The sequence below is a fragment of the Lygodium microphyllum genome, chromosome 29 (genome assembly GCF_053477565.2).
Source record: "Lygodium microphyllum isolate KBCC chromosome 29, Lygodium_microphyllum_v1.1.10, whole genome shotgun sequence".
Taxonomy (NCBI): domain Eukaryota; kingdom Viridiplantae; phylum Streptophyta; class Polypodiopsida; order Schizaeales; family Lygodiaceae; genus Lygodium; species Lygodium microphyllum.
In genome coordinates, this window is record NC_141163.1 from 114413612 (window position 1) to 114485700 (window position 72089).

The 72089-nt window shown below is 41.8% G+C and overlaps 1 protein-coding gene across 2 annotated transcripts; it reads left to right on the forward strand.

The window, feature by feature from the left end:
• Nucleotides 1-30241: 30241 nt before the first annotated feature.
• Nucleotides 30242-58655, forward strand: LOC148011056 (putative oxidoreductase At1g06690, chloroplastic). Of its 2 annotated transcripts, none has more exons than XM_087672012.1 (9): nucleotides 30242-30648; nucleotides 30788-30909; nucleotides 57178-57359; nucleotides 57427-57514; nucleotides 57596-57681; nucleotides 57771-57885; nucleotides 57979-58126; nucleotides 58218-58263; nucleotides 58353-58655. In XM_087672012.1, exons 2-9 carry the CDS (start codon nucleotides 30792-30794, stop codon nucleotides 58461-58463), a joined length of 894 nt encoding a protein of 297 aa, XP_087528138.1. In that variant the 5' UTR covers nucleotides 30242-30648; nucleotides 30788-30791; the 3' UTR covers nucleotides 58464-58655. The 2 variants fall into 2 exon arrangements, with proteins under 2 accessions (XP_087528138.1, XP_087528137.1); XM_087672011.1 differs by having other exon boundaries at nucleotides 30242-30538.
• The last annotated feature ends 13434 nt before the right edge of the window (nucleotides 58656-72089 follow it).

Here is a 72089-nt window from a genome sequence, read left to right on the forward strand (position 1 = left end):
GGCTAACCTATGGAACAGAAGAAATCCTACCCTTAGAATTCTTTGTGCCTAGCCTGAGAATAGCCCTTCAACAACGATGGGAAGGGAAGGAGGCATGGACGCAATGCCTGGTCGAGCTTGAACACCTATCAGAAACTTGTCTTCTAGCCACTCACACGCTTATTTGTGAGAAAGCCCGACGCAAGAGTTGGTTTGACAAGCATGTCAAGGAGTGTGAGTTCGAACAGGGTGACTTAGTGCTCCTTTACTCAGTTAAGGGGCATAAGCAAAAAATGAAATTCAGATGTCTCGGACCCTTCAAGGTTCGTGTGATTAGCGGCATAGGCAATGTCGAACTCAAAACCTTAGATGGGGAGGGAATAGGCTTTTTCAATGGCAGTCGTGTCAAGAAGTACTACCCTCCCACCCATCCTTTGCATGAGCCCCCGATGTTGGAACTGCCTGTCAAAGTACGAGTGGCCACACTCATGGAAATTGATGATGAGGATGAGGAAGCCGTAGAGCCCGCATACCTCCACATAGCGGTCACTACAAAACAAACCTGCACTTTCAACGCTCTGATCGATGAGGGAGCAGACTGCAATGTCCTAACTCATGATCATTGGACCAAACTTGGCAGCCCACCACTTCACCCCACAAATGCCAAATTGAGCCCATATGGGGCCCATTCCTATGCACTCCTCGGCAAGTGCAAAGTAGCCATTTCTATCGAGTCTGAGACTATTGCAATGGTTTTTTTACGTATTGCCAAATGTTAAAGACGCAGGCATGGAGTCACTGCTAGGGCGAACTTTCAAAAAGTAGACTCACTGCAATGTTGTTATAAGTCGCAACGCATCCACCTGGCAATAGGCAACGTGCGCATTGTCACAGCTTTTAGCAAGGGCTGTGCAACACCATCACCGTCCGCAAAGCCACCGGTAGAAACATCTGTAGGCAAGACTAAGGAGGGGGGTAGTGCGCAGCTGCCACTCCCTGACTTCCATAAACCGCAACCCACAACAACCAAAGCTAAGGCCCAACAGCCTCACCTTCAATGTGTGCCTAAACAGCCGCAACCGCTGCCTAGAAGTCGACACAACAGCCTCACCTTCAATGGGTGCCTAAACAGCCGCAACCGCCGCCTAGAAGTCGACACTCCTATCCTCATAGGACTAAAAACTCTAGCCCTCGGAAGCCAAGATGCAGTAACAGAAAGCGCTGCATGATCAAGCAAAGGTGGGTCCCTAAAGCCCTCTTATGTGCGCAAGGCTATTACGAGAAAAATACCTGGCTGTGGATCCCTAAGGCCCACATGCCCAAAGGCACCACACATACGCTGCCCTCAAGCTTGCTCAAACCACGTTCCATCAATCCTCAAAACCACAAACTGTAGTACTCTCCTAAACCACGACCATCCGCTCCATCCACACCTAGACCCAAGGGAGTCCCACAAGTCTACAAGCCCAAACCGTAGGCTCCGTCACAAGAGTCATCACCCGCTGAAGTCAATCTGCCTCCCCAACTCTAACCTGAATGCAGTAGCTCGTCCGTCATGGCTGCCCCCAATCCACTCAATATCCAAACAGTCCAATCACAAACTCATGAACCCTCCCAACCGCCCATCTTCGTTGTCAAAAGTACTTGCTCTGTCAAACCTCAACCACGTGTTAGCCTTACGACCTCCTACGAACGAAAATCCTTCCTAGCGCTAGCCGCTGACCTTGCGGAGGACACCGGGGATGACGTGGTGGAATGCATTAAACGACTCGATGCCACCTTCGAGTCGCTAGCCCTTAGCTATGACCGCTTGGACTTAGGTCTATTGGAAGAACCCTTTGCAACGAAAGTGCGCAATATGCCTTGCTCTTAGGAGACCTTTGAATTCGCATTTGCACAAGCTTCTCGCTCTGATGCTGAGTTGCTCAACAGCAAGATCTCCAAAGAGCAAGCCATTAAACAATGTCTCATTACATCCTACATCAGCAAACCACTTCTGCTATCACTCATCAGGAAACACCAAGTTATCCAAGCTTGCTGATACTGACTCCACGTTTTTGAAGCATTGATTCACTCTTAGGCTGTAATGGGAAGTTGAGGGGTGCCGCATAATGACCAACGCTGAGCAGCGTCATGCAATCAAAACAACAGAGTACGACCCCACCTACGTCGCACCAACCTCGTATCGAGTATTAACCACTCTTCCTGGCCGACCCATGGAAGAGCACATCAAGGAGCATCCCTACCTTGACCGCCTCTTAACAGAGGAAGAGCTCCACATTCCAAGTCGGGTCGATTTTAGCGATCTCCTAACTGATGTTCTGATATACATCACGCATGTGGGTATCCGTCCATTTGAATTAGATCATGAAGCTCAGTTAGAGTACAACCCCAACTTCTATGCTTGGCTCCTGCGCAAATAGACCGATGCTCTTTATGCTGAACGCTCGTGTCCTCTCAACCTCCAATCCTGGGGCGAATTCTTCTCGTTCCAAAGGGGGAGGGGGTAAGGTGGAATTTAAAAAGTAAACCAAGTATGAAATGTCAATAAAATTTGAAATGCAAGGGTAAAATGTAATGGTAAAAGTTTGAAAAGAAAAGTTAAGGCTATACTCAAAATATTTCAGATCAATAAAATCCGCTACGCTTTTCTTCTTTCAGCAAGTTATTTGTCAAAAAGCACTAATAGTGGAAATGGATGAACTTGCAAGCATCGATCATGGCAAGCCAGGACAAGGCTGGCAAGCTCCCCTTCTCGGAGGAGGAGCAAGCGAAGTACGACCTCACAGTGGAGACTAGAGCCTTCAACCAGTTGAAGTTCCGTCACATCTTCAACATTGAAGACATGGCCATCGAAGAGCCAGTAGTGTGCCAGATTATAGATCAGTGCCATCTGCAAAAATACCTAGGCGCAGTGGGCCAGAGGGTGGACTACACCCAGCGCGCCGACTTTTTGCGCACCTTTAACAGAAACAGAGGCACCATCACGGTGCACGAGAATGAAGTCACCCGGCAGGTACAGATTGAGCTGACCCTGGAATTGGTGGAAAGGGCACTAGGGCTGCCAAATAAAGTGGAAAGAAAGCGAAGAGGGACGTCTACGCCATGTTGGAAATGGACAAGGTGAAGGTCCATACCAACGATGGGATTAGCCTGGCAGACATCCCAAACCCAGACATCTAGCTGCAAGCAAAAATGGTGCACACTTTGTTCTTGAGCCAGAGGTACAACAACATAATGAGCCGGATCAATGTGCCTCTACTCGACAGCATTGCGGCACAATCACTAGATGAGGTAAACCTGAATGGGTTTGTGAGGAGAACCATAGAGGCTTCGGCTAAGGCTCTAGCAACGAGAGGAAGAGCCGTTGGAGGAGAATCCCCATCGTCTCGATCAACACGCAATGCATCGTCCTCCAAAGCCTCAACCATAGGGTTTGGAGGTGTCCTTACTGCCATAATCCAAGAAGCACTAGGGCAAGGACGGGAAGAAGAAGATAATAAGGGAGGAGAAGAAGGAAGTGACGAGTCACAGTCACAATCCCCACCTCACACAGAAGAACAGCATAGGTCTTCAAATGAAACGGAGACTGACGAAGACGAAGAGGTAGAGTCCCAAGGCAGCCCACAGAGGCACACAGAACAAAGAACGAAAGCCTTGCATGGAAAGAGGGAAGAGGAGTGTAAGAAAAAAGAAAAGGAAGATCTAGAGAGGGCTCAGAGGGAGTCGCTTAGGGATGAGGAGGAGAGAAAAAAAAAGACTGAAGAGGAGTTGAGAAGAAAGGAAGAGGAAGAAATAGCGCTCGCCACCTGTCGCTCCATTGAGGAGCAACACAAAAGAGATGAGGAGGGCGCAAAGAGCCCACACAAAATAGAAGCACCTGGTTCCAGTACCAGTGTGCCAAAAATCGCACCCCTGTCCCCAGCAGAAGGAAAAGGCAAAGAACCAATGACGCCAACTCCCCCTCTCTTCATACCTTCCACGCCAGCCACTCTCATCATGACAACGCCCACTGCCACCGCCACCCAAGGCTCCACTCCAAAAGTCGATGAGAGCAATATGGTCACTTGGCTACAATTCCTGGTGGAAAGGAAGTAGGCAAGAGAAGTAGGCATGGCCACCCCAGCGTCAGGAGTGAAGAGGGCAGCCACGGCTGATATGGAGCCAAGGCCAGAGCTTAAAAGATAGAAAATGGAAGCCGTTGTCACCATCGCCACCATGTCCCATCCCCCGCCTCCAACATGCCAATATGATGAATATGTTAAGGAGCTGCTCTCGCAGCTAGAAAAGGCCAAGAAAGAAAAGAGAACTGCCATGGAAGAGCTGGCAACAGAGCGAGAATCACAAGCCGCTCTCCAGGTGGAGAAAACAAAGCAGATTGCAGAATACCAAAGGGAGATTGATGTGCTAAAGGAAGAAGCCAGCAATAAAGATGCAGAAGAATCAGAAGCCCTGAAGGAACGTGATGCAGCTTGGGAGGGAAGAAGAAAAATCTTAATGGATCGCCTCAACGGAGAGAGTGAGACCAATGCTCACATGTGGTGCAAGAACGATCAGCTCACTGCAGTCAACCTGGAGGCACAAAACTAGCTTGAAAAGATCAGACATGAGACTGCAGAGCTGGACCAGCTAAGAGGAGAGTAGGTGCAAAGGATGCAGGTGAAGCTGGACCAGCTCAATGCACAGATCGCCAATGAACACCAAGAGCAGTCCCGCCTACACCGCAAGCTCGAGGACCAACAGCAACGACTCATGGCTATGACCCTCCATCAGGGGGAGAACCTGGAAGATATGGAAAAGAGAGCAAAAGAATGGGCTGACCACAATGAAAAGAGAGTACGAGACCTGGCACGCTGATTGGCCAAAGCAGAAGGAGATAGAGTGTTGGCTGAGAATCAGGCAAAGGCCGCCCAGCTCTCTGTGATAGCCCAGCAGCACACCTTCCTCAATACGCTGCTCCACTCCACCAAAATGGAGGAAAACAAGGCCAATGATCAACTGCAGAAGAAGCTAGCCATTGCACACAGAGCCCTAACAGCAGGCCTACACGTACCATTGCAGCTAGGAGGCCGCCGCAGAGCCTAGAGGAGCAAAGAAGATATCTTACACAGGTAGGCCTAACGGTGCAGGAAATCGACGAACTCGGCTTCACAGAAGAGAAGGCGCAAGAAGATGTGCAAGCAGAAGGGGGTGAATCAGAGTTTGATCTGGGACCTCAGGAGGAGGACTACGTCCCACCACCCCCTCCTCCACGACAAGATGAAGTACAACCCATTGACACATCCACTGAGAGGAAAGCAACCCTGGCTAAGCGCAGGAGAGAAATGGTAGAGAAGGCAAGGAAGAAGCTGAACGTTAGACCTGTTCCAAGACAACCTGCCCCTCTCCCAATGCACCCTAAGGATCTCCCCGCTGAATTCCATGCAGAGTTGATTATCTGGGAATAGCAGGAATGTGCCTGCGACCCCTTCGACTTGAGCTTTGAGCTTCCCACTATACTAAACAGAGTAATGCCCATTGAACTTGTAAACGATGTAATAGCTATGGGTGCAAGGCTCAAGGACAAGTGGCTGGCGGAGAGAGAGGCCAACCCAACTGCTTGGGTAGCCGAGGACTGTGAATTTTGGTAGGATAAAGTCCTCCAGGTGCCTAGATCGATGGAGGGCTATAATTGCCAACCCACCTAGAGAAGACACATTTTTGACGTCACCCTTGACGCTTGGATGGCGTTTTGTAACACTCTCCCTTTTGAGAGAAACGACCCCACTTTCATGCTGTATCCTCGAAGGATAGGCGCGGACTTTAATCCGTCCATCCATGGCAGGTTCGACTTTCCCATTTTCTATAATGCCAATAGCACCTCCCATAAGGATGCCCTTTTATTTACCCTCCCTGATTTGTACAGTTCTATAGATAGATTTCTTAGTGAGTTCACCTCCTGTCCTGACCTCGCCTTCATAACAACTTGTAATTATCTTAGACTAATTAGGGTCCTAGTCCACCAAGAGCCTGCCCCTCAAGAACGCCACCTCCCACCCCTTTTCTTCGACCCCAACGCCATAGACAACAGCACCATGACTCACCTCATGATGCGTGCTGCTCTTTTGCCATCCTTCTGTGTTGCACTGCTTGAGGATATGAGCGATAGCAAATTCACACAGTGCAACCACCCTTTCCATTCCATCACCACTCTCAAAACCCGCCTCAATCTCAAGGGCTACTTGCTGAGTAGCAGATTCCTTAACAAGGCCCCCAGCCCTCCACAATCCCATACCCGCCATTCAGATGACGAGTATTAAACTCCTGTCATGCCCTTATATCACATGCATCTATGTATAAGCCTCTGTATATTATTATTTTTTTAAAGCCACAAGGCAACCCAAGAAAAGGGTGAACTGGAAAGAAGAGACAGCAGCAAAGAATAGCAAAGCCAAGGGGTGAATCTACTATTAAGCAAAGATAAGAGAGAGAGAGAACTTTGCAAGATGCACTTGCAACTCCCCTTTGCCTTGTCGTGCACCACAGTCACTGCACATAGGGTTCTCCTTAGCCCCTTCCCCACTTCATGCTTAGGGCACATCAAGGGCAGGACTTTTAGACCTGTCACCCTAAGACTTGCACCGCACCTCCAACGAGACACAAACTGGGTCCTCAAGTGTGGGACATTACCAAGGGTTTGCCCAAGGTTAGTGCCCAAGGTTAGACCCATCTCCCAGTTCCAATGCCACGGGCACCACGCACTACACGGAGAGGCAGACACACCCCTTAGGGAGTGCACAACTTTTCTTGTAGGTTTTGTTCGAGTTTCAAGAACGGGATGCTTAGCTGAAAAAGATCACCCCCGACATTCTTTAATGACCAAAACTTTTTTCAGGTGCTGGACATAACACCATTGCCGCTGTTTCAGGAGCTTTTCTACATTGGGGTGGAAGGACCAACATGCTTCATGTTGCCAACCATCTGCCTGCTGATGGCTACCATGATTGAACCAAATCAAGCAAAATGAGTACTCCGTAATAGATCTGCCATTGGCATAGATCTTGGAACCTCATCTTCCAAAGATGCATGCCTAACACCTCAAGATCTACGAATCGCTTATTGATTCCACAAGCCTGAAGACTTTCAATGCAAAGCGGAAGATCTTCAACACAGCACTGAAGACCTTCAACTCAAAGACAAATATCTTCAAATCAAAGACACTGATTTTCAAGGCGAAGACAAAGCATATCTTTGTCAAGGCAGAGTTCGAGGGGGGGGGGCTTCTCCAGGCTAAATCCCTCCAATACCATCCTCCTACGGGATTGCTTATTGATCAAGTGTTTCTAATGCTCAAAGGACGACCGGCTACACATTTTCCACCAGCCCACTAAAACCCCAACCAGCCTCGCAGAATGGAAGCCACAATTGTGTGAGAAATGCCAAGCATCTTCATGAAGCTTAAAGCACGCTGGAATCTCTCCTAGTCATCGTCATTAAACTCAATCACCTCTCATTCACACAATCACCTTTGAATCAGTGTCATCTACCTACCAGTTCCGCTTGGCAGCAGACCCAATTAGCCACTACTTCCCGCCGCAGTGCCATGGGACTGGCACTTGACTAGGAGGGGGTAATGTTTACCATATTTACCGCAGCACAGAGGAGCGAGAAATTGGAAAAAAGTAAAAAAGGGAAGTAGCAAAAAGGCGCAGGATAAAAGAAGGAGAAGGCGCCCTAGAAATTGAAATGCTCAGCATGACCCCCGAAAAGCCTCAGTGTCGCCCCAAGATAGCAAAAGAGTAAAATGCGCACTATTAAATGTGGAAGCGCCCCCGAATCCTTGTAAAAGAGCGCCAGGCTCACTCCTGTGCAAAGTGTATGCATTAGTTGGGAATAGGATAAATTAGAATAGTGGGAAATGGGAAAAAGGGCCTAGGCTATGGCCGGCCATGTAAAAAAGGAAAAAGGGGATGACCGCCCAAAAAGGATTTAGGGCTTTGTATATAAAGTAGAAAAGTGAATGAGAAGCTCATTCTTTTGGTGTGTGGCAAAAGGATTCTTCTTCTTCCTCTCTTCTTCTCTCTTGCTTGTGTGTGCTCTTGAGAGAGGGAGTGTGAGAGTGTGAGGGAGTGAGTGTGTGGGAGTGAGGGATCAAGTGGGTGAAGCTCTTCACCATCTCCTTTTCTCTTCTTCTCTTCTTTTCTCTTCTCTTCCTTTGCGCGCACGGCTATGGAGGATGGAGCTTGGAGATGGAGGAGGCTTGAGGATGCTTGAGCTAGCATCAAGAATCGTGGAGCTACCGGAGTACAAGAGAGAGCAGGGAACTCGATCAAGCATCAAGGTAAGCTCACTACAATTGTAGGATCGACGGCGCATCGGCTAGGTGAGAGATAGCCATTAGAGCTCGCTTGGAACGCTTGAAGCAATAAGCGGTCCGTGGGTCTTGGCGGTTGAGCGAAAGCTCCCATAGTGGACAAAGCCATCTTTGTATCAGTTCATTTGAAATTACAGTAGTCTCAATTCTTCTCATATTTGATGTGTGTTCTCTACTCCTTGCTCAGATTTTGTCCCCACTGTGCCATGTAATTTCTATAGGGACCTCTCTTCTAGCTTACTAGTATAGGTGATGTAGGACATCCCTCACAACTCTCCAATGCTAGAGAGGGAGTGTGAGAGGGTGGTGAGGTGGGGCAATTGTGCCTCATCTATATAGGTACACAAGTGCATAGGATCCAAAGTGGGTTTCCTTGATGCATCAACCAAAGTCTAGTAGGTTTTGAAATCCTGGAGTTGGGATTAGCATCCAAGTTCATGATGAGCTATTTTGATAGAGAGTGGCCTTGGTTCCTAGTCCAAGTTTACGTGAGCGGACACTTTGGTGGTCTAGCCAAAGTATAGAATCCATGGTCATTTATGTCTTTTGGCATTGGTGATAGGATGGATACATGTGCTATTTCAAAGGCATTGTTGACAAACATATAGAGCTTATATGATTCTTAAATATTTTCAAGAATTGGTATAATTGACATTGACATCAGGTTCTCTTTGAGGCACCTTGGTAGTGGCTTGCGCACCCATTGCTTGGGTATCCCTGGTTCTATTTGATGGACATTGTTGGATATACTATGATGGCTTATTATTGTTTTATATTTGTTAATTTAGGCATGCTATATTTGTCATTTTCATTGTGATTGAGGCATTTATTGCTAACTAACTAGCATATAATGCTAGTTTACTTGATCATATTGATGGCATATTTTTGGCCTATTTATTCAAGTGATCCCTTCTTCTATATCATTCACTTATATTACTTTGCATGCTTCCATAGTAGGGATTGGTGGAGAGAGGGAGCATGTGCCAATACCCATATAGCCAGTGACTCATATTGTTTCTGTATGGTCTCGTGCCAAGCATCTTAGAAAATTTGAGTTCTTGTGCATCGTTCTTGTGCATCGTTCTTATTTCCTTCGTAGTGTTCCTTTTCTCTTCACTCTTGTATTACGTAGTCTATTTCAACAGTTTTTCATGCTTCCATTGCTACATCCACTTCTGCCATGGTCAAGGGTGGACCATAGGAAGCCAACCACATTTACAAGTGTTCATATTGTGCAATTCGTAAGCCTCAAGTTTTCCCTCAAATTTTCCAATTTAAAGCTTAGACATCATGGTACACTTGGTGTTTTTAAGATATTTAAGCATCGCAATCACACACAACCAAAATCATCTAACCCATACTAATAATTTGAGTTTGTATAAATGCTTGCAAATTTTATGAAATGTGCAGCCCACAAAAAACACAAATAATATGACATGCATAATACATTATGTGGATTTATATGTGTTTTACAAGCGTGCAATTCATTGATGCTTTTTTTATGTTCAGCTTCATTTACATTTTAAATCAATACATAAGTAATCTTCATAATGCATAACTTCCACAACATCCTAAATTTGCACATTGCATTCTTATCCTATTTTAGCTATTTGTAGCCTACAAGAATGGGAAAGGTGGATGCTAGAGATGTGGCAAGGTGGGTCATGGGTGGGGGTTTTACAATGACAAGAGACTATTTGAACAAGAGGAGGGAAAGTAGAGGGAGGAATCCTTACCTGCTGAGCCTCTGGTTGAAAATGAGTTTGATGATTTGGAGCACGTAAACTAGATCATGTTGATAATCCCAATTAGGTTGAGATTTTACACAAATCTAGGAATAATAAGAATGCCACTAATTATGTGGTTAATGCTCTCATGTTGGTTTCAGATGATGTGGATGACAACTAGGATGAATTGGGATGATTCAATCGATTGTTTAGTGAGAACTACCTCTACTTTTGTGAGATACACATAGAGATATATTAACATCCTTATATATACGTGCACGAATAGTGCAATAATGCATGGGGAGAGAGAGAGAGAGAGAGAGAGAGAGAGAGAGAGAGAGAGAGAGAGAGAGAGAGAGAGAGAGAGAGAGAGAGAGAGAGAGAGAGAGAGAGAGAGAGAGAGAGAGAGAGAGAGAGAGATTCTTCACACATTCAACATCTCACAAGTGAATGGATTTTTTGCAATTAGACAAGCATGTTGTCTATTACAGTGTATAAGTGTATGTATCTAATTACATGCTTCTATGAATAATCCCAACATGCAACCTATTCATGTTATGTGGGATCTTATATTTTATGCACAAACTGCCTTCTTCATTGCACACAAAGCATGCTATCTTTTGTGAGCACATGACCTCTTTCCTTTACTCATAGAAGCACAAAGCGAATGAGGTGAAGCCTCAAGAGCTTGCCAAGTCTACCAAATGCACAATGTGCAGTTAGCAAGTTTGGTTGGCAATGACTGACTAGTAAGATAGTAAGATAAGATAAGATAAGATAAAAGATAAAAGATGGTTTAGCTATAGACTAGTGCTCTTGCTAGGATTGATGCAAGTGCATGCTATTAAGGTGCTTGTAAAGTGATGGTGTTTACTCCTTCCCCCTCCCCTTTGTCCCCTCCCCTCTGTGTGTGTGTGTGTGCACACGCGTGCGCGTGTGCCCATGTGCGTGCGTGCATGCACGCGCACGTCTATCCCTTGTTAACGATACCCTAAACATTTAACTTCTTGTTGTATATAAGTAAGACACCACCCTCATAATGCATGTTCACTAAAAAATAGGCAATACATTAAAATTTCATTTAAGATTTGTTTGAATGATGATATGTACCCATATGAACATGTACTTAGAGAATATCTAGGAAGATAGTGTTTAGATATTTAGGAGAACTAGATAAGATAGATCTAGAACATGTGGAGGATACTTCACTAAGAAAACCTACCATATTCACACCTTTATGTGTGTGTGTGTGCGTGTGCGTGTGCGTGTGCGTGTGCGTGCGTGCACGTGCGTGCACGTGCGTGTGCGTGTGCGTGTGCGTGTGCGTGTGCGTGTGCGTGTGTGTGTGTGTGTGTGTGTGTGTGTGCGTGCGCTCTCAGCTATTGCAATGCAAGTGTGCATTATAAGTGTGTGGTTGATTCTCCATCTCATTGTCTCATTGCTTCTCTCTCTTTCTCTCACCAGCACTTTCACTACATGGTATCACAGCACACCAAGCTCCTGATGAGGGCCTAGGTTATTAGCTTTCAACTTTGTCTGCTCAATTAATCCTTAGATTTATTTCATGCATGCAATCAAAATCAATTGCTTTGTATGTAGATTAGTAGGCTTTGAATCCATGTCAAGGTAAACTAACCTTATTCACATGCACCTTATCTTCATCTCATTTTATCTTGTCCACCTACTTCTTGTCTATTCTTATCATCTTCATCTACTCTTATTTTCTTCATTATTACCTCTCCGAGAGAGAGAGAGAGAGAGAGAGAGAGAGAGAGAGAGAGAGAGAGAGAGAGAGAATATAATTTAAAGCCATCCACCACCTATCTTCTTTACAACCCTTATCCTCTCTATCTACACACTCACTCTCTCCTCTTTTGTTCTCACTGATCCTACCCCTTTGATCCTTTGCAATATTAAGGTCTAAACCCTTTCTCTCTCACTCTCATTTGTCCCCCTAATCCATTACCCATTAAAGTGATCTCCCACACACAATCCATTTAATTCTCACCCAATCTTATCCTCAAAGGATTTTTTTCCTAGCCACACATATTTTCTATCCTTTATCAAACCAAGCTCACCCTTTTCACCTTGAGACATTGAGCCATCCAAGCCACATATACTTCACTCATTTCTAATCTAGCTCAAGCCTTGACTTTACCTCCCATTTTCCTCCACTTTTATTGATCCTTATCCACAAACCTTATCTCTAATCTTATCCTCACTTATATAGACTACCTTATTACTTTGTGCCAATACACATATGCTTCACATCCCTTGCCACATGTTTACTCTCACCTCTTTTGTTAAGCTTTGAATGTTTTCCCTTATCTAAAGTCTTTGTCACATGATATTTTTATCATATCATGCAAGACATATGTTCCATCCTTCTATCCTCATTAAGTCCATTGCTCACTCTCTCTTGTCAACTAGTGGAATACATAGAAAATTCTTTGATGGAAAATCCCAATTCTCTATCCCATGAAAGCCCCTCACATCCATCTCTTTGTCATGAATCATCCATTTTGTGCTCTTTTGCTATCAACTCATCTATCCCAACATGTTCTAGCTCTCTTGGTCACTCTCAATACTACAATGTTTATCACCCTTTTTTATCTCTGCTCTTACATCCTGAAATAGAGGACTATATCTCAATTTTTGGAACAACAATTGAAGAAGGGGACGCCCTTCATACTCTACATCTCGAGGCCCAAGAAGGAATTGCTTATGGTCTCTCTATTGAATTGTGTTCTTCAAGACCTTTGGATGGTACTTTAGTGGCAAGAAGATGGCAAAATCTCTCACTCTCGTAGCTTACAACATGGATACTCCTATCATTCCTTATCAACTCTTATTGACATTTCTATCGACCTTCAAGGTCACTCCCTCATTAGGTACATCGCTTTTGCTTATCTTACATCTTTGAGTTCTATCCTATTTCCTTACATTTGTTACTCCACGTCTACTCATTATCTAAATTCTACTTAAATCTCAAGATTATATCTTGGTCATTATCTTCCACTCTCTCTATGTACTCAATATCATTATCATGTTATAGTCACACACACACACACTCCATTTCAACTATGTGCCACAATCTCTTGACCAAATGGACTTAGATATAGCTTCCTCCTGTACATTTGGGATTCTTGTGATGTTTGTAAGTTTAGATCAAAATTCTATCTCCTTGAATTTCTCATTATCACATCACTACTTCTTGATGTGAAATCCTAAATCCCTACACATAATGTTATCCTACCATGACATTCCATCCACACTATGCTTATTTATCTCCCAATCCATCAAATCATCAATTCTATCTATCCTATTCTATCCAAACATCCACATAGTTGCCTTCCTCCTACAATCATATTTCTTTAATTGTATACTCAAATCTCAATTATCAATTTACCTTACATGGCAACAATCTCATCAACAATCACAAGTACTTTCTTTTCCAATTTTCTCTCAATATCATCATGAAATGGTCTTACCCAAATCATCATCTACAAGTTGTATCTTTCTCAAGTCGGCCAACTATCTTGGCCTTTCAAAGGAGGGGAAAGCAATGGATAAAGTACAATGAAATGCATGAATACATTGGTACAACTACTTTCTATGGATAAAGGAGCACATTGACACTTAGTAGGCTATCACTAAAGATGATATGCCTAACTCTTGGAGTCCTCTCAAAGATAACATGCGTGAAATTCCTCTTCAATCACTAGCTATTCACTAGCAACCTTTCCAAAGATCATGTCACAGGCATCTTATCAAGCTCTATCTTACTATTGCATCTAATGACATTGGGATCGTATTTTCATCTACAAACATGCTCTCAATGTTATTTCACTCCACAACTATCAAAATCCAATTGAAATACATCATCTATCTATAGGATAAGCCCAACTCTTATCAAGTCTACTATGGCGATCATCTCTTCATCAAGGTACCCACCAATCAAAGCCTAAATATCTTCATCATCAACTTACATCCCTTAAATCATTGCAAGAAAAGATTGATGTATATATTCTGTAACAATAAGGACAAGGTCTCATGCTATAGTCATGATTGCAATCTTACTTCTCTTGTAGCCAAGACGATTGGTAGAAAGTCTTTGTACTGCAAAAGAAAATCCTATTTCCTTTTGAGAAGGGAGGAAGAATGTTAGAATATATTGTTAACATTTTCTAGAGAGGGGGAATGTTAGAATGATGATATGTCCTCATATGAATATGTACTTAGAGAATATTTAAGAAGTCAATATCTAGATATTTAGGAGAACTAGATAAGATAGATCCAAAACATGTGGAGGATACTTCACTAAGAAGACCTACCATATCCACACCTTTATTGTATATATATGTGTACTCTTAGCTATTGCAATGCATGTCTAAGCAAGTGTGCATTACGAATGTGTGGTTCATTCTCCATTTCATTGTCTCATTATCTCACCATCACTTTCACTACAAGATTCTCTCTCTCTCTCTCTCTCTCTCTCTCTCTCTCTCTCTCTCTCTCTCTTTTTGTTGTTGTTATAGAAACTAAGGATACTTAAATTTATTTATTTATTTTACTTTTATGTAATCAAACGTGAAGGGATATCCTAAATTGGATAGGTTACAAAGAGTTCCCTCTCCTCAGACCTTGTAGATGTGTGATGTAGGTTTGGTATTGATGCCAGGAGGGATATTTCACGGTGGATTCCATGAGGTTTTTATTCCATGGTGGATTTCGTAAAACTATATTTATTTTTTGAGACTCATGCACAAGGTGGATTCCTTGTGCAAGAAGTTGACGAGGACGCCTGTCTTTTTTGGGCATTAGAATAATTTAATGTGTATTTTGCATATTCCACGATGGATTTCGTGAGGTTTTTATTCCACGGTAAATTCTGTGAGGTTTTTCTGTGAATCCTGTAAAACTATATTTATTTACTGGGGCTTGTACACAAGGTGGATTCCTTGTGCGAGAAGTTGACAGGGACGCCTGTCCTTTTCGGTTGTCATATTAATTTAATGTGCACGTGGGTGATTCCACAGCAGGTGATTTTGCAAAGTACATATTAAATTAATGGACGCTTATGAGTATAGAGTGCACTCGAATTAAATTAAGGTTAGGACAAAGTTCCAACCTATTTTATTATTTTGTAGCTGAAGACTGCTAAGTATACACTTTTGTGAGTTTTATTTTATTATTTTCTAACAATTGTGAATGCTTCAGTTGATTTGTAGAGCAGGCAGCAGTGGAATTGGGAAGCACCAGGCGATGGCGTGTATTCAGATTACCTAGAAGAATTATTATTTTTGATGGATGCGCGTCTTATCACTAAAGGCATGGCATCAATATTTATTTAGGTGCTCTTATTTATTAAAGCAACATTTATTATTTTGTATGCGCATAGGCACTCGGTTTAATATTTCATTATTGGACATTGTATTTGGGCATAGCCTGAATTTTCGGATGCCCAAATGCTTTACTATTTATTTGGGCAAAAGCAAGCACAAAAGCCAAAAGCATGCTAATTGTAAAGTGGGCTATTTTTTAGCTTTGAGATTAATAAATTTATAAATACATGCCTTGTGAAGCGCTCACACAAGGCATGGGGGGAGATTGCATCCAATTGGTCTTTTTGTCTCATGTTATGCAAACTCTCTTCTTACTTTTATGAAGCTTTTGTAGGGTTCTTTGTTGTTGGGGACCTTCCAGCATTCACTACATACACATACATCGTCCGATTTGAGCACCGGGTATGTATAGGTATACCCATGTGTGTGTGTGTGTGTCTCTCTCTCTCTCTCTCTCTCTCTCTCTCTCTCTCTCTCTCTCTCTCTCTCTCTCTCTCTCTCTCTCTCTCTCTCTCTCTCTCTCTCTCTCTCTCTCTCTCTCTCTACCTTTGAGGCCTCTTATTAGAGGCTTCAAAGATATAAGTGCAAGGTATGGGTGCATCTATCTATGGCTCTCTCCCTCTCTCTCTCTCCACCTTTGAGGCCATTCAGAGGCTTCAACAGAACTTTGTTTTCTCTTATGAAATGGTGAGGTGGAGGAGCTTGCATATGAGCTGCACAATATGAACACTTGTAAATGTGGCTTCCTACAAGGCCCAATTGGGTGAAACTATACACATTTGGCTCGCCTCACTCATGGGCCTTCACATTTTCTCACCACTTCTTAAAAATCTTGGGAATTTGAGGGAGAGACCCTATTGGGCATGCTATTTAGGTGGTACAATCAAGATTTTATTCCTTCACTTTTCTCCACATCTTGCCCTTTCTTCTAAGTCAACCAACAAGTAGGGCAAGGTCCATATTGGTTCCTTTTAGATTAGTATTCATAGGGATACCCTCCTCTACAATATTAGCTATAGTGTTTTCTCTTGAGGTGGCACCTCCTTGCTTTCAATAAAAGGGGGGGGGGAGGGGGAGGGGGGGCTTTGCAGCACATTTAGGGGAGAGTCAAATTAATGTACAACATTTCACTGGAGGCTCTCTTTCCTTTAGCATCAGGCCATTCAACTAGTTGCATATTAGTCACAAATAAGTTGAAAGCTTGGAATTGCACTGGTGGCATACCTACAACCTTGCAATCCTCGAGATACTCTAAGTAAGAATATTTTAGGGGAATCTAGTTGCTTGTAACTCTATAAGATTAACTTGAAACCATTTTCCATAAAGTTGTGCGTAAAAGACCCTTTTTTCTCCATCTTCTACTAGTGAGCAAAAATCTATTGATGAAGGATCGAGTTAGTTCCCATTCAACTTGTTGCTCATGTGGTGACCTCCTTAATCTAGTAGATTTTTTTAAATGGGAAATTTCCCACCTTGGAAATGCACATTCTTTCCCTCCTAGGTTGACTTTAAGGGAGACCAGTCCCACCCCAACATACATGGAATGTTTTGCTCATAATTATAGTGCTAGAAAAAGGATTGTCCTTGCTAGATGTAAAAGATATAGCATCATACCCCCTAGGGGTCATTTTAGGCACACAAGGTGGACTACCCCCCATGTTTCCCATTATACAACAGGGAGACCTTTTAGTCAAGTAGTATGGGGGCTTGAAAGACCTTTACAAGCATAGTAGAAGGACATAACTAAGGAGTGGGATTCTTTTGATAGTTAGGAAAGAGTAAAAGGAAGCTGATTGTGTGATACACAAAAAAACCCATAAGAACATGGAAAGTAACTTGTAGAATCTTATGGTAAAGGATGACTAATGAAAAGGAATTGGGACGTATTAGGAGCATTTTGACAATGTGATGATGTATTTTGTCCTTGTTAGGCCCCAACCCATTTATAGTACACACGTATTTTGTCTCATATACGATTAAGAAAGTAGTGGAATACACAATAACGAAAGGCACTATTAAGCTAAACATCCCTTTGATAGCTAGGTCATGGATCTACTGCCTAATGACATCTAGTCTTCGCTTATCCACAAAATACCATATAGGAAAGGTTAGTATGCAAAGGGAGGAAAAGCAAGGAATGGATGATTGGGAGACGAAGTAAAGGTAAATGGATTGGATGTAGTGGCCCGGTTGTGTTGTGAAATTGATAGGCTAATCTTGTATTAGGTCCATGCAAGCCCACAATTTAGTAACTAAGTTGACAAGCAAGTAATGATGGCCTTGTTGTCATAGACCCTTGTAGTTAGAGATGGCCTTCTCAAGGGTTTGTGAAAGGAGGCAAAGGGAGACTAAAGCGGACTGATCTAGAAATTACTTAAATATATTAAAACTACCTATTAGAGTATCAAAGATTCCCATATGTCCTCCTAATATGAAAAGGGTGAGAAAATAAAAAAAGGTGAGAAAAAAAGAAAAATGTGAGAAAAAAGCCTCCTCAATGGATGTATGAGATGCAAGGAGGGAGGGAACAAATAGTCAAAAAGAGAGAGAAACCAACGGATCATGGCACTCTTGCTAGCCATGTTGATTATGCTAAATTTTTCCTTTTTTTTTTGTTTTTTGATTAGAGAGAGATACTGAGGGGAGGGATCATGACACTGTAGCACACCATATTGATCATGTTGATGCTTTACTCGGATCTCACTTTTTGTGTTTTTTATTAGATGTGTTTTGTTTTTTAAAATGGATGCTAAAAGAACATGTGAGGGACTATTTCTTCCTCTCCAATAAGATAGGAAATCCCAAGAAGGGTTTAGGTTGTTGAGCATGTCCTCTCTTGTCTCTTCTCATGTAACAAAGAGCAAACCATCATTTTCTAGAATATTAGGTATCCTAGACTGATCATTGAGTAGCTTTTTTGCTATAGCCATGAGAAGGACAAGCTTGAGAAGCTAATGCTTAAGAGGTTATTAGACCTTTGTGATAACTACTCCTTTTCCTACCCAAGATTGAGGCTTCCTTCCCCTCCTTCCCATAATAGGGGAGCCCTCAGGTAGGCCAATAAGTCTTCTCTCTCTACCCTATTGATGTTTGAAAAAGGTATAGCTCTTACTATAGAAGGGGGTGACACAATACACTACACATGTATATTTCAAATTCCACCCACACAAATGCCCAGATTCTTCCTTGACTTTAGCTTGTAGGGTTCCCTCCCCTGTTAGGCTAGCTCTCTTTAAACCCAAATAAAGATACATCTTTAGTAAAGGCTTAGGAATATCCTCTCCCCACTAGGAAAATACATACTTTTAGAATGAAGGAGAGTGGTAAGCCTCCCACATATTAGGTGCCCATGCCTTGCCCATAAGTCTAGCATAGATACCTATGTGGCATACAACCATATCTAATTCCTTGAGAACTAGCTCTAGAGGCAAGGTAATCCTCCCTAAGACCTCTTTAATGGTCCCCTTGAAGTCCCTCCTAAGATGTGCTATGGTTGTCGATTCCCCTTTAAAACTAGCTCTAGAGGCAAGGAAGTCCTTCCTACAGTTGTTGATTCCTCGAGAACTAGTTCTAGAGGCAAGGAAGTCCTCCCTAAAACTTCTTTAATGGTCCCCTTGAAGTCCCTCCTAGGATTTGCTACAGTTGTTGATCCCCCCTTAGTTTGGGGGATCAACCTAGGATAACCATTCAAATCCTTATAAGAAGTTGCAAACAACTATTGTACAAGTCACCCTTCATGGAAGTATCGAATAGTTCCTTCCCGAAAATAGGAAAATTAGCACATATTAAGCTTTTGCTATGCTACAAAAGACATGGTTAAGGTGGTTTACTAGCTCTTGAAATTGATGAGGGAGGCATCTTAGCTATTCCACACATCTTGATAGATCATCTAGCGAGGGATACAACCATCCTTCCATAGTTGTACATGAAACTAAGCTTTCGGGCAAGCCTAATGGGGTTTCCAAAATCCTCATACAAGGTTAGTGTTTCCATTTAGGTAGGTGCTCTAATGGGAACTAACCATATAACCTAGCAGTGATTTCTTCCTTTGTCCACTCTATTAGGTCCAAATTGTGCAACTCAAGGTTTTTTACAAAGAACTCCCTAGTAGTGTGGTCTTCTTCTTTGGTCATCCCAAAAATCTATCCATCTTCTAGTGAGGGGAAAGAGATAGAGAGAGTTGGGAGAGAGAAAAAAGAGAATGGAGAATCATAAGAACCAAATACAAGGCATAGGGTAGAAAGAAGAAAGGAAAGCAAAGATGCCATGCATCAGTGGTGATGTTGCTTTGCATGAAGTGGCTAGCATTCCTTGCACATGAAGCATGCAAAAAATGCTAGTATACTTTAAAAGAAAAGAACCAAATGCAGGTACCAAAGTACCAAAAAAGAGGCAAGCTGACATGGCAAACCCACAAAATTCAAAGAGAAAATGAGACCACAATTTATGTATTTATCAAACATCTCCACAAGCTAATTTCAAAGAGAAAATGAGACTAAATTTTATGTATTAATCTAACATCTCCACATACATGTTCATTAATCACCTCTCTCTCTCTCTATGCATGCACATGTTGCACATTGATTAACCATGTCCATTGCGAAGTGAAATTCAATATCCCTCCCTCGACACCTCACAGCATCATCATCATCATCATCATCATCATCTCTCTCTCTCTCTCTCTCTCTCTCTCTCTCTCTCTCTCTCTCTCTCTCTCTCTCTCTCTCTCTCTCTCTCTCTCTCTCTCTCTCTCTCTCTCTCTCTCTCTCTCTCTCTCATTACATCGCTTGGCTCTCTTTCTTGGCAGCTCTCATGAGTTCATGGCCATAGTTGCACCAGCTCCTCCTCTTGTCTTCCTCAACCCTTCTTACAACAGCCCTTGAGATTACATATTCCATGCTACAATGGTATCAATGCCAATGCTTTTACAAACCCACAACATTTCCCTTTTCCACCACCGTCATAGTAGGGCTATTATTGCTAATTATAGTAGCAAAGAGAAGTCACTTTGGTGCAAGTTCATATAGGTGGAATTGTACCGTCAGTTGTTTAGGTCAATGACATTGTTGATCTTCATGCCAACTCCTAGGCTGCACACTTGGACCCATCATGAGAGGAGGCAAACATGGGATGAGGCACTCTACACACAAGAACATGTAGTGGGATGATGAGAGAGGAGGGAAACTTAGAGGTATCCTCATTCCCCACCAATAGGGGTACTTACATCTAGCAATACATCTAGCTCACTTAAAGGTATCATCATTACCCAACAAGGGGCGTACATCCAACAAAATGGTTTGAGTACATAGCATAGCCACCAAAGGCTTCTCCTTTTTCTTTTACATTTCTTCTTCATTTAACTACTGATGTTCAAGATGCAAAACTTTTACCTACCACCACCTAGACATGTAATGAATAATGTCCTCTACTAATCTAGATATGGTGTTGTAGGCCTTAGAGGAGGCTTGATGTGGTGGGCTACATACTCTACAGGAGGTAAGCCAACTTCTTTCTCCTTGGTCATTGTGCCTCTTAGACCTTACTGCATGTTAATGAGTAGAGAGGTGGAGAGATTTCTCACATGCTACCATGGGACAAGGGCACATTTTTTATCTATACTTACTAAGATGGAGTTGGATGTTCTCCACAAGCAGCAATGGCCATGACTTGAGGGAGATTACAATGTTATCTACCATCTCATTCACACATGATAACAATCTACTAGATGTTGCTTGGCCAATGATCATTTTTTTACTATTTCCATTCTTGTGAGATCATCCTAACCATTATAAAAAAAATTCTCCATTGCAGCAGTTTTGGGTTGTGAGGCTAGCCAAGCATTGAAGGGGGTAACTATAATTGCCACCCAATTGCTAAATGGATGAGCACATAGAAGTATGCCATGAATGATTGGACTAGGAAGAAGAATTTGTGGATGGCCATGTATAGCACAAGAGACATTGAATGTCACCATGAGACAAGCCTAGAAACATGAGTCAACTATACATAATATAGTCAACATGTTAGTACCCGGTGAGTATATAATGAGGAATATGAAAACACTTGCATGCCACCACAAGAGCTTTTCTCAACAACACTTTACAATATGTCTAACATGTTCTTCTACATCATTGTCAAATCATGCTATCTATTTTAGCATTTTGATATTAAGGAAGGTCAAATTCAATGAGATTAGCAAAGTTCAAAGATTAGAATAAATGGTGTGTGATTAGGGTATCTAGTGGGATTTTGAGATAGAGAGAGTACCACATAGTAGAGTATGTGGTTGGACTTTAAGAGAGTGAGAGTGTATGTGTGTGGTAGAAAGAGGAAAGGGATAGTGCCACTAGCATAAAAGATGACTGCCCCTTCTCCACATCCAACAGTAACATCATCGTCATGAGGTAACATATTTGCATTTCCTTAGGACAAATTATAGGGCATCATGTTACCAATGTCATTATAACTTCGACAGTTTGCACTTCAAACAAGAAGTCAAGTCTTTTTGGATCATCTTTTTCTCTTTGAAATGAAACAAAGGTACAAATTTCCTTTGTGATGGCATGCTCATGTAAGTCAAAGAAATGCTTTAGATCTATGTTTCATGTTAAAATATTTGGTATGAATCTTATTACATTCAACCCCTCTCCTCATATACACAAATGCTAACTCTTTGAAAAATGAAATAACTAGGAATGGGTGAGAAAATAGTGCTTGAGAGTCACACAATTTATTTTGAGAGACTAAAAGAGAGGCTTAAGAAAAACATGTACACATATATGCCCCCATGGCATAAAGTGTGTTGAAAAAATCACACAATCATACGTGCACCTAGATCTAGACATGTGCAAACACACATATCCACATTCAACATCCCCCACATGCATACATGTACTCTCACACATGCACGTGCAAATGTATCAGGATCATGTACCTCTACCTTAGTTTCATAAATATTTCTATCACCTCAAAAATTTAAAGTGGAAGAAAGAGAACCAAACAAATGAGGGTATCAAAGCAAGAAGAAGAAATATGAGGAGCAAAGGTTTTGTCAATTAGACTTATGAGTATTTTAGACTCAGTAGTGTGGATCCTAGGACATTATATATTATAACTACAATAATTATAGTTGTTTTTGCTTTCTAAATTTGTGTGTGTGTGTGTGTGTGTGTGTGTGTGTGTGTGTGTGTGTGTGTGTGTGTGTGTGTGTGTGTGTGTGTGTGTGTGTGTGTGTGTGTGTGTGTGTGTGTGTGTGTGTGTGTGTGTGTGTGTGTGTGTGTGTGTGTGTGTGTGTGTGTGTGTGTGTGTGTGTGTGTGTGTGTGTGTGTGTGTGTGTGTGTGTGTGTGTGTGTGTGTGTGTGTGTGTGTGTGTGTGTGTGTGTGTGTGTGTGTGTGTGTGTGTGTGTGTGTGTGTGTGTGTGTGTGTGTGCACGCATGCACGCACGCGTGCGTGCATGTGCGCGCACGTGCAAATCCCAAAACTTCTCTCCCTCCCCCCTACACACAAAAAAAAATCCTATATGAAAAAGTAACAAAAAGTCGGCTAGGGATGGAAATGAAGACAATGATGATGACTTCTTATGTGAATGGAACCCTCAATGGTGCATCTATCCCTTGCATCCCAATTGAGCTTCATGTTTCCAAGCATATTTGATCTCTTTGATAATTACTATAATGATATTATAATGGCAATAATGTTGTGTTCTTAAAATATTGTGAAATTACCAAGAAAGGGGAGAGAGAATGGACTCAAACGCAACTTGCCATTTCTTTTGTGAACACTTGTTTAAATAGTACATATGACCCATTAGATACTACTTGTGCATGCTTTAGCAATACAATATGAGTGGTTACACGCAAGTCCCTCTTCCTCTTGGGTGGCCCTAAAAGTAGATGTCTAGGTTGGAGGCACATGGGCAACCCTTTCATGTGGGTGGCCCATTCACTCTTGCCCCCCTCTCTTCGCCCTCCAGCCCATGTAATCTAATGTTTGTCTTTGTAATGTTGGCTTGCTACTTTACACCCTGCTTTTTCCCTTTGCATCTCTATATCTTCTAGTATGTCAACATTTAGCATCAAAAAATAAATCATCGATCCTTGCTTTATGTGTTGAGTTGGTTTTGTAATTATAAATTGATGAACCTCTATTGAGAAGGATACTTGACATCGATAAGGTTGAATTCATTGAATTTGATCGTTTTTAAAAAATTCATTACTATTGCTATCATATTTCATTTTGAAATATACATAGCTCCCTTTTGGAAATACAAAACATAGAACTTCCTTAGACCATAAAAGCAAGATCAGTAGACCGAAGAGCTTAGGAATCACCTTGAATGAGTGGATTCCTTTAAGGTTCTCCATCAAAACACTTACCTCCCTAACATGAGCATCAAATCATTTGCCTAGTAGACTATAGGATAGATGAACCCTTCTGAAGAGAACATCATTCCTTGCCTTCCATATAGCCCTGAGAATCAAGCCTTGAGTACATTCCAAATTCTAAGCTTTTCATCATTAAATCTACACTTACCTCCAAACAATACATTTTAAACACCAAATACGTAAACGGTATTTGAGGTTTGGAATATAGACGTTTCACCCCCTGGCACTCCTAGAACAGAGGTAAGGTTGTATCCCCGCACTTACAAAATAAACACATGGGAGAAAAGTGCTCGAACTTCACAAAGAGCTAGTAAACATATGGCAAGGATGTTTTTAAGAAGAGGATTAGTAGCAAAGGCAAATAATAGTGGGGCAATAGGGCACTCTTTTTGGATAGAATGCTTTAATACAAAATGTTCAAATAAAATGCCACTCACTCCAACACAAGTTGAAGAATTAGTGAATAAGGCCTTGATGAGATTGTTGAAACCTTTTCTAAAACCAACCTTGATCAACACTTTTAGAATGAAGTCCTACTTGACTAGTCACAAACCTTGTCAAGGCCCATATTTACAAGGATATCCTCCTAGCTAGAGTCCATTACAAGATCTATGATCAATCTAAAATTCAAAATTGCAGCTTGAATTTTAGTCCATTACAAAAGCTATGATCAATCTAAAATTCAAAATTGCAACTTGATTTTTTAGTCCTTGAGCTTCCCAAAGAGAATTCTACACAATAGTAAATTTGGTCTGAGACTAAGGGTTGTTGTCCATGCCTTAGTTTCTCTTTTCTACCAAGCTTCTAGATATTCATTTGGAAAGGAGGTGCTCCAAGTTGTTGTCAATTTCTCATTGATTTTTTGGTTTGAAAATCCTCTCTCTTCTTAAGCTTGTTGACTAGGGTCTTCCCTTTCTTTCACTCCCAGTGGCTAAGGAGGTCTTCAATGTTCATGACAAATGAAATCACCCAATTTTCATCAATAAAATCCATGGTTTCTTATTTCGCTGACTTAAAATTGAGCACCCCTTCATTCCATAAATCAGTTGATCTGCAAATGCCTTTCTTCCAACATGCTCAAGATGTATCTAGATTAGCCTCCATAGGATCCAAGCCTTCTTTGAAAGGAAAGGAAGAGTTATAGATTACCAAGGACACTGATAGGTCCCCTTTGGTACCCCCCGTCCTTTCTAGTCTACTCCCAACATAATGGATTTCCAATTGTTAGCCAAGGCCTTAATCATTGAGGAGTCTAATATCCTAATCATCCCTTCAATGAGAAGTAACTTTTCCCATCAATCAAGGTGGCCCAAGTGAGCAGATTCCACCAGAGCAATCTTTAACTTTCAAGATTTGTGTCTTTCTATGGTCATTCGAAGGCCAAAAATAGTGACACCCTATCTTTGATCACAAATTAATGCACCCCGAGAGGAAAGAGGTCTTAGTTTGAAGCCTTTGTTTCAAAAAGTGATTCGGATATTAGACTCCACTAGAAAAGCATGATAAAATGCCATTAATTGCAACACAAGCAAAAGCATTAGTGAATAAGGCCTTGATGAGATTCTTGAAGTCTTTTCTAAAATCAGCCCTAATCATCAACACTTTCAAGATGGAGTCCCATCCTGACTTGTCATTAACCTTATCAAGGCCCATATTTACAAGGATAGCTTCCTGGCTAGAGTTCATTACAAAATCCATGATCGATCTAAAATTTAAAACTGTAACTTTTTTTATTATGAATAAAACCATATTGGTGAAGGTGGCTTACATAAGATAGGAGGAATTTGATGCATAGGGCTCAAGCTTTAGCCAAAACCTTATAAGAGGGGTTCAACGTGGTGATTGGGCACCAATCTCTTGGTGGTAACCTTACACGAGTCTTGGGAATCAATTTAATCAATCCCTCATTGATTTTAGGGTCAGTGGTACCACACTTTCTAATATGCTTCAACAAGTCACATAGATCCTGCAAACACTCCTCTTGAATTGTGGAAGAGCTCAAGCAATAGACCACTAGGTCTTGATGATTTTCTTTTTTATAGATTTGAGGACAAAGGCAATCTCATCATGGGAGAAAAGTTGCCCTAGGGAGGATGCCACCTTTGCAACAACATGATCAAACTCAATCTACAAGAAATCATTTACATTCTTTCTCCATCTTGTGTTAGCATGAGGGAGGCTTTGAGGCCATGAGGGAGGAAAGATGCTACCGAAATATTTGTGCTATATGCCAATAGCCTAGTACTTTACCCGATCTTGGTCATGAATAGCATTGTGGATTCCATTTGCTACTTAGTTTTCTGCATTGAAGAAAAATTAGCTAGGTGCATCAAAAAAAAAAAATCAAATTGCACCCTTCGTTGGATTTTTACACACTCAACTCTATTCTGTGCTTCCCCTTTAAACAAATTCTCCATCGTTTCTAGGGGACAAGCATAATCACATCAAAATTATCCAAAGGAAGAGTGTGTAGAAGGCATAGGAATTGAATAGGAATTCTCCCATTGGTATTTGTTTGTGGTTTGTTTATATTTTCCTTGATTCCCATTTTTTGAACCATCCATTGTTTATTGCCTGTTTTTTTTGAGTCCCCATTATAATTAACTAATCCATCTTGTTAACTAGATCATTATGTCTAGAAACATGCCTTATTTCATGATCACATTGTGTTACATTGAGTGCATTAATTTCCTCTTGAATATGAATACATTCTTTGTTGGGGGTAAAGGCACCTCCGCCTAGCCGCCCATGTATTACTACACTGATAGTACCCGCCACTGTATACTACATGTGATGGGCGCCCGTCACAGTCACTTATTCTTTATTCTTTTAATGATAGTTTGAATAAAGAAAGGCCTGGCCACACACTGTGGTTGTTGGAGTTCCCACTTTGAGTCTCTCTCTCTCTCTCTCTCTCTCTCTCTCTCTCTCTCGCTCTTACTCTTCATCTGCCATAGCTCTCACCGCCAAGCTTCTTCCTCCTGGGTTCTACTTCCCTTTCAATTGGTATTAAAGCAAAGGCATTGGAGCTTGCCTAGCATTTCTCTTTAGCCCGGATTTGAAGACTTCAACTTGAGCTTCAATGGCAGCCATGGCACCTTCATTTGCAGATATGTTTTGATCTCCTGCCTCCTCCCCGATCTTCTCGGCCTTCATTTGGCACCTTGCAGGGTTGCATTGGAGTCCCATGATCATTGCCAAGTGCTCAATAGCACTGTTGAAGACTCCCAAGCCCCCAGAAGCAGCTAGCGCAAAATGCGGTGCATTTTTAGGGGGCTGGGCTGATCCACTTCTGGCATTTCTAGCTCCTTCCTCGGCTTCCCGGCATTGTTTGCAAGCTTTCTGATCATCTTCGAACTCCCCAACATTAGTTCTTCGCTCCCGGCGATCAATACGAGTGCTTCCATCTTCATCCATTGTTGTATACACAATCCAAGACTGTCAAAAACAGGGCAGCACTTGACGTTTGATGTTTGATGCTTCTTGGCATTGCCTGTTTGATGCCTATTGATGCCTGGATGTTATGGGATGCTATGTCTATGCTTTGGGACTGATTTGAAGTTGATTTAAGCACTGATTGAGCTTCATTTGACAGTGCATATGATGCTGTAATACAGTGGGCTGAAGCTCATTTACTTGGTGTATGCATTGGTTCTTGGATATGGGGGGTGCTTACCGGTGATTTGAATGATCATACGGATGTATTTGGAGATTGTCAAATGCTCTTTTTTTTTGTTGGTTCCGGAATGCTTTTGAGCTTGCATTAGGCTCTGTCTTGGTCATCATTCACTAGCATTTGGATTGAGTTGGCATGCTTTGGACTAGCTTATGCCTATTGTCACTACTTGACATTTAGGCTTCTTGCATTTATGCTTTGGTCAGATATGGATGCCACTTGGTTTGCCCATGCTTGACAGTCACTTGGAGCTTCGTCTTCAGATGTATTTGAGCATTTTGGACCTACTGGGCATTACATTTGGTTGTTAGTTACATGGTATTTGTAGGCTTTCAGGCTTATGCTTTATGGATCTGGGATAGCTTGGGATTTATGCTCTGAATGTACCCTATTGGGATTTGGCATGTCTGATGCTATGTACTCGATGTATTTGAGCGTTGCTTGCTCTATTTGCATCTGACTTTACTTCTAGTGGGAGCCTCTTGGCATATTCAAATGTACACACAGTTTTACTTATAGTTGAGCTTGAGCTTGTGGGACAGTTACATGCATTTGCTCTCTTGAGAGCTTTATGTCTGCAGTTAGTCTGTAATGGGCTGATTTGATACGCCTATTGGGACATGCACCTATCTTTGTCACAGGTTCGTTCCAGGAGCTTCGGCTTCACGTGAGATGGTAAGTGATTGGAAGCCCTCGATTTCAGCTTCTCTCTGATAGCATTGGTGCGCAAATCGGATGCCGTATGCGTATGTAGTGAGTGCCGGAAGGTCCCCAAAAACAAAGAACTCTACTTTTTGCTCAAAACCCAAGAAAATAAACTTGCACGATATGAAGCAAGAAGACCAATTGGGTACAATCTCCCCCCATGCCTTGTATGAGTGCTCCACAAAGCATGTATTTAATATTTTATTCATCTCCAAACTCAAAAATAACCCAAATTTACAATTTGCATGCTTTAGCTTTTGTGTTTGCTTTTGTCCAAATAAAAAATAAAGCGGTTGGGCACCCCAAGAGTCGGGCTGTGCCCAAATACAATGACCAATAATGAATATTTAAATCGTGTGCCCATGCGTATACAAAATAATAAATATATGTCAAGCGCTTGAATAAATAAGCGCGTCAAAATATTGGTGCCATGCCTAAGACGCGCACCCATAAAAAATGATAATTTCTTATAAATAACTTGAATACATGCTATCGCCTAGTGCTTCCCAGCACCATCGCCGCTTACTCTACACATCAACTGAAGCATTCACAATTGTTAGAAAATAATAAAATTAAATTGAAAAAAGTGAATACCTAGTAGTCTTCAGCTACAAAATAAATAAATAGGTTGGAACTCTATCCTAACCTTAATTTAATACAAGTGCGCACTCTAAATTCATAAATGTCCATTAATTTAAATATGTGTTTTGCGAAATCACCCGCTATGGAATCACCCACTTGCACATTAAATTAACGTGACACCCGAAAAGGATAAGCATCCCCATTGACTTTTCGCATAAGGAATTCACCTTGTGTATGAGCCTCGGCAAATAAATATAATTTTTCGAAATCCACCGCAAAACCTTACGGAATCGATTGTGGAATATGCCTCCTGGCATTACTACCACAATTACAACATCTAATAATTATACTAGCATATTGTAGCTCATAGTTATTAATCATATTACCATATTATAGTTCATGGTTCTTTGTGTTTAGTTGTGTGATTTAGATATTAGTCAGAGTTGTTTGGTTACTTAGTAGTTCATTTTAGCTCTAGTTAGTAAGTGTTGCAAAGAAGGAGAATAATAAAGAGAAAGGAGAGAGATGTTAAGAAGGAGAATAATAAGGAGAAAGGAGAGAGATGATGTGGTTGTAGAGGTTTCCAGAAGAACGAGAAGAGAGAGATGCTACGATGTAGCGATCTTATGGATAGTGTTGGTTTGATCAGCAAGGTGACCATAGTAACCTTGGTCACAAAAGTGATGGAGTGTCTAGTGATCATTGCAAAGTGATATGGTTCAATGATCATGAATATGAATAAGTATGGATAACAACCTTGTGATGATGATAAGAGTATTGAACACCTTACATGGATTTCGATGATATCAAAGCACATCTCAGTGATATCAAAGCATCTTACACGGACCAAAGGTGTAAATTCTCAAGGTATGTTGTCTTGGGCCTTGTGCCTACATATACTTGAGGAGAGTACACCTCTACCACTCCTAGACTTGGAGTGACACTATTAGAGTCCATCTTTATTCAGGCCATAAGCTGGTCATTGATTGGTAATGCAAGGCATGCCACCTTAGCTAGGGTAGATAGTTGTTGTACTATAAATAGTGGACTATCCAATGGAGCACGAGACAATTGAGCAAGTACTTTTGTGCATTGGTGGCCCAATATTTACCCCCATTCATCATGATACACTGCTATTGATGAAAATTATATCTCTTATGGTCTTAAATCAACTCCTAAGAAAAGAAAAAGGCCCAAAAAGATGTGACGATCAAATATTGAGAGAGAAAGTGAAGCTCAAATCATTTGAACTAACAAAGGAGGAAACATCTCTCTATCCTAGTAGAGGTATCCCCGTCCAAAATATTTTGAAGGAAGATGTGTTAACCGCTTGTCGATGACAAAACCGGAACTGACGCTGGCAAGTTAAACGAGGCCAAGCGCTAAAGGGTATGGTTCCAAGTGGCAGCCAAGCTTCCTATCCCGTCGTAACTCAGCGCAGCGCAAAACGCAATACGGTGCCATTGGCCAAGACTCTTAATTGCCCCGTGGTGATACGGACCTCTTACCAAAACGATATTCTTTCCATTCTCCCACTTGTTCGCGAGTCTCTCTCACTTACTCCTCATGAGTCATCACACGCGCGCAAGCACGCACTCTCGATCTCGATTTTCATCTCTATCCATCTGGCATCTCGCCTCGCTCATCTCTCTCTCTCTCTCGGACACACGCGCACAGTGCACACTCTGTCCCTCTTACACGCACAGCCCGCCAACATGGATGAGCATTCGCCCAGCGTACTCAGTGGCCAGTCTATGGGTATTGGCACGTGGTCATGGGGAGACAAGCAAGTCGTTCGAACATTCTCTCTCCCTTATTTTGCCTTCAGGATTCCAAGCTCTAATTATGGCTGAATCTTTCGATCCTAGTATTAGGACATTGGCTAGTCCTTTTGAAGTATTTCTTTACCATATGCCATCTCTTTTTTGGTAGTCCTGAATCATGTCTGTGGCTATGTACTGGTATCTTCTTAGAATTAATCGCAATCATTTATAGCTGCTCGCTTTTGGTTTAATACATGTGTTTTTTCCCCCAGATCAATGTGGGGATACGGAGGCTATGATCAGGATCTGACGGAAGCTACAGCAGAAGCTGCTTTCAAGAAATCCTTAGAGTGTGGTCTAAGGCTCATTGATACTGCCCCTATGTATGGCAAAGGTATTATCCACCTCAAACATGTTAGCTTCTTCTCTTCATCATCTGACATCCACATCACGCTTCGGTTTTGAGATGTAGAAGACAAGTTAATGGCCTGAATCAGTTCTAATTGTAGACTGTCAGTGCATGTTAATGGTTTGGTTATGTAGATGTTAATGGTGTGTATCAGTTCTAATTGTAGACTGCTTTGAAAATGTCAGTAGCAGTAAAATGTTACAAAACTGCTGTGACTTAAATTACTTGCAGAAACTGCGAATTCCAGGACTTGTAAAGATTGCAGAGTAAGAATAGGGTAGGAGTTCTTTGCTTTCAGGATTTCTGAAGCTTGAAAGTTCCATTAATTTTCGCATGATATAGGAAATAAAAGCAAGAGCAGATCTAGTCTCAGAATGCAGGTGAATCTTAAGAACCAAGATTTCACATAGTTTTGTGAACTGAAGGGTGTCCAAGATCCGTTCAAATCTTCTTATTCTCCACTTCTAAGTAAAGGTTGTTCCACGAAAGTACCACTTTGTCCAGTAGTGAAAGCTGTCCAAAATGGTAAGACACACTGTTGTTCAAATGGCAAGATTTATGCTATCTCTAAAGCATTGAAGGATAAAACACTTTTGAAGTACTTTCAGAGATTAAACCATTTGTTTCTCATATCAAAGCATCGGATGCATAGCTTAATATGTGCAAATTGATTAATTTTGATGAGAAGGTGGTCCCTTCTCCTACTTTTGATGGGCATTGTTGATCAGGGTATCAAGCTTTTATTCAACACTCCAGCCGATCCATCCCACCACATTTGTCATTTGTCTATTGTCCATCCATCTCAACCATCATTAATGATATATTGAAGAGCTTCAAATGAAGACAAAACAAAAGGTAGTTCTGTTCATAGTGTTGTGGAAGTGTGGCAGCCTTCATGTTACATCCTTGGATATCCAAGATAGGCACCCACAACATTGGCCATAGCCATTGATCAAGGACCCAAAGGTAGTGGCCGCCCAAGTCTAGTTCCTTTCAAGTCCTAGAAAAGGAGTCAAAGGTTCAATTGTGGGAGATCTAGTTTGATCACCACGCTAAATAATAATTGTGAACACAAAGATCACTTGGTCACTAAATATTTTTGTGAATGTAAAAGCATTTGCTTTACATTAAATTATTGCCTTATGTGCTAGAGCCTTGTATGGATTGATATGTATGTTATCAAAAGATGCATTCGTTGATAAATTCTTTATTCAATGCTAGTGCTGGAATCTGTATCTCAATGCTTTGTTCAGATGGTAAGATCAAGGGGATATGATTGCTAGATATACAATAGGCTTGTTTTTGGAGAGAGGTCTTATTGACACCATTGAATTCGTCATGCTTTCATGGTATGATCAAGGAGATATAGTTGGGTACATATTGGGATATCTTGACATAGGCAATGCTGATCTTTCGGAGGCCAACTTGATCAGAGCCTTATGCTCTTGTATAGTCTGGGGGAAGAGGAGAATAGTGTGGGCAAGGAAGAGGATGGAGACAATGTACGCCAACACATGGGAATCATTTGTCACAAGTGGATGCATCAATGGAAGCATAGAAAACTACTGTAGTAGACAGCATAACAGAAGAGAGAAGAGAAAAGAGAAACACTGCAACAAAAGAAGAGCATTGCACAAAGAACTCAGAAGGAAAAAGATCGGAAAATGGAATCCATATATCAAGACATGAGAGTAGAAAAACAATGTGAATCACTAGCTGTGTGGGCATTGGCATGAGCTCCCTCTCTCCACGGAACTTGCTGTAGAAGTATACAGGATGAAGTGATAGGAGGGAGTACTTGGCCTATAAATAGGCCCCCCAACATGAATTGGTTGGCCAACAAACAAAGGCCAATAAATTAAAATCAGCCACATAGAAAATGCAAATCGGCCATAAAACATGCCCAAATAAGTTGATGGCCACATAAGTGAAAAGGTAGATGCCTAGCCCCCACTAATACATACACAAACTCACACTTGAACTAACATATCCTAGATCATGGGTAATCTGGTACAATACAATATACAATGAGAACAACTGATCAAAGTACATACAACAATGGCACTCAGAGAACTTGAAAATAGAAAGTAGTCATAGGAGTGCCCTATGTCTGTCAACAATGCCTCTGATGTAGCATATTTGGCCATCTTGTCACCAATGTTGTAGTGCATACATGACCATGGATTCCTTGGAGCCTTTGGCCAAACCGCCAAAGTGTCCTCTTACGTAAACTCAAACTAGGAGCCAATCCCGCTCTTCGTCAAACAACTCATCCTGAACCTAGAAGTCAATCCCAACTCAAGGATGTCTAATTACCAGGCTTCGATGGATGTGTCAAGGAAAACTCCTCTCTGGATCCTATGCACATAGATAAAAGTATAGATGAGGCATGAGCATATATCAATTGCCAAACTTATATGAGCTACTAGCCATAGGAAGAAATAGATCTTCCTAGGCCTATAGCAATCAAGAAGGATGACTTGACAATCAAGTTGATTGAGTATCTATGCTTGTGAGTTAAATTTACTACCACTAGTCCTTCAAAGTCAGATGACAACAAGTCACTTTGTTTCTTAACAAGCTACTCTCAATATGTATGCAACAACTTTATGTCAATCTCAAACGCTCGCCTTTTATGAGTTTGAATGCCAATTCTTACATTTTGCAAGGTTTTTTGACCAAGTAAAAATAAAAAAGCAGCTCCCTTACTTCAGAGCGGGCTCTAATACTCAATTATCAAAAAGAAAAGCTTGAGAGTGGAAAAACATTAACTTTAAGTTGATTGATGAGGAGTATGTTAGACAGTCATTTCTTGGACAGTCGGTGGACAAGAGAGTATGGCAGAGTGGCACATCAGCAGTACGGATGTCAGCAGCCACGTCAGCAGTTTGCATAGGTGCTACGTGGCAGCCTACAGTTGGACAGTTCATTATTATTTTTTTGTGCAGTCGGCTGCATTTAATGCAGCCAACCTGTTGCTGAGCATTCTTTATTTCCTGGCTATTTATAGTCATGTTGTTGCACACTCTCCCATCTATTCACTTCAGATTTTGATCTTGAGATCTGTTGAGTGAGACATACTGTGCTCAGGTTGACGGAGATCGAGGTCATCAAGTTAGAGACATTCACAGATATTTCCTCTGCCCTTGTGTATATTTCTGCACTCTTATACAGCATACTACACTGCAGATTTTCTACGTTTACACTCTCCTTTTCTCTCTCTCTCCTCTCTGTGTTCACTCCCTCTCGGTCTTTGTCCTACGCTTCCGCATTGCTGCACTCTGACATGGTATTAGAAGTGAAGATGGTTTGACTGAGGACTGAACCTATTTGAAGAGGAGATTTCAGCACGATGACACAAGGCTGTGTTTCCAGGATTTGAGGGCGAGTGGGAGGGTTGCGCATTGGATCAAGACTGAAGCGAGCGTGGGTGTGTGAGAAAGGAGTCTAATCGGTGAATTTGCTGCAGGTTATTGCCGTTCGTAGGGGAGAAAGGCTGTGTTTGAGGCCTTCCATTGCAGATTTTACTTTTTCATCGTCTCCGGTGGGTGAAGAAGGTTTGGGCAGCGGAGGAACCAGCCCTAGAAGGCTGTGTTTACACAATCAGAGGGGGCTGATTTTGCGTTTGTGCAAGTTTTGCAGGTTAACATGTCTACAGAGACTGATTTAGAGTTCCAGGCGATAATGGATAGGAAGGTGCCTGTCCTACCAGGTCTTCCATTGGATCAAGAGCTTGATGGTGACAATTATCGCATCTGGCGGGTGATGATGTTGGCGATTTTGGAGTCTTATGATTTGGCGGAATTGGTGATGGAGGAGATTAACAGGCCCTTGGTGAGGGATGAGTCCAAACTCTCTTTCAATGCTCGTATGGAGTTGACCAAGGCCTAGTCTCATTGGGACAAAGTGAATGCCAAGATTCAATCTTTTCTGTTTTTGTCTTGCACTACAGCTATGATAGCTCACATCAAGCATTTGACGGTGGCTCGAGAGATATGACTGGAGCTTGGCAAGATATACAACCGGATGACCCTGATGAAGAGGGTTTCTTTGGAGATGCAGATGCGGACCTTCTCCGTGAATAAGTCTTTTTTACTTCGAGAACACATCAACAAGCTTTGACAACTTCAGATGTAGGTTCAAAATGCGAGGAAGCCTATTTCCTCCGAAGACATGGCGATCACATTACTGTCCCAGTTGCCGCTACGATTCGGTACTTTTTATTCCGTCCTTATTGCATCAGGGCAGGAGTCAACTCTTCGGTGGGAAGAGTTGGTTCCTATGATCTTGGACCAAGAGGAATAGTTGAAGGGATAGAATGCTTCCAAATTGGATGCATTGGTTGGTCAAGCCTCTCAGAAGAAGGAGAAGGACCAAAAGAAGAAGAAGGAGGATAACAAATCCAAGAAGGACAAGGAGAAGGAATTGACTTGCCATATTTGTGGTAAGACTGGTCACTGGAAGAAGGATTGCCTCGACAAAGACAAGAAGGACACCAAGAAGAAGGACACGAAGGATTCTGGAGCGGTGGCTGTACCCTCATCAGCTACTTTTCTACACTTAGCAAAAGAAGAAGAAGAAGGACAACAAATCCAAGAAGGACAAGGAGAAGGAATTGACTTGCCATATTTGCGGTAAGACTGGTCACTAGAAGAAGGATTGCCTCGACAAAGACAAGGACATCAAGAAGAAGGACACGAAGTATTCTGGAGCGATGGCTGTACCCTCATCAGCTACTTTTCTACACTTAGCAGTCATTGAGGACTCTACATCGAAGACTTCTGATGCTGCAATGACAGCTCCCCAGGCTCGAGAGTGGATTGTGGACAGTGGTGCCTCATGGCACGACTCCTTCCGATGGTGTTGCCCATTTGTGACCTTCGCGTGGGAAAATTCTCATTGGAGACAGCTTTTCTGTGTCTATTGCTGTGCGGGGTGAGATGCAGCTTATTCCAGATGGATGTAGTGGTACCCACACTTCCTAAGCATTGCACGTGCCAAGCTTGGGGTATCATTTGCTTTCGGTCCATAAGATTTGTGCTCTTGGTCTCTTGGTGGAGTTTGACAGCGATACTGTTCGCGTCCTTGATTGTGGATCAAGGAAGGTTCTCTCTGCAGGATATGAGGAGGATGGTATCTATAAGTTAAAGTCTTCCCTAGCTCTTACCTCTCTTCTTCTTACCTCTCAGACACAGTCCGAGCTTTGGCATGCTCGGTTTGGCCACATGAACTATGAGTACCTTTGAAAGGCATCACGAGGGTCATTTGTCCGGGGATTGCCGGACATAGTGGTGAGCCATTAGCCATGTGTCTCTTGCATTCGTGGGAAACCGCAATTGGATACGATTCCCAACAAAGCTTCTAGGCGGTCTACTTCAACCATGGAGCTTGTATCTAGGGATCTTTGTGGCCCGATGAGGGCCGAGTCCCTGGAGGGGAGCTTGTACTTCATGTTGATCGTAGATGATTACAGCAGGATGACTTGGGTCTATTTCATGACTTTGAAGTTGGAGGCTTTCTCTCACTTCAAGGATTGGCTTCTCTTTGAGGAGAACTGTTTTGGCCGATGAACTAAAGACCTTGCGTTTAGACAAGGGAGGTGAATTTATGTCTAATGAGTTTGCTCGTTTTTGTGCAGATAGGGGCATTCACCAGGAGTTTGCTAACACCAACACTCCCCAAGAGAATAGCATTTTGGAGCGGAAGAACTGAAGTGTGATCGAGATGGCGCACACTATGATGGAACACCAACAAACATCTCAGTTTCTGTGGGCTGAGGCAGTAGTTACCGTAGTTCACATCCTCAATCGATCTCCCACTTCGGCCGTTGACAGGATGACACCTTTTGAGGCTTACTTCGGGACTAAGCTTGATGTCTCTTATTTCAAGATCTTTGGGTGTGCCGCTTATGTGCACATTTCGAAGACGCAATTTGATAAGTTCGAGGCGGCTTCCTGACGACAAGTTTTTGTTGGTTACAACTCCTAGTCCCAAGGTTATCATCTGTTTGATCCCGTCAAGTGGGATGTCTACACGAGCTGAGATATGCGGTTCGTGGAAGTTCCAGCCACAGAGGGGGGTGAGGAGCACCCCGTTCTTGAAGATCCAAGGGAGAGTTGGGCTCCTAAGGCAGTTCCTTTGGAGCCAGAGTCTTTTGATGGAGATTCTTCTTTTGATTCCGAGTCTTCACTTCCATCGCCCATCCCCGAGGAGCTTCGTCGGTGGATGTTCTTGAGTCTTTAGCTGTAATGTGTCCACTAGTATCATCCAGGACACGTCTTAGTAGTCCATCGGAAAGGATGTCTAGAAAACTCCGCCCGGCACTCCCATGGAATGTTACGGGATTTGCGATCTAGGGCTTTCCGCATCTGCCACGTAGTGGAGGTATTCTGGCCGTTCCCACTTAGGATCGACCTGAATTAGGGTTTTCTAGATTGGTATTTCCTAACAGCAACTAGCGTCAGACCCAAGCGAGCTACTTTACGTAGAAACGCCATGTCCGAAGCGGATTCACGCTGCACTTGGTTCATGGAGAATGGGAAACGAGAGGGATGCAAAGCTCAACCTCTCTGCCATAAGGCATAGTCCCATTCTGTTCCCCCTAAAACAATGTAAATCGGTTCACTCATAACTCTAGGTTAACACTTTAGTTGTTCATGTTCTTTGATGATCTTCCTGTTGTCCATCATGATTTGAGAAAAGTTTCCGGCCAACCGGGACCACCCATCCGTAGGACGGATCTATGGCCCATCCTCCGCACTTTCCTCGGTTGTTTTAGTTATTTAATTACCTAACACATTAGTCGGACATGTAACAACCAGCTTCTTTAATTAATCCGTTAGGCACTGGTTCCTTCACGTAATCTTATCACTTGACATAGAAAAACAATATCAGACAAGTTCCTTGTTAACAGGTTATTATATTTATCTTTGAAATACAAAGAGTCCAGCCCGTAGGCTTATCCACAATCCGCCCGAAGGCTATCCAGCAATCCACAGGGATCACTAATCCAAGTTTCCACCCATAGACTAGTATGCGGGCCTCGAGATTCAATCCCGAGTCACATTAGTCTCTTGTGCAGGACCCGGAAGGCGAGGGATTTACGGCCAGAGCCCTTCTGGCACCCAAGCGTCCTCCTGCTCCAAGTAGCGCTCAATGGAGAGACCTCTCGCAGCGGGTTCAGTCCACTTTCCCGGTGCGGTCAACAACCCCCTTGGTTAGGGTTAGGCAGGCAGTCGGGGGTAACTGAGCTGCCTCTCCCTTCAGGCCTTCAACCTGAAGTATAGATATTCATTTATCTTTTAATTCTTTTGAACAAACAAAGCCAAACAGTGCTCTAAAATCTGTAGCAAGCATAAACATTTCCATTGATCGTTTTTGTTGGCAAACTGCTAAGGAATGAATCCTTTCTTTCGAATGCCTCCAGCACTCGATCCGGGATAACTTGCAACTTGGCAAAATCCCCTATATCCTGGGTTAGGGCGTACCCTATTAACCCGACTTGGTCAAATCTTGAGTTTATCGGTTGGTCTTTAGTTTCCAAACAATCTTCCTTACTCAAGAAGGATACTAAATTAGGATGATTATTTATTCTCTTGCAAGATAACTTGCGTAAGGATATGCCAACTTCATTGCGAGAACTTGGCCATTCCCTTGTGATCCAATCACAAGATCATATGACTCCGCATTTGTTGCGCAAGTGTTGCATCGAACTATGAGACCATGGAGTCACGAAACAATCTGTTTCAGGTTCTTTAAGCTGACTCGTTAGACCTAGGGTTTCCAAGCTTCATCTTTATAAGAGTCTCAAGGACAAACCCTAGTTCCTTTTACGATTACAATTCACTGTACCTACATTCAGGGAATGTGGGCAAGTATTTAAGGTATAGGTGTTTCTTGGAATTTAACTCATTCCCAACGAGTATTTCGCAGCATAGGTGTTTTAAGTTTATGTCAATTTGGTTAACTCTAGAAGATAATTTCGAGATTACTTCCACATGATTCGTTGTCTATGCGTAAATTGATTTTTCAATCCTAAACTTTATCGATTTGAGGTTAGGTTAATTCCAAATAATCTTCCTACACTTTTGCGAACAAAATTCATGCTAAACAAGCAACCTTTTACTTGATAATTTATGCTGTTGACAAACGATATTTTCCTAGAGTTTATGCATCGTAAGAATCATTTCATGCTTGCACTTTCCATGATGATTCATTGGAAAGAGGATATGGATTAATAGTACGAGATGCAGTTTATACTTCTAGGCTTAATCGAAGTATACTATTTCAATGGATAATAATCTAATCTTATAATTCATTTCAATGCATAAGCTATTTGCTAGAGATGCTTTTATGCTTTCTTTATTTTGCATGTTTCATTAAAAGCATTGATGACTAAGTTCCTTCGACGTGAACAACTAGGACGAAAATATATCTTATTTCTAACAATTAAACTTGCAAGATTGAATGACAACAATATCAAATAATAATTTAGAAAGGAAAACCTGGGTTTGGGGTGAGATATCCACGTGGATGCCGGGAGACGACTCTCCCGCGGTTGCGCCTTGGACTTTCTTAGGAGGCATTTCCGCCGTGGAAGCAGCTTAACAACTTCTTTTTGATATTCCATCGTGACTCTCTTCCGCAATAACTTGCACCGTCCGTCGAAAGCAATTTTTTTGAAAGGCTCCCTCCTTGAAGTCGGGAATTCAAAAGGGTGTTTCAGAATGTTTCACGACTAAGACCCATTAAACCATGGGGATGGCTTAATGGCCTTTGTAAACTTTCGCACGAACGGGAGTAGAAAGGTGTGGAAAAGAAAACACAAGGCGGGGGAGAGCTCCAAGGGAAAATAATAACCGTAAAGGTTATAAGTAAGGTTGAAGGACCCTTAAATCAAACTTGGAGAAAAAGAGGCTTATGGGGGTTTTACACATGGGGGGGGTGAAAGGTTTTGAAGCCAAGGAAAAGGCTTAAGGGGTAATCACGGGAGAAGTGGTTTTAAGAGGCCACGAGAAGGGGGTGATTCCAAAGGCAAGGGGAAGGCCTAAAGGAATTTAAACACACGGGGGGAAAAAAAGGGTTTCAAAGCCCATGAGAAAGGGCTTAAAGGTTTATAAAACACGGACACGGGGGGGGGGGGGGGGGGATTTGGTGAGTCACAAGAAGGGGGGTGAAGGGGGGCTTATTAAGCCCTTTGGAAGCTTTCTCCGAGGAAGCTTCTAAAGCTTCCCCACGTGGGAGGGGAAAAGCTTAACCGCAACTGGCGGCATGATGGACAGGCGGCGAGGCCTGCGACTGCAGGTGGTGGTGCTGGGAGGACAGGCAGACGGACGACAGAATCAGGCGGCAGCGGCGGAGTGCTCCCACACGTCTTCTTTCTCTCCCGTTGACTGCATTAGCGTAGGGGCAGCACTCCCTTCATCTTCAGTTCCTCGTCCTCCTCCTCCTTCCTCCGGCAGTAGCTCCCCTTCTGGTTAAATAGGGGGGGAGGGGAGATGATTCCTCCCCTTCGTGTCAGTGCGCATGGTTGTGTCCCTCTGCGAGCTCCACCGAGGATCTTCTGCTACCTTACTATTCCTCCCCCTCCAGCACGACTGTCGGTTTGGGGGGGGGGATAAGGAAAAAAAAATTGCATTATCGTCAAGAAATTAATAAAATTGCCTTATCATTGTCCCCCTTTTCTATAAGGGTAGTTCACGCGAGGAAAGAGATTTAGAACTTTACATTCTCTCCCCCTTAGAGGAATCGAGATGTCCTCATCTCGAGATAAAATGGGGATATTGATGGTTGAGAGTGCCTTCATCTACCCAAGTGGCATCCTCTTCGGGATAATCTTTCCACTGGACGAGGCATTCTCTCAAGGTTCTGGATCTTAATTGTCTCTCCCTAACATCTAAGATCCTGTCAGGCCTTAGTTCAAGGACTCCTTGACTAGGCATTACAACTTGTTGGTTATCAAGTACATGGTTAGGATTAGGTACATACTTCTTCAATAGGCTGATATGGAATACATTGTGAACCTTTAGGTTCTCAGGGAGTTGCAATCTATAAGCATTAGGTCCTAGGCATTTGAGGATCTTGTACGGCCCACAATACCTTGGACTTAGCTTCTTGCAATCTCCTAAGGATAGGGAACTCTTCTTAGGGCGTACGCAAATGAAGATCATGTCTCCTTCGAAGATTCTACCTTGACGCTTCAAATCCGCGTATGCCTTATGTCTATCCTTGGCAGCTTGGATGTCTTGTCTTATTAACTTTATTTGGTCATCCGTCTCTTCCAACATCTGCCTTGAAGCTTCAACCTTTAAGGTTGGATCTGAGAAGTTTAGGGGACTTCTGCAGTCATGACCATACAATGTTTGGAAAGGGGTCATTTGAATGCTTTGTTGGTAAGAAGCATTGTAGGCAAATTTAACTAAAGGTAAGTATTGAATCCATCTCTTTGGCTCTCGACAACAGTATGCCCTTAGCATATCCTCGATTCGGCTCTCGACAGCAGTATGCCCTTAGCATATCCTCGATGACTTGATTTACTCGCTCTGTTTGGCCATCCGTTTGGGGATGGTAGGCGGTGCTAAAATAGAGTTGAGTCCCAATAGCTTCAAAGATAGCTCTCCAGAAGTGTGACGTGAAGAGAGAATCACGATCACTAATGATTCTTCTGGGTAACCCATATATCTTGAATATCTCCTTCATAAACAATCTTGCAATGTCTGAGGCTTTATAGTTTGTCTTTACTGGAATAAGGTGTGCAACCTTAGTAAGCATGTCAACCACAACCATGATGGAGTTGTATCCACCCTGGACTTGGGGTAGGCCTACAAAACAAAATCCATACTGATGAATTCCCATTTCATTTGGGGAATGTCAAGCGGTTGCAGTTTCCTTGGCATCTTGACATATTCGGCTTTGATACGTTGGCAAGACAGACACTCGGTGACATATTTGAGAACGTCACCTTTGAGCCTCTCCCAATGGTAGCTCTTCCTAACTGCATTGAGAGTCTTGGTATAGCTAGGATGTCCTGCGAAAGGGGAATCGTGAGCTTCCCATAATATCTTCTGCTTAAGTGACTGGCTTGCTGGTATACATAGCCTTGTTCTATAGTAGACGAGTCCATTATTAATAAAGAATTAATGATACCTAGCATGCAACTTTTGGTTCTGATCCTTGATAGAGATCTCCCTTAGCATTGTTTGGTAGGCCGGATCATGGCATGCATCCTCTCTAGCTAACTCAAGTATTGGATTGTTTGGCATAGATACTTTTGTAGCTAGAGATCTAGCTGTTGATGGATTCTGCAGGATTAGAGAATTAAGGAAGGCCTTGCGACTGAGTGCATCAACAACTACATTCTCTTTTACTGGTCGGTACTTGATCTCAAAGTCATATTCTTCCAACACTTCAATCCACTGACGTTGCCTCATGTTGAGCTCATTTTGGGTAAAGATCCATTTGAGACTCTTATGGTCAGTTACTAGAGTAAACTTATTATCCAACAGGTAGTGTCTCCAAAGCTTTAGAGTGTGGATGATAGCTAATAATTCCAGATCATGCGTAGCATAATTCTTTTCATGACTCTTCAATTTCCTTGAAGAGTATGCTACTGGATGACCTTCCTGCATGAGTACACACCCCAAGGCAAGAATACTAGCATCAGTTACTACCTCGAACTCCTTATTGAGGTTTGGAAGTTTTAGAATAGGTGCTGATACCAAACTTTGCTTCAATCCGTCGAAGCTATTTTGTTCGGGAGTTGACCATGCAATGGAAGTTTGCTTCTTCAGTAAGTCTGTCAGAGGTGCTGCAATCAAAGCATAGTTTTTTATGAAGACCCTATACCATCTTGTCAATCCAAGAAAGCTGCGTATCTCTTTGACAGATGTTGGTATTGGCCATTCTAGCACATCTCTGACCTTGGCTGGGTCCACTGAGATTCCTTCTGCTGATACTATGAATCCCAGATATTCAATCTGACGTTTGAAGAATGCACACTTCGTCATCTTAGCATACAGCTTATGTGACCTCATTGTCTCAAGGACAATCCGAAGTTGGGGTTCATGATCTTCTTCATGTTTAGAATAGACTAAAGTGTCGTCGAAGAAGACAAGCACGAAATCATCAAGATATGGCCTAAAGATATCCTGCATTAACCTGTTGAAGGTGGCAGGTGCATTCGTAAGTCCGAATGACATATCTAGGAACTCAAAGTGCCCATATCTTGTATTGAAGGCCGTCTTGGGGATATCTTCTTCCTTAATCCTTATTTGATAGTAACCTGACCTGAGATCAATCTTGGAGAAGATCTTTGCACCCTGAAGATGATCAAGAAGCTCATCTATTCTAGGAATAGGATACTTATTCTTGACCGTTGATTGATTCAATCCTCGGTAATCAATACATAGTCGAAGTGTCCTATCTTTCTTTTTCTGGAATAGTACTTGAGCTCCCCACGGTGAACTGCTACGCCGGATGTAGCCCTGATCTAGTAGTTGCTTGAGTTGTTCCTTCAGCTCAATTGCTTCTGGTATGGACATTTTATAAGGTCTTTTTGCAATTGGCGTAGCTCCTGGTACTAACCTAATCTCATGATCCACTTCTCTTTGAGGCGAGAGTTTTGCCAACTCTTCAGGGAATACGTCCGCGTATTCCTTTAGCCAAGAAGGTTTCCCATTAGACTCTTGCTTCTGATCTAACTTGTTGAGTTTGATCAAGTAGACATGTAATCCTTTTCTAACTTATTTTATGATGCGAGATACTTTGGCCAATTGGATTCTTGGCACTCCAGCCTCACCTTGGGTTGTGACTAATTCCCTTTCAGAGTTTTGAAAGGAAACTTGACCCTTTCCACAGTGAATTCATATGGGCGTCATTAGGCTTAAGCCAATCCATTCCGAGTAGACACTCATGGATACCTAAATTCAGGACTCCGAATTTGACCAAAGTCTTCTTTCCTCCCAGGAAGAATTCCACCTTAGCAGTTTGCCTGGTACAAGTAAACTCACGACCATTTGCCAATTCCACAAGCAGTGTAGGTGCTTCTACAGTGGCTAATCCTAATCTTTCTGCACATGCTGGTGAGATAAAGGAATGAGTACTGCCACAATCAATCAAGGTCTTGAAACTTTTACCTTGATAGTCCGACGGTGTCTGAATCACCGAGAACTGGCGATTCGGCCCTTTCTTGTGTAGAGTGGCATGGACTGTCGCCCTTTCAAACTCTGCTTCCATGGTCGGATCTTCTTCTTCTCCTTCTTTGCACAGTTGCCTATTGGCAATGCAGGCGGTTCTCCCTCTGCCTCGGGTAGCGGCTCCTTGACCACGACATGTTCCTTGGAAAGACGCTTGGCGATGTCCTCCACCAAGCTTGGGACATTGCCTTTTGAAGTGACCGGGTTCGTTGCAGTGGAAACAACGGAGGTTTCGGCCATTGCTTTGAGTAGGAACAAAGTTGTTGACGTTGTTAGTCCTTGCTTTCTTTCTTTGTCCCTGATTATGACCTTGAACTCTCTTTAGTTGAGGCCTGAATGCCCCTCCGTTCGGGTCATTATAAGACCAAGTTTTGTTACCCCTTGGTCTAGCCTGCACCTCCTGAATTATAGGCGCCGCTCGAATGAGTGCGTCCTGAAGATCTGATGGATGCATAGATTCGAGACGAGTATTTACTGGTGGATTTAAACCCGTACAAAATTTGGACACCTGCTGTGTCATGTCCATCTGTGGCGCATACTTAAGAAGTGATACAAATTTGGAATAGTATGCATCAAGAGTGAGTCCCAACTGTTTTAGCTCATAGAACTCATTCATTTTCTGCGTGTGATATGGAGGTGGCAAGTATCTTCCCTGCACGGCTTTCTTCAGCTTCTCCCAGGTAACGGATCCCTCCGCGATCCCTTGATCCCTGCACCATTGCTTCCACCAAAGCCTGGCTTCGCCGGTGAGCTTTAGCTTGGCAAGCATAGCCTGATTGGCGGGTGCAGTACCGACTACTTTGAAGTAATCCTCCATGGATTCAATCCAAATTTCAGCATCGGCTTGGACGAACCTGCCTCTCCCATCAAACTCGAGCGCCTTAATCTGCTTGAGAAGGAACTTCTTCTCCTGGATTACAGCAGTACTTGATGTAGGAGGCGAACTAGGAACCTGTACTTGGGATTGTGCCTGGGCAAAGGTTTCTTAACGTTATTATATGATAATCGTTATTCATTTATATTACATCTTCAATTCTGCTATCACGTAAGCAATGTAGCTACTTAACTTTTTATCAATTCTCATGCACAATCAGACATTGATAAAAAGAAGTTTTATTTGTATTTATATGGGCATAGCCCTTTCGGAATACAACATTTCTTGTGATGATAAGCCAACTGTTACATTTAGTTTGGGGAGAACAACGTTGTATTACATTTATCTACAGGAACTGTATAATAGTATGGTTTCGGGTCAAGGAACTTCAGGAATTGGTAAGTCATTGGAAGTTCAGGATATCTTTTCCGTTGGAATCCATACTTCTCATGGCGGCCCAACACTTGAATCTTGTTGGCGGGGATTAGTATGAGTTCATCTCAACCCTCCGACCTCGAATATGTAAAGTGGAGTTTACGTGAGCTTCCACAAAAATGAACAGCTTCACGACTTTCAGGTCTTCCAACCACTTGATCCTCTTTGGGTTGGTTTGTAGGTAAGCAAACCGGTGGGCGGCTATATAGTAGATTCGTGAAGCACCCATTCATCTTCGTTCCATATACAAGGGTGATGGATTATAGATTTGCTCCAGGATGTTCATCACCTCAACCCTTTCTCGATAATGCGGAGAATGCATTGCAGTCATAAACATGATTCGAAATACTAAGAACTTATTCCATGCTTCGTAATTCTGCAAGACAGCATTGAAGGTAAGAAAATGTTTGGAACATTATCATTTGCTTTGCTTGTTCTTGTTAAGATTTTATAAAACAATTCCGTTGGTTCACTGTGATACCAACTGTAACATGTCCACTAGTATCATCTAGGACACGTCTTAGCAGTCCATCGGAAAGGATGTCTAGAAAACTCCGCCCGGCACTCCCATGGAATGTTACGGGGTTTGCGATCTAGGGCTTTCCGCATCTGCCACGTAGCGGAAGTATTCCGGCCGTTCCCACTTAGGATCGACCTGAATTAGGGTTTTCCTGATTGGTCATTTCCTAACAGTAACTAGCGTCAGACCCAAGCGAGCTACTTTACGCAAAAACGCCAGGTCCGAAGCAGATTCACGCTGCACTTGGTTCAAGGAGAATGGGAAATGAGAGGGATGCAAAGCTCAACCTCTCTGCCATAAGGCATAGTCCCATTCCGTTCCCCTAACACAGCGTAAATCAGTTCACTCACAACTCTAGGTCAACGCTTTAGTTGTTCGTGTTCTTTGACGATCTTCCTGCTGTCCATCATGATTTGAGAAAAGTTCCCGGCCAACCGGGACTACCCATCCGTAGGACGGACCTATGGTCCATCCTCCGCACTTTCCTCGGTTGTTTTAGTTATTTAATTACCTAACACATTAGTCGGACATGTAACAACCAGCTTCTTTAATTAATCCGTTAGGCATTGGTTCCTTCACGTAATCTTATCACTTGACATAGAAAAACAATATCAGACAAGTTCCTTGTTAACAGGTTATCATATTTATCTTTGAAATACAAAGAGTCCAGCCCGTAGGCTTATCCACAATCCGCCCGAAGGCTATCCAGCAATCCAAAGGGATCACTAATCCAAGTTTTCGCCCGTAGACTAGTATGCGGGCCTTGAGATCCAATCTCGAGTCACATTAGTCTCTTGTGCAGGACCCGGAAAGCGAGGGATTTATGGCCAGAGCCCCCCTTGGCACCCAAGCGTTCTCTTGCTCCAAGTAGCGCTCAACGGAGAGACCTCTCGCGGCGGGTTCGGTCCACTTTCCCGGCGCGGTCAACAACCCCCTTGGTTAGGGTTAGGCAGGCAGTCGGGGGTAATTGAGCTGCCTCTCCCTTCAGGCCTTCAACCTGAAGTATAGATATTCATTTATCTTTTAATTCTTTTGAACAAACAAAGCCAAACAGTGCTCTAAAATTTGTAGCAATCACAAACTTTTCCATTGATCGTTTTTGTTGGCAAACTGCTAAGGAATGAATCCTTCCTTTCGAATGCCTCCAGCACTCGATCCGGGATTACTTGCAACTTGGCAAAATCCCCTATATCCTGGGTCAGGGCGTACCCTATTAACCCGACTTGGTCAAATCTTAAGTTTATCGGTTGGTCTTTAGTTTCCAAACAATCTTCCTTACTCAAGAAGGATACTAAATTAGGATGATTATTCATCCTCTTGCAAGATAACTTGCGTAAGGACATGCCAACTTCATTGCGAGAACTTGGGCATTTCCTTGTGATCCAATCACAAGATCATATGACTCCGCACTTGTTGCGCAAGTGCTGCATCGAACTATGAGACTATGGAGTCACGAAACAATCTGTTTCAGGTTCTTTAAGTTGACATCGTTAGACCTAGGGTTTCCAAGCTTCATCTTTGTAAGAGTCTCAGGGACAAACCCTAGTTCCTTTTACGATTACAATTCACTGTCCCTACATTCAGGAAATGTGGGCAAGTATTTAAGGTATAGGCGTTTCTTGGAATTTAACTCATTCCCAACGAGTATTTCGCAGCATAGGTGTTTTAAGTTTATGCCAATTTGGTTAACTCTAGAAGATAATTTCGAGATTACTTCCGCATGATTCATTGTCTATGCATAAATTGATTTTTCAATCCTAAACTTTATCGATTTGAGGTTAGGTTAATTCCAAATAATCTTCCTACACTTTTGCGAACAAAATTCATGCTAAACAAGCAACCTTTTACTTGATAATTTATGCTGTTGACAAACGATATTTTCCTAGAGTTTATGCATCGTAAGAATCATTTCATGCTTGCACTTTCCATGATGATTCATTGCAAAGAGGATATGGATTAATAGTACGAGATGCAGTTTATACTTCTAGGCTTAATCGAAGTATACTATTTCAATGGATAATAATCTAATCTTATAATTCATTTCAATGCATAAGCTATTTGCTAGAAATGCTTTTATGCTTTCTTTATTTTGCATGTTTCATTAAAAATATTGATGACTAAGTTCCTTCGACGTGAACAACTAGGACGAAAATATATCCTATTTCTAATAATTAACCTTGCAAGATTGAATTACAACAATATCAAATAATAATTTAGAAAGGAAAACCTGGGTTTGGGAGCTCCATCGAGGAGCTTCTGCGACCTTACTATTCCTCCCTCTCCAGCACGACTGTCGGCTGGGGGGAGGGGGGGGGATAATGAATTTTTTTTTTTTGCATTATCGTCAAGAAATTAATAAAATTGCCTTATCATTATCCCCCTTTCCTATAAGGGATAGTTCACGCGAGGAAAGAGATTTAGAACTTTACATTAGCAGATGGAGAGCGACGGGGAGAGGTTCGGCCTCCTCCTCGTTGGGCCCACGACACACTCCGAGATTCGGGGATCGAGGGGATCCCTGAGGAGTGGGAACCGCATGATGGACCGCAGAGGTCACGGAGGAACCATGCACATTCCTCGGAGCTTGTTTGCTCCAACTATTGTTTGCTGACCCGTGTTATGCAGGATTGTGAGCCCACTTCCGTGAAGAAGGCTTTGCAGTCTGATTATTGGCAGAAGGCTATGGAAGCCACTTCCGTGAAGGAGGCTTTGCAGTTTGATCATTGGCGGAAGGCTATGGAAGCTGAGTTGGAGGCTATTGAGAGGAATGGCGCTTGGTTTCTTGTGCCTCGTCCCTCTCACAAGAAGGTGATTGGTGTCAAGTGGGTCTTCAAGACCAAGTACCTTAGCGATGGTTCTTTGGACAAGCACAAGGTTCGCCTTGTTGCTAAAGCCCAGGCATTGATTTCCATGATACTTTTGTCCCCATTGCTCGTATGGCGACTATTCGAGTTGTTCTTGCCTTGGCTGGCCATAGGAGATGGCTTGTCTCTCAGTTGGATGTGAAGTTGGCCTTTCTGAATGGTGACTTGCAAGAGGAGATCTATGCTGAGCAACCTCCTGGCTTTGGATCCTCGGATGGGAAAGTTTACAGGTTGACGAAGGCCTTGTATGGCCTCAAGCAGGCTCTGCGTGCATGGAACGAGAAGATTGACTCGTTTCTTTAGTCGAAGTTGGGATATCGGCGCTCCACGGCTGATCTGCAGCTTTATGTGTACGCTTCCGAGGTTGGTCATGTGTTGTTTGTGTCGTATGTTGATGATTTGATTCTGACAGGGGATCATGCATGGCATTCGAGATGACGGATTTGGGGCTTCATTTTTTCTTGGGTCACGAGATTTATCATTCTCAGAGGGGGATTTTCATCTCTCAGCAGAGGTACATTTAGGAGCTCTTGGTGACTTTTGAGATGGAGACTTATCGGCCCATTACTACTATGGATCCGAATTGGAAGGCCACTTCACACTCAGATTCTCCCGTGATGGATGCTTCACGCTACCGTCAGTTGATTGGATCCTTGATTTGGCTTCCCAACACTCGTGTTGATCTTTGTTTTGCTGTGGGTCTTTTGGCAAGGTTCATGACTGAACTCAAACAGGTGCATTGGCAGGCTGCGTGCTTCCGATCTGGTTCTTGCAGGTTGGAGTGACTCGGATTGGGCTGGCGATGTGGACTTTATTTCCTGGCTATTTATAGTCAGGTTGTGGCACACTCTCCCATCTATTTACTTCAGATTCTAATCTTGAGATTTGTTGGCTGAGACAGATTGTGCTCGGGCTGACGGAGATCGAGGTCATCAAGTCGGAGACATACATAGATATTTCCTCTGCCCCCGTGTATATTTCTGCACCCTTATACAGCATACTACACTGCAGATTTTCTGCGTTTACAATGTCTCCTTTTCTCTTTCTCTCTTCTCTCTGTGTTCACTCTCTCTCAGTCTTTGTCCTACGCTTCCGCATTGCTGCACTGTGACAGAGTAGAGTGGTTTCTCATTAGGTCTTAAGTGAAGATGGTAGCATATTGAAGAGGAATATGTTCTGTCAACGTTGCAAAAAGGCAAGCCATTTTGATAAACTCTTCTACTTGTGGATTATCCACCATGAATGTGATCGATTGCAAGCTGAATTGTTGGCGGTTTCCAAGTTGGTCTCGTGGGAAGAAAAACAAGATGATTAGGTTCAATTTGATAACATGATTGAAAATTGTTTCTATTGCTGATGTTACACTATTGATAAGAGGTGTCCTCTTGTCCTTTCTCACTATTCATCAGGTTTTTTGGATCCCTCGCGGATATTGTGGCTTGTGGGATATGCTTTCCATACATTTGCAGGATTGGCAACCTTTCCCTAGATCTTCCTTGGTGGAATCGGAGAATTGCTAGCCGGCTGTGTTTGGAGGGTGCTTTTGTTAATCACATCTATCACTTGCTTGTTAGGGATCCCCACTTGTTAGCAACTAAAGCTAATTTTGTTTTGGGCCTTCACAAAAGCAAGTCATGGTGGAAAACGATTTTGGAAGGATGGATTAATAAAACTCCATTCAAAATTAGGTCATGGTAGAAATTGATGATTTTGGAAGGAGGGATTAATAAAACTCCATTCAAATGCAAGGTTTTTCTTTGGAGAATATTGATTAGTGGTTGATTCCTTGCTTTGGCCCTCTCTAGAAGGCATATTTCTAATGGCACTTGCTTCTTTTGCACTGCCAATGTGGAGTCTTGGCGGAAGTTTATCTCTTGTCCATTGCCTAGGAATATTTGATCTCTTCTATCTACATTTGGTGAAAAGTTGTGGTATCTCTTATGCATCTTTTTGATTGGGTATTTGGCAAGGTAAAATTTTTCTACTCCTACATAACTGCACATGAAGATAAAGCTCAAATTTCTTAGATTTTGGGGTTGTTGGCATAACTGGGTTACTAGGAATACCTTTAATTTTTATTGTAGTTTTGGTGTACAATGTCATGTCACTAGATTGAAAGGTCTTCTCCATTGGTACCTGGATCTTATTTAGAATGTAGACCTTTTCTTTTGGGAGGATTTAGTCTTTTGCCATATGTTAGTTTTCTTAGCTGTTTTGCGATCTCTTTACCTTTTTGTGACTCTTATACTCTTGTGCTTTTGCTATAATTAATACTATTATTGTTTGGAGAGAGAGAGAGAGAGAGAGAGAGAGAGAGGACAAACTCAAGGGTTTTCTACATTGGCAGTTAGATCTTGTGCAACATGCTGATCTTTGCCCTAGGGAGGATTTAGCTCCTTGGCATACAGCAATATCTTCTAGTTCTTTGTCGTGACTTTTTGTATTTTTCATGTCATGTGACTTTTGTATGCCTTTTGTTATTAGATATAATATAAATTACCCATTACATGAGAGAGAGAGAGAGAGCATTAGGGAATCTTGCCAACACCAATTGTGAGGCTTCTGCGAGATTTGGCCACTTAGGGTTTGTAGAATATGAGGTATTGCTCAAATGACAAGTGCTCAAGATGATTTTTTTTCTAGAGTTTCAATGTTCTTTGATAGATGCTTGGTTTATATTGTGGCTTGGAGTTCATTGACAAACTTCCAATGTTTGCTCTAGTAGGAATGCCCAGTGTGGGTTGAAGTTGAATGCTGTCCTACAATCTATTGGCCTTTGCTTAAGTATGCTAAGGGGGAGATTGGCATGGTTTTGGTTTCCCATAGCTTGCGGACTACCAACTGCAACCGCATGTGCATGTTGTGGGATACCTTGCGCAAAAGGCCCAATTGACTATGCTTAAATTATCCTAGAATGCCTTCATTGCATTATCATTTGAAATGGGGTGCTGGGGATTGTTTTTCATGTGGACAACTGGGGCATTTTATGGCTGAATGCCAATGCCCAAAGAAATCTACTACCGTGGATGGCAGGGGATAGACTCCCCTAGTCAATGATGCTCTATGTATGATGACCCTTGAGCACATGAAGTCCTTGTGAAGACTAATGTGGAGAAACAGAAACAACCTATGCAGCCATTGAATTCCCATAACCAAGATAGGGTTGATGTTCGTGCGCCGGAAGAGGTAAACAATCTAACGTGGGATTGGCAATAGTTGTACCTAGCACTTTACAAGATCACTTATGCACTTATGTGCGGTGCAAGGATAAGTCGTCATCTATACCCACTACTCACATGCTTTCGATGGGCCCTTGGAAAACTTCTGCTCTAGAGGCCTTTGTGGACCGTTCATGAGAACCTCTTGCTTGGCTTGCATTTGATCTATGGGTAAAGTGATCACCCCTTGGGATCGTTGATATCCAAGGGTTGCTCCATAGTAGAGAAATGATCCCTCCACTTTGGAGACTTTGGAAGATAGGGATTTAAATTCGTTTGCAGTGTTAGCTGATTTTCTTGATGAGGGCACTCTTAACCTTTTAGCTGAAAAAGTGCAGTTGAGGCAAATTCAGCCTTGACATTAAACCCCTTTTTTTATGATTTCTGAGGCTTGCCACTTGGAATGTGCGTGGCATTTGTTCATGTAGTAAGGAGCATGATATGTGGCATGTCTTACATGATAATCAATGGGATGTGTTATGCGCTTTTGAGCATAAAAGCCATGGTGAAGACGGGAAGATCATGGATTGCCATGGACACTGTTTGTTTTATGCAGGGGGTTTAGCACAATGCTATTCAAGTGTGCTTATGGTCCTGCATGAAAAATTTCAGTCAATTCTTGTCAAGAATGCTGTGCATGGTCACATTCTAGTTATTGAAATCCTATTCGAAGGGAAGGTTTTATTGCTGGTAGGCCTTTATGCACCGAATGATTCTTCGTTTAGATGGGGTTTGTGGGACCATTTGGAAGCTTGTTTTGTCTCTTGGTAGACCAGGATTGCTGATGGGAGACTTCAATATGTGTGTTATCATTCCCAGTCTACTTTTGAGCACTCGATGATGGATGCACATGAGAGCCATGCGTGTCATAATTTTGAAATTATTGTTTTCAAGCAGGATATGTGGTCGTCCTAGCTCCATCCATCGGATTTAGGTTTTACTTTTCAATCAACACAGTATTCTGGCACATGGTCTTGCTTGGATCACATGTATGTTATGGATGCTGATGCCTTTCTACGTGAGATTTTGGACATGCGAGTGCTGCAACAATATGCTTTGTTGGATAATTTCCCTTTGCAGTTTGACATGCTTGCACACACTGTCACCCCTTTTGCCAATTTTTTGAATGGCTCCCATTGTGCTTGAACTCATCTTATTTGAAGCATCTAGTCTTTAATGGTTATATGGGGCAGCTGGTTGACATGTTTTTACTTGATTTCCACTCTAGGGACATTGACTCTTTTGAGGAATTGCTCCATAATGTGCAGAGGGTTGCTGGGCATTATGGTATCCTTCATGCTTCTCTTTGCAGGCAATGTTGGCAAGTGGCTGAAGCAGTGCTAGCCCGCTCTTTACTACTTGATTCTCGAGATGATCCGTTTCTACTACAGTCTACCATTAGCTACAAATTTGACAAATCTCATCTAGCAATTCCGGTTAAGATTGTTCTAGCAAGCCAAGTTGCAAAGCTTGACTAAGAATTTACAAGATACTTCATGTTAGTTACATAATTTTTTTGAAGGCTTGCATGCCTCTCCTACTCTAGAGAATATGGTTCGACTCTAGCATTCGCAAGGCCAAATGGTTACGAATCCGCAATCCATTGTGCATATGTATAGCGAGTACTTCCTCGATCTTCTTGGCTCTTCATCTCCCTCTACTCAGCAGACCATCCAAGCTCACTTGGCTTTCTATGCATTGGTCAAGGATCAGGTGTTGCGAAATATGCATGATGATTTGGAGAGAGAGATTTGTGAGAAAGAGGTCATGGATGTGTTTTTGCATGCGTGTGAGGATAAAAGTCTAGGATGAAATGGCTAGACTAATGAATTTTTCGAAGCCTATGTTGCTAGTTTGATGAGTGGTATCCAAATTGATTTTATGGGATGGAAAGCAAGACGATTGTCCTTCTATTTTTTATGCCACTTTGGTGAGTTGCAAGGGGTTGATATCTTTCCACACTACCAGGAGGTTTTTTCGGATCCCTCAAGGATATAGGGACTTGTGGAACCAGCTTTTGATGGCACTCCAACCCAGAGAGCCCTTCCTTGCTCTCGATTCCGATCTTCCATGGCAGGATTGGGACTTTGTAGGTCGACTCTAGTTGGAAAAGGCTTCAGCTAATCAAGTGTATCACCTTATGATTAAGGACCACCATTGGGTGATCACCAAGGGCAATATTGTTTGGGGCTTGTATAAATCTCAAGATTGGTGGAAAATGATTGTCATGGAGGTTTGAATCAACAATACTTCATACAAATGTAAAGTCCTCCTTTGGCATGTCATCGTTGGTGGACTTCCTCTTGCTGCGGCACTTGCAAATTGGCACCGCTAATTTTGACCCTTTGCTTGATATTTGGACGGCGATGATTGGCATGTTGCTGCGTCCCTTTGATTGGGTCTTTGCTCGGCCCAAATACCCCACCCTCTCGTAACCACATATGAAGATTCTGTTTCATTTCTTTCGTTCTGGGGATGTTGGCATAATTGGATAACTTGGAATGCTTTTGTTTTTTATTCCACATCTGGCATTCACAGACAACACCTTGCAAAGCTGAAAGGTCTCCTACATTGGTAACTAGATCTTATTCAGCACACTGATCTTCTTTCCAGGGAGGATCTGGTTCCTTGGCATATGACAATTTCTACTACTTCATTGCAATGACTTTCGTACTCTGCTAGTCATCTAACATTTTGTACATTGTAATTGCTCAATAGGATACAAATACTCATTACGGAAAAAAAAAAGAGAGAGCATTAGGAAAAAAATGAACTCTCTTTTGGGCCTTTTAGCCTCCCCTCTCTCTTCCTTAAAACAAGGAAAATTGGAATCCTTCTCTCCTCATTAATACCCCTTGGAGGATGGAATTATGATGTGCCCCCTCGGGCTCCTTTTTGACTTGGGAAGGGGTGTTGAGAAAGAAAAAATAAAGGCCTTGTTCTCAAATTTAATGAATTGTGGCCTAATTTAACTCTTAAAGAACATCCCCAAAAAGATTTAATCAACGAATAAATGTTTGTCTATTTGTGGAAGGACAAAAGGCCAAAAAATCCCTCTAAAAGGAAGTTGTGGGTGACCTCATTCTCGATCCTTCTTTGTTTGCCCCTTTTCAGCCCTTCATTGATATCATCTCTCCTCCCTCAGCCTGCCATCATCAACTCTCCCCTGTTGTGTTTTACAGCCACCTTGCACAGTGACCACCCTCAGCCTGCCATTGTCATTGCCAGCCTGCTTGGGTCCATTCATGATGTCTGGAGGCCTCATCAGGTTACATTTTCATCCTTGGAGGACCACTGCCTGCATCGATTGCTCACAGAGGTTCATTGTTCCAGCCTGCACATTGTCGCAATTTTCTGTTTTTGCATAATTATGCAGCTGGACAACACACTCTTGGCATCATACTAGTGACTGTTGCTGCATTTGGGATATGTCTCCCATACAAAGACTCCCTTGGAGGTGTTCTCGGGATCTCTGACATCTCTTAGCTCACCTCTGCACTGATCCCTGAGTCATGGAGGCTTGAGGCCTCTGTGTGCCAGACTTATTTTTATACACGCTCTCCTATATTGAGCATTGATCGAATTGTCCTTATCGTTTGTCATATGCTGTGTGTTTCTCTTTGTTTGCCCTAGCATTACTAGCATTACCTTACATAGCCATGCTGCTAATCCAAAGGCAGATAATGTATCCATCAGAATTTGAACATCACGGGGGTCATTTTTAGGCATAAAAAAGAATCCTCATCATAGGGTTGGGCAAGGAAAGGCTTTGCACTTGTAAATGCAGCCCATGTAACCTTTGTGCATTTGTGGGTTTGTCCATATATAGCAACAACAGGTGAGTGGCAAATGGCATACAGCAAAGCACTTGATGGACATCTTTGTGTTGTAGATCTGCCGAACGTCTAAAGCATCAATAAATCCTCAATACAGCCAGTAAATGACGGACTAATTTATTCCAAAGCCTAGTTTCAGGATAGTATGAGATATAAGTCCTATTGCTCTGCATCTAATTCGTTTGTGGCTTGCCACATCCACTTGCACGATCAACACATCTTGATGAGTATATTTAATGTTCTCAATAGAAATAAGGGCATTTGCGATGTTATCATCAATCTGCCATCCAGGCACAAACCCATATTGCCTAGGATGCAGTCTTGCATGCAAGATATCCTCACTTTTCATACAATTACTTTTTTGGAGCGAATCTAAGGAGGACATGTGGCTTGCCACATCCACTTGCATGATCAACACATCTTGATGAGTATATTTAATGTTCTCAATAGAAATAAGGGCATTTGTGATATTATCATTATTCTGCCATCCAGGCACAAACCCATATTGCCTAGGATGCGGTCTTGCATGCAATATATCCCCACTTTTCATACAATTGCTTTTTTGGAGCCAATCTAAGGATATGTTTCATTTCTCTGGTCGATGCTGATACTGCCATGCATAATTTATCATCAATAGAATGCGTTTCATCTCATTCCCCCAAGAGGCCATATAGATTTCTTTTGTTTTTTATGCATCATCTAATTGATTGTTAGTGAAGGGTCTTTCCAACCTGGCAGCCTCAAGTGAATCAATTGGGCACATCATCAAGAAATTCCGGACAAGCATTTATAACATCAGCTGAAGGAAATGGTGGTTGATAGTATACACAGTAAGTGCAACTTGCACACAACCATTGTGAACTCAGCTGGTCCAGATTGGAGAATAGCACACACACACTGTACAACCTGAACATAGTGACACGAACACACAGAGAGCCACAGGTGGAACCCTTTCTAAGGAAGGAAGAATATATTTATTCCCTACCAATGGTAGGGAATGGTCAAAGCCTTGCTATGTTGGAGATTGCATGTGCCCAAATTACACATATATCTTTTTAAAGCCTTTTGGATAAAGGTTTACAGTTCGTTTGTTTTGCAAGAGGCTTACTGTTTAAAATATTTATCCAGTTTGCATAAAGGTTTACAGTTTGTTTGTTATGCAAGAGGCATACTGTTTAAAATCTTGATCCAATTTGTCTTTTAGTTCTTCAACAAAGCTTTTAAAACATTTCTTTTAGGAAAGGACAGATGGACAGACAGAACATCTTACAAATAAGATGATATGACTAAATTAGTGCTTCCTTTGTCAATAGGTGAATCGGAAAAACTGGTAGGAAAATTCTTGAAGAACCTGAGTGCAGAGGAAAGGAGTGACATTCTGGTGGCTACCAAGTATTGCCCTATGCCATGGCACCTCAATTGCAGGAAGGAGCTAGTAAAATCATTGCGAGAAAGCTTGTTAAGGCTTCAAATGGAAAAAGTTGACTTATTTCAGGTATATTAACAGCATTGTGGCAGTGCTTTTCATCCTTCATATGGATTTGAAACCATACCTGCTGCAGATTCATGGACCAGCACTGTCCATTAGGTCCATTGAACACCTCAGCCATGGACTCGCAGATGCTTATGATGCGGGACTTACAAGAGCAGGTGCCAACATTTCAATCACAAAGCTGCTAGTATACATGCCTTTCATTTCACTGCTAACAACTTATGCTTTCATTATTTCAGTAGGAGTATCAAACTTCAACGAGGAGGAGCTCAAACGTGCTCACAGAGTTCTGGCAGAGAGGAATGTGTCTCTTACATCCAATCAGGTAGTGACTTCTAGACGTTAATGTGACTCATTCATGTGTGTAAGATTATGATAGGAACCTGTGACTCAACAGTTTTGGTGCTAGAGCAGGTGGAGTTCTCATTGTTGAGGATGAAACCTAGCATTGATGGTTTAATGGCGACTTGTGCTCAGCTCGGTGTTGAAGTACTAGCATACTCGCCTCTTGGCATGGGTAGACTTACTGGTAAGATACATCGTATGATATAGCCTAATCTCTAGAACTGAATGTAAGTGCAAAGTGACACATTCATGATGGTTGATGGGGTGGTTATTTCAGGTAAATATTCTGTGTCAAATCCACCTCCTGACAACAGGAGGTTTGGTAATGTGCCCATTGAACAAATTGAACCCCTTTTGGAAAAACTGAGAAGCATTGCAGCTGAGCATGGCAAAACTGTTAGTCAAGTTGCTCTGAACTGGTGCATGTAAGTGAACTTCTGAGTGTGTCTGTGAGCTTTGATTTCAAGTAACGTAGCTCATCCCACATACTTGATACTTGATTCTTTGAATGTGCAGATGCAAAGGCTCAATCCCGATTCCAGGAGCCAAAAATGCAAAGCAGGTAGATAGATGTTTAACCTGACTGCTCGCCACCAGTTTTTAACCATATGGTAGTATATTTTAACATACCAATGATCATACACCCTGCAGGCAGAACAGAATGCAGGTGCTCTAGGATGGAGCTTGTCAGATGAAGAGGTGGAAGCACTTGATAAGTTGGGGTTTGTTGGGAAGAGTAACTGGATGTGGCAGCATGGTTAAATTAGTTCTCTGGCTAGCACACATAGAGATGGACTGGGTCTTATCTGTATAGATGTACAATATCTGTTATTCTTAGTAGCTATGCAATGTTTTTACCCTTGTAAGTGTGATTCTGGAAACCTTTCATGTATAGGATTTTTCTGAAGGATACGGATGTGCCTCGTTAAATATGTTTAAAGTGGTCTTACTGCTTCGGCAAGGGTCTTTTGAAGGAAAAGCCAACAGGACTCGAACATACTATATTATCTGTAAGATATTTACTAGTGTCAAAGTCACTTATTCATAGTAAAGCATACTAGGTGGACTTAAACACAGCTCATCTGCCACATGCAGCTAGTCATGAGGCGTTGCAAGCTTGCAGGTGAAGTGGTTTAGAATGCCTTCTCCCTGACAAATTAGAGCAGGATAGAGCCAATTGGTTATGTCGTAAGTTTTGACTTGTCCTAGTTAGATTGTAAATTAGTTTTGTTTTCACTTACTAAATCTCATTAGAGAAGTTTAAATCTATTTTATTGCTAAATCTTTAAGCTCTTGGTTGTGGTGTCAAGCTTACTACACATTTACTTTTTTCTTCTCAAGCTTAAGCACTCATTTAAATTGTCAAATTCAATAATCCAATTGAAAAGCGAAAGCATTGTAGTTTGGCTTGAATCACATTGCAAAGATTCCTTATGAGGGTTTTGGACACATCAAATGGCCATTATATGAGTGTGCAACGTGCACAAGAAGTGTCAATCTGAATCCATCATATATGCACAATAAGAGAGAAAGGATGTTATGTATGCCAACACTAAGCTATGTAATGGTCAAAATAGTGATGCATCAAGCCCCATGGGGAAGGTTTTGTAACTAGTAAGCCAAATGTCCCAAAATAAAGTACTTTAGTAAGACCATGAGCGAAGTCCAAAGATCCATACGAGCTAATATATATATTCCCGAAGCCAATGATGCATGCAAGAACCATAGAACTATATGAAAGGAATTGTGATATTTCAATTAGTCTTATATGCCAAGGATCCATTGAGCCAAGACAATGTATTTTTGAAACTCAATGTCTATGAAAATCCATGTAAAGGTTATACTTGGAAGATGTATTCTCTCAAGGCAAAGAGAATATGTGCATGTATTAATTATAAAATACATGCCTACTATCAAGGTATAGATCGAAATCCAAACCAAAGTACACATGAAAAATAGAAGACAAATATAAAGTTCAAGAGTAAGCAATCCAAGGACAAGAAGACAATAAGAACTAGGAGCTAATAGAGCAAGAGTCTATGGAGAGCCTAAAGCAAATGAAAGAGAACATCAAACATCAACTAGATGAAAAACCTCAAAACCCTTGACCATGACATAGATGCAACAATTGTTTGCAAAGTGATTCAAAAGAGTGGCCTTGGCAAACAACATAGAAGAGTGGGTTTTACATAAATGATACATAAGATAGTGATACATATTAGATAAATGTTGAAACAATAATGAAATTGATAGTGTGTAATATATGACTACTAGAATGTTCTTGTTCAAACGAGAGAGAGAGAGAGAGCACAAAGAGAGAGTACACATAGGCAAAGAATGTGTGTACATGTGTACACACGTAGAACAAAGAAAGCCACAACAAACATGCACATGCGTGCGCAATGCGCACGCACGCACACACAATGTGTGCATATGTGAGAGCAAACGATATTCAAAAAGGAAAAACTTGTAAATACCAAGGATGATATTACATCATAGTAGTTGAAATACAAAACACTTGAGAGCAAGCGCTTCCTAATAGCAAGGAGTTGACATATGCAACTTTCTATTCATGGATACTAGTAAGCTTATAAACTACTGTAGGAATAGCTTGAATTCCCCAACCTCCCTTCGTAGCATCGCTACATGCTCCCTCAACTCAAGAAATGTATCATACCATACATTGATGCATTAAAGAGGTGACCTCTCAATTGTCTCTAGCTAATTTATATTCTCTGAATCATTAAAGAAGGTGCACAATTTCTCTCTTGTGCCATAGGCTACGAGAAACATTGGATTGACTTCCTCCCATCGGAAAGTCCTCCAATGTCTCGTAAAATTTTCCAAAAACTTTCTACTCTAACATAGCTCCTCCTCAAAGTGCGACCACTTCTTTAATACAACACATCTTAAGAAGGGCTTTTGAAAATGTTCTTTTCTTCGTAGAGCCAACCATGCACACACACATTACACACTTTACTATTTTGTGCACAATCGAGTTGTACTTTTGCATGTCCATGCTTGCTATAGGCGTATTGAACACAATGTCTCAAAGGACACACGAATAGTTTGTTGTTACATCACCATTTAAAGCCATCTTAGTAAATGTTTTGAAAATGGAAAAGATAACAATTAAACATAGAACTCCATACCAATACTAACTGAGAAAAATGAACAACTTTCATGAAGAAAGACAACTCAAATCTTTAAATTTTTACCACAAATGAAGATAAGAAACCAATGAAGGCAGATAGAAAATGAGAACTCTTTTAGAGGAGATATTGTCACATAATAGTCCAAAAAGAAATAGAAGTTATATCTCAATTCCAAAACACTCAGTGCTACACATATAAGTAGCAAGATAAGTACAATCAAAATCAAGATGATATGTAGCTCATCAAGGACTACAAAACCTTAAACCTCTTCATACATATTTTTAAGGGCACCACCTCCTCGTGCAACATTATCACATCCTCTCTCATTAGGGTGAAAGGAAGAGTGTAGCCACTCCTACATATGGTGGGCTCTCAAGGAGAGTCCTCTTCCTAGATGACCTTTGACATATTATCAAAGATATATGCAAAGGGATTCGGTTCTAGGGGTTCACATGGACTTTATCTATAGTTTAAAAGACCACATATTAAATATGTTCTCCACATAAGCATTCAAGGCTCCATAGTCCTTTGCTAATGAATTATAATTTTTTTTGAGTGATGTCAAGTGCCTCGAACCATTACCTCAATTGCTATAATGATATGATACATATAGAACCCAACATTGCCTATTTTAAATAGTCCCTTGGGTGTAGACTTTCAAAATCTCGTGTGCACATTTTTTCATGCTCTCTTCAGAGCACATAAGCTCTTTTGCAATTCCATTTATATCATTAACACCCGAACATCCCATATTTTTCATTCCTACATATATTGTAAGAAAGAATAAGTATGTGAAGGTGAGTGAATAAAAAAAAACATGGCACGCATGTGCACAGAGAGAGAGAGAGAGAGAGAGAGAGAGAGAGAGAGAGAGAGAGAGAGAGAGAGAGAGAGAGAGAGAGAGAGAGAGAGAATGTCGGTTGAAGATCCGCTATTATGCCCCCTAAATTTGCCTCAGCCAGAGGTCCAAGCTAATGGGTCTCTTCAGTTCATGCTGGCCACTTCCAATCATCTTATGTCCGATTATTTTCATGCTAATGAGAGTAAAGCTAACTCTTTTTTGGAAGGGGATCATGTAGATGCAGTTATGGGAACAGAATTGGTTCTACAACAGATTGCTGCCTTCCATGAGAGGGCAGCCATCTTTTATTTTACAGAAAGGACTCCCTTGATCACAAGGATTCGTACATGGCTCGTCTATGCTTGTAAATGTTCAACAAGCCCAAGAAGATGCTCTAGGGCATGTGCATGCTCCTCTTGTCGAAGAGATTTATGATGATCCCAAGGGGTTTTTTGAGGTGCTTTTTCGCTCCTCAGAAGTGCCGTCATTCATTATGCAGTGCATCCCTTTGTTTTTGGATGGGCAACTGGTTCACATGGTCCCTTGGAGGCCCATGGCCGAGTTTCAGGAGGTGTTGAGGCAGGCATGCCCTATTTGGGTGGAGGTGGTTGATTTCCCTGTGCATCTTTGGAGACTCCTCCCTTTGGTCTTGAGAACCTTAGGCGATGTGTTGGTAGAGCCTTGCCTGGCTTCCCACAGTTGGAATAGGGCATGCATGCTTTGGGACATAGGAAAACCTCGCCTGTCCAAAATTCATTTTCAGGTTCCAGGACTGTAAACCTTGGTTTATGAGTTGAAATGGCAAGACATTGTTTCTGATGCGGCCAATTGGGCCATTTTATTTTGGAATGTGACAAAAATTCGGAGGTTTTGCAGCAATCTATAGATTCAGACATGGATATGGAAGATCACCATCCTCCCCACATACATTAGTAGCTTCAAGTTGATCTTGAAATGCCTCCCCAACATGGTCGTGATGAAGGTAAAAAGGAGATTCCTCAAGTGGGCCCTAAGCACACTTCCCTTCCGGTCGACCGGAATGTGTCTTCTCGGGAAGATTCTTGGGTATCGGTGGTTAGACGTAATGTAAGACAAGCATCTCGTTCTCGGCTTCTGCCCATCCATCGCCACACCCTATCACTCGGACCTTTCAATGTAGAGATAGGGGGTTTTATATGAATCCTCAATCTTCACATGCTCCAATCGGGGATGATAAAAGGAATTCCAATTCTACTTTGTGCTTTGATATGCAAGAGAGGCTTGTGCCTCCTAGGGATGTTTTTCATTCACAGCAACAATAGTTTTCTTCTCGTGCTTCGATTGCTGGTTTGTAAAGGGCGGACCTTGTAGATGTAATCCGAAGCGAGATGGAAAGATTCCAGGTAGCCAAAGCTATAGATGTAAAAGGGAAAGGAAAAGCGGTGGTTCAATAGTTTTCTCATTTTCAATTTATTATGAGAATTGCTTTGTGGAATGTGAAAGGTATCTCTTCACGTAGTAAGCGGTATCAATTGTGGAAAGTTGTGTTTGCTGGAAAGTGGGATGTATTTTGTGCGATGGAGCATAAACATCATGCTTTGGCTGGATTCTCCTATGTTTATAAGGATCATGTTGTTTTTTTCAATGGTCAAGCTCCATATAAATCTAGAGTTATGTTGGCTGTCAAATCCTGCCTACAACCATCACTGGTTTCTCAAGGCCCTCGAGGCCGATTTGTAATTCTGGAGATATTGTATGAGGGAGAGGTTTTGTGGTTGGTGGGTGTGTATGCTCCTTCCACAGTAAGGGAGTGTCATCAGCTTTGGGATGACATGCACTGCCTTTCCATGGCTTGCCAAGGTTTTGAGGTTTTGTCATGGGCGACTTTAATGCATGCCTATTTGGGGATCAGGCTACTTCTCTGCACTCAGTTATGGATAGTCCTGAGCGACATGCTTGGGATGCCCTTGCACCTGGATCTTTGAAGCAGCACATGTGGTCATGGATGTATCCATCACAATCTGGTTATACCTTTTGATCTTTGCAACATCCTAACACCTGACTGGATTGGATATATATTTTTCACAGTGATTCCTTTCTTCATGTAGTTATTGACATGTGGGTGGAACGACAGCATGTCTTATCAGATCACTACCCTTTGGTCTTGGAAATGACCCATAGACTTGTTCATGTATTTAAGGCTCTTCTTGCTCGATTGCCACTTTGTTTTAATCAATCTTTTCTGCAGCAGAATCAAATTTTGGAATATGTTCAGCAACTGATTGCTTCCTTTAGCTTGAAGGTCCTATCTGGAGGGAGGGATGCATGGGCTGTTTTTAGGGACAATGCCCAACAATTATCCCGTTAGTATGGTATTCAGCAGGCTTCCTCTTTACGAGTTGAATTGCAGAATGCCCAATCTTTATTGGCCCACTCCTCATCTTTAAGTCAATCAGGGGATTCTAATGACGAATTGATCACATGCATTGAATGGTTGAAAGGCAGGTTCATTCTCTTCAAGAACAAGAATATGCAAAATACAAACTGTTGGCAAGAGCAGAAGCTTTATATGATAATAATTGCCAATCCCATCAATTCTTTGCTCGCCTACACTAGAAATATACTAGGAAAAATATTGTGCACTTAATGGATGAACAGGGTGTTATGGTGACGAATGTGGTTGCCATCATTCGTATGTGTGTTGACTTTTATAAGTCCTTGTTGGGACCGCAAGAGAATTCTTCTGATGCTGTCCTCTCTGCTCACTGCTATATTTCTGAGTTGGTAAGCAACTAGGTCAAACCAGAATGGGTGGACTTAATGGAGGCGGATATTTCAAAAGATGAAGTGGAAGAAGTGCTATTCCATCTACCCCGAAGGAAAAGCCCTGGCTGGGATGGGCTTCCTAATGAGTTGTTTTCAGCTAATGTGCAGCAGCTTAAAGACCCATTGACTCGCTTGTGCCAGCAAGTGTGGAACTTTGGTACCATGCCATTTGATTGGAAGATTGTTGTCATTTGGTTGTTGCCCAAGGTTCCCTCCCCTACCCTTTGAAACAATGGAGACCTATTCCCGTTATGGGTTCGTTATATAAAATCTTCTCCAAAATCATTGCGAAAAAATTGTAGAAAGTTTTTTTGCACCTAGTTCATCCATGTCAATATGGTTTCATTAAAGGTCAGAATATCATGCATAACATCTTGAATGTTCAACTAGGAATTGACTATGCTAAAGCTTCAGGACAGCAAGAGGTAATGCTTCAGCTCGATATTGAGAAGGCATTTGATCATGTTAGTTGGCCTTTTTTGTGGCAATTATTGTCTACAATGGGATTTGGCCCTCGCATGGTTTCTCTTGTTGACATTATTGGCAAGGGAGCTGTAGCTCGTATTGCTCTTAATGGAGGGATCACGGAAGAAATTGCCTTATCTCGATCTCTTAGGCAAGGCTGCCCTCTCAACCCTTTGCTGTTTGCTTTGGTCACTCACCCGATGCTCTCATTGTTGGACAAGTTGGCCAATCAAGGCGAGATAGTTAGCTTGACTCTTCCCAGTGGTACTCAACTTGTGGGTCAATCTTTGGCAGATGATTCTTTTATGTTCCTTAAGGATGATTGCACTAATGTTAATTGGGAAATGGTGGCATGGAATCTTTTTTCTTTGGCATCTGGTCTTCATATTAATATGTAGAAATCTACACTTCTCTCCTGTACGGAGACTGATCTGCAAGCCCTGGCATGGAATTGTGATCCCAAAGGGAAATATAACCAGACACTTGGGATATCCTATTGGGGTGGAGGTAGGCACCTTGGGCCTTACTGGATTGGATGGCCTCTCGGATTCATGACAGATTCATGTACTTGAAATCTCAAGGCTGACCTTTACGTGTCAGATTGAAAGTTGTTCAAAGTATTATGATCAGTATGATATCGTTCTTTTTGCCACTTCTTCCCTGGACTAAGAAGTCCCTTTTGGAACTTGTTCAGCCTATCATGTTTATGTTGTGGAAAAAGAAGGGGAATCGGTTGGGTCAAGTTTGGATTTCGTGGCAGCATGTGACTAGGCCTAAACGAATGGGGGGAGTAGCCCTGTTGGATGTTAATTAGCATATGAAAGCCTTGAGGTTGGCCCTTTTGCATGTGCTATGTGTATAGAGTCATCCTTGGTCGGACATTGCAAAAATTTTCATTGAAAAGATTGGTATCTCTCATGGTAATATGGTTGTTTGTGCCTCCTGGTGGGATGTGCTCAACTCGTCAAGACCAATTAAGACCACCCAGTCTTTTCTCCTTTCTCATTTGATTGCATCCTGACAGGAGATCTTATGTTTTTCAGTTTGGCGCCCTCCTGAGATTTGCAAGGAGGCGAATTCACAGCAATGAGAGGTCTTAGCCTCCTCCAGGTTATTGGATTGGCCGGACAAAGATTTGCATAGACTCAAGTTTAATTAGATGGCTAGTTTGGGGTTGCAGACAGTTTTTGACGGTGTTATTCTTGGGCAGTCCTGTCTTTACTCATTTCGGTGTATTCGTCAACACTTTCAGGTACCCCGTGGATATTGTGATATTTGGTCATCCATACAGGTCACACTTCAGAGGTTCTTTCCTTTACTAGTGCTATAACCATTGTATCCATGGTGTGATTGGAAGTTTGTGATTCCAGATGATTTTGAGAAGAGGTGTGCTAACCAGATATACCATTAGATGGTGGAGGCCAAGAGATGGGTCACTACAAAGGTGAATAAATTATGGCATATTAGGGACGGAAAAAAGAAGTGGCAAGAAAGATTCCTTCATCTTTGGAAGTCTAAGGTTCCCTATCAGCAGGGAAAAGTCTTCTCGTGGATTGCTAATTGGTGGTCTTCCAACTGGAGAGGTGTTGCGTGCCCGAAAGATCTTTGCTAGTCGTTGTGTATTTTGCACTACATGTGATGAAACATTGCTTCATCTTTTTTCCTCTTATCTAGTAGCGCGACCGATTTGGTGTTTTATTTCTAGCGTCTAGCTCTCGACGACCTTAGCTCCGGATAACAATCCGGTCATGGATCATGGGAAAGCTGCCCTCCGTGTCTTCTTTGCATTCTGATTATTCTTGCATGTTCCCGTTCCTTAGATGGAATGCCTTATGACATATTTGGCGAACTCGGAATGCCTTTCTTTTTGATTCAGTCTCAGGCAGTGGCCCGTATTCGAGGTTTAGTGGTATGGTAGATTTCTTCTATGATATCAGCTGACTTGGTTCTTCCTGACATTGCTGCCCATTGGCTGGTCATTGTTCGCTCTACACCAGTAGTGTGATTTTCTCTTTGTGTCATAGTCCTAATAGTCTTTCGTCACTTTCTTTGAGGACTTGATGGTCTGATGTAACAGAATGTAAACATAGCGAGAGAGAGAGAGAGAGAGAGAGAGAGAGAGAGAGAGAGAGAGAGAGAGAGAGAGAGAGAGAGAGAGAGATCCTAGATTTTCTATTCCAAACATATCATCCAACATCAATGTAAAAATATCAATCCTTTCATATAAACATCTAATCTTTAACATTAATGTAAGAACATTTTCTAGAGTATGGGGGTGTGTGTGGTGTCTAGAGAGAGGGAGGGAGAGAGAGAATTATTATTAATACATTAATGTACCATCAAAATCCAAAACAATTATAGCTTGAATTTAGATTTTCAAAAACCCATGTACATTATTGCAAGGTGAAATACAAATGTAATTGAACTTGACTAGCTATATTCATCAATAGTCTAGTGCAAAATGTATTAAAAGTCTAAAGTCTCCATGAAAATTTATAGAATCAACATGATTAAAGTATGCCTTAAGAAAGTTTGAGTAGCTTCTTTGTCTTAAAGGGTTTTATTGCAAGGAAGAAACTATGCTTTGTTGCCAAAATGGTCAATAGAGTTCAAACTATTCTCATCTTGCATTGTGGCATATCATTGATTGTAAAGTCCTATGAAATGCATCATGAAGGAGATGTAGAATTAAGAAGAGGCATTAATAAGACATGTTATAAAGAAATGAGCTATACCATTCTTAAGATTAGGCAAAAAATAAATTTGATGCAATAATGTGGAATCTGGGCGCTGTGCCTATGTGTCCATGATATGGGGCTTAATGTCCTTTTTTTGGAACAAAATATAATGAATAAAAAATTAGCAAAAAGCTTGTGGATGTTGTGTTCATGACATTATTTTAGAACAAGATTTAATGAATAATGAATTAAGATAAGCGATTTTTTCCATAAAATGCCACCACACTATGGAAAGCACATTCAAGTTTCATTAATGTTTGATTCAATGAAATCTTTGTTGTGCATTCCAACAAAATTAAGATCATGAATGTGTTTACTAGGGTTCAAATAATTCTTATCTTGAATTGTGGCATATCGCTAATGATAAAGTCCTATGAAATGCATCATGAAGGATACATTATATTGAAGAAAATGAATTAATAACACATAGTATATTCTAGAACAATGTTGAACAAAGCATGTTATAACAAAATGAGCTATAAGATTAAGCCAAAATAAATTTGATGCGAGAATGTGGAATGTGGGTGCTATGCCTATGTGTGCATGATATGGGGGCATAAAACAACCACACATTATGGAAAATATCAATATGGGCAATCCCAAAGAATAAGACTAATGGCTAGTTGTCATCACTGGTTCTAAGAAAGACTTTAAGTGAAAGCTTAACTCCCACTCACAACCCATGTATTGATGGGTTTAGTATTCCGTTCTTGTTAACATGCTATAACACATTACCCAAAATACAAAATTGCTTAAAATAATGAGTCTTGGCCACTCAATTGAAGGAAAGAGGGGCTTTAGCCATAGTCTCTCCATCACACTAGTCCCTCTCACTATAAAATGACTAAACGATTATATTCAAGCCTAATTGTCTTGCTTTCCACCATAAATCTTTGCAATTTTCCTTTGATCTTCAAGATAAAACTTACAATGCAATTCATTAATCTCTAATGACAACCACTCATCATTATCATTAGACTCCAACAACTCTTCTAATGATGCAATAATGCAATTTTTTGATGTCGATCCATGTCTATTGACTAGGGTGCGAATGGCAAGGCTTCATGCTTCTGACATTGCTACAAACTTTGTTGACAATGTTGACTATTATTGAGAAAACTCTAGATATATGCATCCAAAATGCATGTATCTCGTCGCATGATGAAGAAAGCGAAGATGGCGATGCCTTTCTTTTGCAACAACTCCCTTCTTTATAGCTAGCTATTGGTGTCATGAAATATTGTCGCTTCTAACCATCACTTGTATCTTGGTATTTGTGAAGTCCAAATCATCAATAAACTAGTATAATCATTATGTTTCCTTTGTATATATGGATGATGCATGATGCATAGAGGTTTTTCATCTTCTTGTCAAATTGTTTGATCTTGTTGTTTACTTGTTCGCCAAACAATGACTTGTGCCAAGGCAAGATTCCACTATATCTTTAGAATGTGTTTAGTAGAATATTTCTAGTGGAGTGAAAAGTGACCATTGTATTCCTTCATCTCTCATTTGGCATGCATTGCATCAATGTCTCTAAACATGTTGGGTGCAGATGCTCTATGGATATTGTTGTTTGACTTTGCATGATCTTTGGAACAAAATTGAAGGCAGTTGTTGCAATGGCCTTAAAAAGAGCCTAAGTTTATGGAGGTGAAGAAGGGGTTTTAAGCTCTTCATTCATTTCCCAATTTTTGTGGGGCCATTGATGTGACCTACCTAAAGCTAAACTTGCTTCTCCTTGAAAATGGTACTATTGGTATAATCGCTATGGATACTATAGCATGATTGTCCAAGGAATTGTGGATGTAGGGATGTATTTTCTCAATGTGAACATTGGGTGGCCAAGATTCACTCACAACACGAGTGCTATTAGATTTATTTATCCTCGTGTGTGAACATACATTATTGTGTGTACAAGTGCGTATTTAAATACACCACTTAACATGAAATAAGGATCAAAGATATAAGTGAATACCTTAGCATATATATTTAGACCCTATCACTTGTGTTATCATCCCATGTATCACAAACTATGACATGAATCTACTTAGCTTGTTGTGTATGTGGAAGAGCTCTCTCTCTCTCTCTCTCTCTCTCTCTCTCTCTCTCTCTCTCTCTCTCTCTCTCTCTCTCTCTCTCTCTCTCTCTCTCTCTCTCTCTCTCTCTCTCTCTCTCTCTCTCTCTCCATGGAGTTCCATCCACCATAGCATGTTGGTTCATTTCCATGAGCTCCATACCCAAGAGTGGTATTAGAGCAGTCTTCCATGTTGACAACTTAGACACATGTTGCCTTGATAGCTCAGCCCTATGCATGCATTTGTCTTTTGCTACCCAATTTGTAGTCTCTAACCAATAGTGACTTGCATGCACATTTGCTTGACTGCTGTCTCATTTACCCTCAAATAGCTATTGCAGAAGAAAAAGAGCAGCAACAACAGAAGAAGAAGAAGAAGTGAGGTGTTGACCATTCCATCAATCTCATCATGCTCCCAAATCTATCAGTCCACCGTGTCAGGACAAGCTATTAGAAGCAACACATCACCCATGCCACTCTACTTGTGCCCCCTACACCTGTCTGATGTGCATGCATTGCCCATCACGTTGATTATTGAGGCAACGACCCGCCTACCTCATGCGCCTTCATTTGCCTGCTGACTCCTACATGTGCTGCACACCACTCAAGATTTATTGCCGCTTTCTACCATTGATCCCAGCTGCGCTGGATGGCCGCATATTCTTCATCACTGTGCCCAATCTCTACCGAGTGTCGTTTCGCTACATGCCACATCATCGAGTCTTCGCCGCCATCCATCGATTCATTTAACCTAGTTGCCCAAGATACAATTCTTCCAATATACTATTTTTATTTCATTTTCACAAGATTAAGCATGTAAAAGAGACAATTCTCACTGCAAACAAAGTAACTGGAAAATACAAGAGTATACCAAATATGCCAAAGAAACCATAGCCAAGGTGGCTAGGCATGAAAATTTATTGCCATGGATGGTTGAGAATCAAAGATGAATGCTGCAACAAGATACTCACCTCTTGCTATGGTGGACATAGGTACACACCCCTATGATAGGTGGGAGAAAGGATCCCTCAATCTTGTATTCTTGAAAATGGCCAAAAAGATCCTTCACATGTTACATCTCCACCGTTTATACCAAACCCTAACATATTCTAGACTAAGGTATTTTATGCTTTATTACAAGCAATCCCGGCTAGAAGAGCTTTGTCCTCAAAGCTGAATTGGGAACAAATTATAAGGATGATTACAAGGATAGCTTGAAGCATATGGAATCATGCTGAAGTAGAGCTCTTATGTTGATGAAGAAATGACCATGTAAATGAAACACACTACTGTAAGCTGTCCAAAACAGGCTGTATACAAAATTGGCCATATCTTGAGCTAGAAATGTCTGATTTCCATGTGCTATATATAGAAATGTAGGGGACAACATGTAGTATCCAGCCATGCCTTCAAAATCAAATTTTGATGAGGATAAGGCAGTTAACTTTCCGACAGGAAATTATTATAGCAAGCTGTTTACTGTTCTATTCATGAACTGTCCTCTTGTATAAGCCATGGAAATTGCTCCAAGTATGATGCTTGTTGCCAAGAAGATTCTTTGATAGGCAAACCTTTCCATTTGATAAGGTATTCCACAAGAATTCGGTTCCTTAGAACCTTTTCCCTCTTACCACGGGCTCATAGATGATCAAACAATCATCATCCAAGGGAGGGAGTTCTTCAAGAACTTGGATTTGAGGACCAACATACTTTTTAAGCTGAGATACATGAAAAACATTATGAATTATTGTGCTTGAAGGTAAATCAAGATGATAATAAAGATTCCCAACTCGTTTGACAATGCGGTAAGGACCATAAAATCTATGAGCAAGTTTATTGTGCCCTCCTTTGAGAGAAGTATATCGTGACTTGGGAACCTTCAAGAATACCCAATCATCTTCCTCAAACTCCACATGTCTTCTTTTCTCATCCACATAGGCTTTCATGGTCTCTTGAGCTTTTCAAATGTTGTCCTTGCATTGCTTCATAAGAGCCTCCATCTTTTCTAACTCCTCACGAGCTTGTGGATTCACATCTTCAGGATTAAGGTAGAGGGTACTTGCACTTTGTAACCATATAGAGCTTCAAAAGGAGACATTCCAATACTATATGATAAGTATTGTTATAGCAAAACTCCCCAAGGTGAAGCCAATGGTCCCAAGCATTTTGTGTGTCATGGCAAAAGTGCCGCAAGTATACCTCTAACCATTTGTTAACTCTTTCTGTTTGCCCATCGATTTGCAGATGGTATGCTATACTAGGAGTCAATAGAGTCCCCATTGAAGAGAATAAACTCTCAAAAAGCTA

Excerpts from the sequence above, each read along its gene's own strand:
- LOC148011056 (XM_087672011.1), top strand. The coding sequence starts at position 30,468 with ATGGATGAGCATTCGCCCAGCGTACTCAGTGGCCAGTCTATGGGTATT. Across the intron at positions 57,682-57,770 it reads TGTCTCTTACATCCAATCAG|GTGGAGTTCTCATTGTTGAG; the intron begins GTAGTGACTTCT and ends GTGCTAGAGCAG. Across the intron at positions 57,886-57,978 it reads TGGCATGGGTAGACTTACTG|GTAAATATTCTGTGTCAAAT; the intron begins GTAAGATACATC and ends TGGTTATTTCAG.